Raw genomic sequence first — 72,089 nt, 5'->3', positions numbered from 1 at the left:
CGGATCTGCTGTTTCTTCAATGCCACCAATTAAAAACATGTTCAACTAAGTCCTTTTTGAAGATTAGTATGTGTAACTTCATTTCGATCTTATTTCTTGCTTCAATCATCCTGATAGACAAAATGAAAACCATCATCTTCTGAAAAGAGCTGCGGTATTGTTTCTTTCCTCGACCTTTCCATTCCAAACTCCACTTTCACGCTCATTCTCAACAATCATATTATGCATTATAATGCATGCCTTCATTATATCTCCAAGAACAACAACACTATGACAACGCGCAAGCCTTAACAATATGCCATCGTGCACTTGCAAAACTCCAAAACGTCCTTTCAACATCCTTTCTTAGCGGCTTCTTGGCGTTGAGTAAAGATCTTTTCATGCTTATTTCTTGGATAACGAATGGCTTGAACAAATGTGCCCCATTTTGGGTAAATACCATCAAAAGATAATATCCCATATCATAGTCATTACCATTCACATTAAATGCAACAGCGGGAGCCTCACCTTGCTCTAATGATTCAAAACATGAGAACGATGAAGCACGTTAATGTCATTATCACGAACCTGGTAGGCCGGAAGAAGCAATGCCGGATCCAACAATGTTTGTCTGCCAAACGGCTTCAAGTATCAAAGTTGGTTCCTTCTTGTACCCTACATGTGTTCGGCCCCATCCACTTGGGCAATTCTTCCACACCCAAGTGCATCAGGTCGATTGATCCAAGCATTCTGGAAAACCCTTACGCATTTTCAGCTAATATCCTAGCGATTAATGCTCACTTGGTCGTCTCAAGTACTCTTCCTCAAACGCCGTGATAATTGCCTTTGCACCAACGCTTCATAGATACATTTGCTTTGTGGAATCTCCAATTTGTAAATACTCATCCGTTGAATCGGAAGAACAACCGGTTGCTAATTGTGCAACTGCAGCTAGTCCTTTTGTAACCCGAAATTGCTTGCCGACCCAATCCATCCACCTTGTCTTTAAAGTAATCGTCCGAATGATGCAACGGTATGCAACATATACATAAAAGCTCTCTTTGTCATCCTGTGCCTTCGTCTAAACTTATGAGGAGGCCACCTACAAGGTGTTGTGAAGTAATCCTCATTATCTTTTGTTTCTTCAAATCACCACCATCTCTAAACGTGTACTCTACGCCTGCCTTTTGATCCACAGCGTTTATGCGTATCCACATCTTCAATTTCAATGGTCGCTTGAGTCATTAATGCCCCAAAGAGCCGGATAATAACTGCAACCTCCTCCTCCTCCTTAGCCTCATCATATCATTATGCTCATCTCTTACTCTTTCCCATGTAGTCATCTTAATGAAGAAATAAATCTAACGGTGAAACCGTAGATCCGAACTATTACTACTAGATCCTCCCCATAACCTTTGGTTATATGTAATTCTTCTCTAGACATTTTTCCTATTTTTAGCTTGGTTGTGGGGAAGAAGATGGCTATGTTGTTTGTTTGATATAAAAGATAGAAGAGTAAAACCGAAATATGAAAGGTAAAGGTCACATATGATAAGGTCACATGTGATACTTTGATTTTGGTCCACTTACCAATTGACAACACATTTTATTAGATTTTTGTTCACTCTCCAAAGTGACAACACATTGTATCCAAATGTCTATCCATGTACCTCAATAATTCCAAATGGGCCACCATCCATAATTGCATTGTTTGGAATAGTAAAATGCAGGGGGAGGGCTTAAAACCAGACGGGATGTTACATCTCGCCCTCGGTCTAAAACCGTGCCGGGATGTTACATTCCGTCTCGGTATCCCCATACACTATTCCCCGAGGAACACAATGGGAACCAAAACCACCGCAAAAATGAGTGATATTCCAAAACTAAAATTTGTTTAACCAACAATGACAGAAATGAGTGAAACAAATGTGAGCATACACTTCCCTCTTCTGAATGGCAAATTCCTTAAAGTACTGGTTATACCACCTAATCAATAGCTTGGCATATAAGCAGAGAACCTAAAAAAGAATCATATAGTAATTAGTAACAATTAACTTTCTATAGTAGTTTACTTTGCATATTAATACCAAGTTGCTGATAGTTGTAGAGCAAATTACTAATGGTAGATTCATTACCTCACCATCCACCCACTGTCGTCCATGTAATGAATAAAAATTATGTACTGAAATGACTTGATCGTATCCAAAAACTCTCATATTTGGAGAGCTCTGTTGATTCTTCTTCCTACTTAACTTTTTCCAGTAATAATGAACAATATTTACCTCACCTGTGGTAGTTGTTTTCTTATAAAAGGTTGATGACAGAGCAACCTTGATCAATGAGTCACATTCCTTTCCCATTTTCTCTTCCCATAAACTAGTACTTTTTTTCCAAGTTTTTTCCCTCCTCCTCCTTCTATGACCACTCTCTTCAGGTTTTTCTTATCCATTTCCATCTCCATTTCAGTGTGAATGAGTACCACATCGGGGGCTTCCGGATCGGCCCGTCATCTTCGACCCACATTATTCGATCATCATCTACATATGTCACAACATTTTGAGCTTGCTCCTTCCTCGATGGTGATAGGGCTAAAATTCGACCAATGCCCTTCTACGACCACTTTCTTGGGTTTTCTTATCCATTTCCATCTCCATTTCAGTGTGAATGAGTACCACATCGTAGTTTTCTCCCCGTTAAACATCATGTTGACCCACATTATTCTGGATCATCATCTACATATGTCACAACATTTTCAGTTTGCTTCCTTTTTCTCGATGGTGATAGGGATAGCAATTCCACCAATAGTGAAGCAAAATTGATTTTTTCCATTTTCTATTCAGATTTGCCCCATCAAGATCACCGGAGGAAGGACTAAAGCATAAGCCAAAGGAGAGTAAAAGTGGTACATGGTCAAGCATTGTAGATTTAACATAAGGTATTATATCGGTCAGACTCCCCACGTGTCCTCCTCCATCTCCACAATATGTCCTTGGTATGTCCCCTTTGGTATGTCTCACTAATCTGTGCAAAGCACTTGCAACAACTAACTCCGAATCATTTTGCCCTCTTTGTTATTGTCAACATCTTCATCTTCATCTAACTTCGACCTTGATCAACTTTCTTCTTTGTTTGGGTGTCTCTCGCTTCTTTTAAGCTTCATCTCTCGTTCCTTTGTTCTCTCATTTGATTTGATTTTTTTCTTCAAGGTTTACCTCTCACTAGCCTTTATAGCCTCATCTTTGCTTGCCCTTGATGGTTGAACTTCCCTGCACCACAACCTTTGACCACTTTCCTTTAATTTCTTTATTTCATAATTTGAGTAGGTATTGGAAATTATCTCTCGAACTTCAAGGCTTTGATCCTTGTCCAATGCTTTTTTTTTCTTTGATATGAGGAATTAGGAGAAACATCAAAGGTAACTTTCTTAGAAGCGGATGAACTCCCTTCTTAGGTTATGAATGAACCTTGGCGAGAAGATTTTGTTGGTGTTTTCGTTATACCATCACTACTTACATTGCTTGCCTTATTTGGCCTTCCTCGGGTTCTAGCTCCTTTCATAACCTCAACCTCTAAACTTCTACTCCTTGTTCTAGGCCCTTTCACAACCTCAATATCTAAACTTTCCATACCACCTTTCAACCCACTACATGAACAATCTCTTGAATTATTGTTTCCATGTCGGAGTCCTTATTTCACTCTGCGAGTATATCCCCAACAACCCTAACCTCCTTAGTAACCTTGCTTTTAGATTAATCGAGCATTATAACAAAGAATATAATTAAGATCCCACTTCACTATTTGTACACCACAGAAAAACAACAATATATGCATAGTTGCTAACATATATTGTTCAACAATATATCAATCATGGTACCAGAACATATTAGTGCTTCATATATGAAGAAATGCGAGACATGGGTTCTACAACAACACATTATCGGTCTTCATATAACAACTAATTTATAAGATTTGCAATTCCAATTCAAGACTATATAATAGGGTACCCATATCATATTACAACTTCTATAACATTATAAAATTATATTTAGTACTTCAAATGTCAAAACTGGTTACCCATATATTATCGGTACTTCTATAAGTATTATTCGACATATTAGGGGAAACAACATGCAACATTGTTGAAAGCAAGAAAGAAAACAAGTTACTTACAAGGCCTTTAATTACTTTTTGTCCTGTCTTTGAAACAGGTTCCTCATTATTGTATTTTTCAAACTGCTATTAACCACTTTGCATGGGAACGCTCGGCCAAAGCATCCTTTTTTATCACTTCTTCATTCGGGTTCTCCTTGGCATGGATCTAGACTTTCCAACACCACTGCCTTCCCAAGAGGTTGAATCTTTTTCTTATAAGTATGTAGATGTATGTTTCTAGAAGGCAAGTCTATCTAATCTAGTATTATTGGGAACCTACCATCAACTTGTCTCCGAGCCCCAAGAGATGGGATGTGAAGATATACCCAAATAACAAAACAAATTAAGCAACCATAAACTGCAAAAGAATCCTTTTCGACCCTCACATGATTAGATATGTCTTCCAAAGACTCTTCCAACAGTTCAAACAAAGGTGTGCCCCAAGGAAAGTTGTCAAATGCATTTAAATTATTGGCAAGATCAATATACCTCCCATCAACCATCCTAGCAGATCCGGAAGCACACCTGCCCTTGATACATACAACCTATTCAAAGCCTAAACACATCATTCGACTTTCTTCACCAACACTTGATTTTGCCAAGTTTCTAGCTTCTAATATTTTTGTTAAAGAAATCGTGGTTTCTTTAAAAAACCTTGCACCTAAATTGGGATAGGATCTTCATAATGCGCGTGTAGATTAGAATGAATTAGAAAAACTTCACACTAAGACCCATTATAAGAGCAACATCACTTTTTTTAAATACCAAATCCTTCTTACCGATTCGGTAGCAAAGTTTACCCACTTGGTGTCCTAATACATAGACTAAGCGTTAGTAGTGGTGTGCATTCTCTGTTAATGCTTAAGAACTTCCCCGGCAAGACTTCTCAAAATCTTCCTTCTCTGTAGTAGTGAATGTCTTGAACAATTTATGCATTTTATTGAGTGACATACGAACAATCAAATTAAGATTTCTCATTTTTGAAATATTGGAAATGGTCAGAAAATTAGGGCTTCAAGGGTTTCAATTTGGGCGGTTTTTTTGGTCTAAAAATGAACATTGAACAGTTCTTATAGCACACATATATTACTACCGACACGTGCCAGTTAAAGATTAAAAAACCATCATTTATTCAACTGTTTGGCAAATAATTAATGCTATCGTATCATTCCTATCACGTGGCAAAAAATCCCCCCCCCCCCCCCCAAACTAGATTCTTTATCTCTTTATCTACGTACAGACATATTCCGAGGTATTAACCATTAGCAACTTCTAATTCTGGTCAATTTTACAAAGGGTGAGACTTCGAAACATTTTGGCTATTTAAATTTGTATAAGATTTTTTTTTTAAATATTGAACAATGGACAAGCTGTAACTGAGTTGGATGGGAACAATGGTGAAATATGACACTGAGATGCTAGTTACTACTTCTTAACTTCAGTATGTGTTATTAAATGCTACACTTTTGCTTTATTTGATATTGGATAAATTTATCAAAGTTAACTTTTGTCTAACTTGTTATTGGATAATACTATTTTGTACATAAGTTATAGGTATATATTAAAGTCAACCTGATAGTCTTAATTGTGTTATTGTTTATGGCTTCAGTTGCTGATGTATCATACATTATAGGTTGCCAGTTATCTTAGTTTAGAATGGCACGTCCAGCCCAGTTTTGTGAATGATAAACACATCTTTTCTTATTGAGTTTCTATACAAATTTCTCTCTCATTTATCTCCTTATAAACAACAACACTGATATAAGGGTACCCCTAATATAATCACAAAAAAAATATGTGAACATTAACAGTTACTGTGCTGACACTCAAGTACACTGAACCAGCCGTTCACAAACCAGAAAATACCATTACAACGATTCATTCCCAAACTTATATAGTGAAACGTACTTCCAAAACTCCATAAGGTGATCTGTGAAGTGGAAATGGGATTTCCAAAAAAACCAAGTTGCTGATTGATAAATATTAAATTGGACGTTACTCTAACTCACACTTATATCAATTACCTTACTCTTGATTCATGTTGAAATATAGTTCGAGTAAAGGAATCGTCCCATGCCTAACATTGAAGCACTTTTGGTTCACAACTTAGCTAGCTAGACTACTCAAGAGAAACCTTAAATGAGAGAAGGCTTTAGGTGGAAGTTTTTACAGTACTATACTTTACTTCTTTTAATTATAAGTTACAAAAGTTACTAATAACAAATTTATTCTAAAATGACTAAAGAAGATAGAAGAGAGAGAAGTGTGGAGGATTGATTTACCATGTGATTCAAACTATTATTATTGAAAGACATATTTCAATTGTTAGTTTTCATATTCACTTTGATTCATAGACAAATCAAAGTGAATAATTAAACTTTGATCCCTAGTAGAATTTCAAAATCTCTAAAGAGATTCTACTAGCATGAGAGATTAAATTACACTCTATCTTTAGAGCACTTCTTCAACCTCTAGTTTGTTTTCCACTTCTAACTATTTTGTAATTGAAGTAAAAATTAAACTTGTTAAATTTTAAGCAATTGAGTTACGTCTTCATTAGTAGAGTTATCCTCACATGGGTTTATCTAACCCTCCACAAGGGATGAGTTAGCTCATGGTGAGATAACTACAACTAATGAAAATAAAGAAGAAGAAGAAGAAGAGAGTGAAGGGCTACAAGGCCACAAATCACAAGTAAATTGGCAAGTTTATTTAGAGCACCACCTCTCCTATTTATAGTTTCAAAGGAGTGAAATGGGGGGCCGAAATTACATCTTACATTTTCAATCCAAAGGCTACAAATTAATCTACTTTTATAATGGAATTTATTTAATCTAAGTGGAGAAAGTGGGTGAATAGTAATTCCCATTACAAGATAAATAATTAGGAGTGGTTTGTGCAAGTGTTAAGTGGAGAAAGAGGGTGATTACATAAGCTTCCACTTAATGACATCATGATGAATAGTAATTAGATTTTTACTTTGTCTTGGTTCGGACCTATTTTAATTCCCAACCCAGTAAATTGATATAACCTATATACCATTGTGTAGAGCTTTTCGCGCTGATCGTTTTGACAGGTCACACGTCCAAAATTCGGAGTCAAAAGATATGATTTTCTGAAGTTTCGTTGATTTTCTGCAAGACTTGACCAGAGTTGACCCGGAATTGACTATTTTGACCGGGCTTCATGGGCTTGCTTTAAGCTTCCAATGGGCTTCTTTTGGACTTAATAAAAAAGCTTTGTTTCCAATTAGCATATTCACCTTATTTCCATGCTAAATGCCAATTTTGTTGAAATTTCATCGTTTACATGTCAAAACCTACAAAAGTATGAAAATACAGTATGAGCGATTTGATAAGTTAATACTACTTGCAGCTTACAGCTTATAGGTGTGAGAATGGATAGTGTATACAGAGTATGTCAAAATTTTAAGCTAGAGAGAGAGGGGATACATTCGTAATGAAAAAGTCGTATGTTTCTTTTCCACCAGAACTCAAGGATACACCAGACTTTCAAATGATGTGGTCCTCGGCCCTAAATTAGGAATATCCGGGTTGAATAATTCATACGTTAAAAGTTATGGCTTACTTGCTTGGAGACAAAAATTACCTGTTGTTGAAAAAGTACCTGTTCGGGGGTTTCAATCTTGTCCCTTCCACTATATATCATATCAAATCTACCCTGTCATAAAACACAAATTAAAACATGCATATGCTGATATGATAGTACAAAGTTGAATGCTTGAATAGGTAACTGCTAATTTACAAACTCTACCACATGTACTACCATTCCGTGTTGCAATAGCCAGAGATACATACTACCATTCCATGTTGTAATAGTCAGTCAGTCTGGATTAGATTTATATAGCGTTGGATCAATCAGTATCTTTGAGTAGTAGTTTCCTAATTGGAATCAACTTATATTAGATTTATATAGATATCAAATATAATTTAATATATATATCTATGAGGATTAATATCAATGGAATCAAGGCGTGCTAAAAAGATAAAAGATAAAATTGTTTTTATCCTTTATAATAGCTTATTCCTCTTTAGTTTAGTTTATAGTAAGTAGGACTCTTAAAATAAATTGATTTATGACCGTAGGATCATCCTAAAACTGCTTTCTCCCGACCGCTCAATATAACAAATAAAAACCAAGCCGCTTTTATTAGATAGATTTGGTGATCATGAAACTCTTAAAGAGACTCTATTTCACTCAAGGGATATGATATGAGTAGTACAATATGACTGTTGGCATTTGATTTCACAAAAAGGAAGACTCGGGTATCAGGACTAGAGGCAAGGTGCTATGCCCATGAGTGTACTAGTATTATAAGAAATGTGAGAGCATGATACAAATATGGTATGTTGTATGTACTTTATATATGCAGATTATAAGTAATCCCACATCCTAAACATGTTAGAGAGAAACTGTGAATTTCAAGATCAAATTACATTTATCTAACTTTCATTCTCATTGCTTTAAAACTGATTTTGGAAATTATGAAGCTCTTCCTTAATGGGGAATGTCACAAGACTCAATGGAAGTATCGTTATCAATGACCATTTTGCAACCCAAAAGCAGACCATATAACAAACCTTGGACATTCCACTTTCTCGTGCCGCATTCTCCACTTTCAACCACTCGTCGACCGACCACGGTTCAGATTACAAGCAAGTCGTGCATACGACTAAGGTCGTCGTCCAAAACGACCTAGGAAACGTAAATCACGCAAGCTAGTCAACAACATCATTAATGATGATCATTGCCGTGGCGAAGGAGTAAAACAATCATCAAGACAGCACAAAAGGGGGATCTACACCTATAAAAGGAGGCGTCTTCTCCATTCTCAGGGGAGGCTCACATTCTCTCCATCTCCAACTCAATCACTCAAAATGAACTACGTCTTACTTTATTCCAGTTCATCAGAGAACTGGATACGTAGGCAACTCAGAACACCGACTTGAGTTCAGTTAAACATCTTATACAAACCCTATTCTCCAATATTGTAAGGTCCTGCCTAAACTGTACCTCTACATTTGCGTCGTCTGCCAATTCGTCTTCTTGAGAAAAAGTATTCACACCATTTTCTCAAGCCCACGAAACTTGGTAAAACCACCATGGAAGAATAGTCAACATTCTTCCATTCAACTATCAATGGTAGCAAACTTAAAAGTCGGCGTCGAAGAGATAAGTCTACATTCAACTATCTTTCATTTATACTAATCTTTAATCTTTTGGATCAATTCGGATAATGCAATTGCACACTTCTATGTTGCAAGATATACTTCATATTTATAGATCACTTGCAGTCGATCCAGTACCAACCCGAGGGCTGCAACTACCACCATTTCACATGCTTCCTTTACGGCGAATCGGTTACAATACAGATCCAGGAATCCAACTTACAGGTTGCTCCTTACTAGGTCCACTAAATGTTCATTCAACCAATCTCAAACAGAAATTTCATAGCATGCCAATCTATGGACCTATATCAATCAGGAAAAGCGCACACCAGCATAGAGAGCTATATCAAAACCTCAGCCAGATCTCATGCAAAGACTTCCTCCAAGTCGTCCTCTGCTTGGTCGTCCTCCTCCAGGCCATTTTCAGCCAGGTCGTTCAAAGCTAGGTTGTCCATCAAGTACCACCTAAGAGCATGTGCGCCGCCGAGATCTTTCCGAATTAGGGTCGCACACGTGATTCTGACAACTGTAGCCAAAGTTATGGCCAAAATACCAAAACGCATCCAGCCAGGTCATCCATCAAATCCAATGACAACGTGCGTGCCACCGAGATCTTTCCAAATTGGGATCACACGTGTGATTCTGACAACTGTAGCCAAAGTTATGGCCAAAATACCAAAGCGCATCCAACCAAGTCGTCCATCTCCAGGTCATCCATCAGATCCAGTGACAACGTGCATGCCACCGAGATCTTTTCGAATTGGGGTCGCACGCGTGATTCTAACAACTATAGCCAAAGTTATGGTCAAAATACCAAAACTTATCCAAACTTATTCCAATTCCTCCGCCAGGTCGTCCTCAGATCAACACAACCAACATGGAAGCACAACTACAAGCTCTGGTAGATCAAGTCAAGTTCCTCCAAGAATCATTCACCATGCTCCAGCAAGAGAACCAATCTATGCGCGAGCAAACCACTTCCAACACCAACAACGTGACTCCAAACGCCATCGACAACAATGCGGTCACAACCCTCACTACAACCACTAATCAACGCCTTCACAATCTCACCCAACGACTGGACAAAACAGGCGAAAAAGCCAGTACAGCCCAGATCATTCAGAAGATGCTCCAGTCATACAAGGCGTCACAAGAACAAGCAGCCTCCCACTGAGAACCATAGTATCATCAATGTGCAATCGGACAACTCAGCATCATCTAACTTAGATCCTCCTGCATCACTCAGCTCAGGTCGTTTTCAAGTCAGCTCATCCTCAGATTAGGTCGTCCTCAAGTTAGCTTATCCTCAGAACAGCTTATCATCAAGTCAGCTCATCCTCAGATCAGTTTATCCTCAGCTCAGATCGTCCTCAAGTCAGCTCATCCTCAGATCAGCTCATCCTCAAGACAGGTCATCAGTCATCCTCAAGTCAATTCATCCTCAAGTCACCTCATCCTCAGATCAAGTCAGCCTCAAGTTAGGTTAGAGTAGGTCTACAACCTGGAAGAAGCAACCAATATTCCAACTATCATTTCAACTCGAACACAATCAGTGTCAGTTCAGCTTGTACACAACAAGTTGTCATCAGTTCACTAGAGCTTGAACGAACATCACTGGGGCTAAACAATATTAACATCCACAAAGGGCTGCTTCTACTACGAACTGGGGTCTAGTGATAAGCACGCCAGCTAAAGGATAACAATCAATCATAGTAATGCCCCTAAAAAGCTTACTATCAGCCAACCAAATTGGCATCTACGATCATAGTAACGCCTCTAAATAGCTTTACTATCACCAACTCAAATGGCATCTACGGAGAACAATAATACCCCAAAAGGTCGGGCTATCAACCAATCGCCTTGACGCTCGCTAAGGATCAAGTTCAAACCACGACTATGGGAATCAACCATAGTGGACCTCAAAAAGCTAACTATCAACAAAAACACCCCCAAAAGGCGCATAAATCAACTTAACACCAACACTAGGGTTAAGCTTTGATTCAACCATAGTGACGCTTCCCAAAAGGCTAGCTATCAACCATAGTGATGCCCCAAAAGGCTAACTATCAACAAAACGCCCCAAAAGGCATACAATCAACTTAACACCAACGCCGTGGTTAAGCTTGATTCAACCATAGTGATTTAAAAAAGGTTAGCTATCAATCATAGTGGCCCCCAAAAGACTATCTATCAACCATAGTGACACCCTCAAAAGGCTAACTATCAACAAAACGCCTCAAAAGCGCATAATCAACTTAACACCAACGCTAGGGTTAAGTTTGATTCAATTGTAATTACCACTCAAAGGCTAATTATCGATAAAATCAATCTACTTAACTACAATCTACGATTTACGATCTACGACTACAAGCTACAATCACAAGACTACCACATCAACTCCAAACAAAGTTCTAAGCAACAAACAACATCCAAATTTACAAACACACGTAAAATTCAATTCGCAAAGAATCTCCATTTTCAACCAAGTAAGACACGCGGTCTCCTTTTTATTAACTTTCTTTACAATATTATTCTACAAACGGTGATATAAAGAAAAGGAGCTATGTCGGCATTCTCCACTCTCAACCACTGTGGCGCACCACGCGGTCCGGATTACAAGCAAGTCGCATACGATCTAAGGTCAGGTCATCCAAACGACCTAGGAAACGTAACCACTGCAAGTTGGTCAACAACATCATTAATAACAGATCATTACTTCGTAATGAAAGGAGTAAAAACAATCATCAAGACATCACAAAAGGGGGATCTACGCCTATAAAAGGAGGCGTCTTCTCTATTCTCAGGAGAGGCTCACATTCTCTCTATCTCTAACTTAATCACTCAAAATGAACTACGTCTGACTTGATTCCAGTTCATCAGAGAACTGGATACATAGACAACTCAGAGCACCGACCTGAGTTCAGTCAAACATCTTATACAAACTCTATTCTCTGAGATTGTAAGGTCCTGCCTAAACTGTACCTCAACACTCAGCAAAAACTCTATTACAATTTATTGGAGCTAGCAGACAATAACGATATTCAATCGTACGAATTTGTTGAGGGGATATCAATCAGTCTAGAATCTGATGCCGGTGGAAAATATAACATTGCAGCTAAGACGTCTACAAGAATTCAATGTAGAGGTTGAACTTACTACTATATGAGAAAGTTTAAACAGCAAATAGGAATGAGTAAATGTTGAATTTCCTGCTGATGAACGGATGAATCTATTTTACTTCAGTCTACAATTCGAGTTAGTAATTATATGAATCTCTAAATCATCAAACTTCAAGAGGATATTACTAAAAAGAAGAGTAAGTGGTATACAGAATAGCTCAATCATTAGCCGTACGTTTCATGAATTTGTATTACATTTTCAATGTGAAATTCAACTGCTTAACAGAAGCTGCTACTATACCACATTGAAAATAACTAGTAACAGCATGCCACTAACGCTTTGGTATACCTAATAGAAAGAATTGGTACGTTAAACTTTGTTTAAGCATCATGAAGGTGGGTGTTTGGTTCTTATTTTTTCAAAAAATTATTTTTTCTTAAAAAATATTTTTATAAAAAAGTATTTATTTTAAAAACAGTTTTTCAATAAACATGTTTGGTTGTGATTTTTCTTAAAAACTATTTTATCAAATCAGATTTCGCACTATATTTCTCGATATATTTTGGCATATCGTGGCATAAATTACTAAAGTCTAAAACATCCGGAGAGTTCATTTTCCTTTAGCACCCAAAGTGTTTCCTTCAAAGAAAAATAGTTTTTTAACTTGAAAACAAGTTTTACCTAATTATCATAAAACAAGTTTTTGGGACCAAAAAATGTTTTTTGGATGAAAAACTATATATTTTTTTTAAATAGAAACCAAACACATTTAATTTTTCAAAAAATATTTTTTCACTAATAAACACTTTTTGACAATAAATAACTAGGATCCAAACACCCTCTAAACTTTGTCCAAATAGTAAAGTTAAGTTCAACTATCTAGAAGAATGTATATATATGAAGAGTTCAGCAGGGTAGACTCTTTTATTCTCACAACAAAAACATATTGCCACACACACACACGGAAAGAGGGGGGGGAGAGGGACTAGATAGTAAGTTTTGCATTTGAGAAACGATCAAAATTCTGAATCACAAGTCTCGTTATTTCATTCAAGTTATCCTCCACCATAGAGCCAATCTCAACTAAATCAAATGAATCTTACAAGTAAATCTAGCTAGGTATAGTAGTCAAATATCTGGCTACTGGATTTGATTCTCACTGGGCTTTCAATGTATGTTGTAAATGCTTGAGAACGTCCTGGAATGCCTTCAATCTTGAGAGATACTAACTTTCCATCTTTCGGGTCATACAAAACTAAAGTACGAACTTTAATTAGTATAAGCGCACCACTGGTTGTGAAACATAGTGGAATCAATAAATTTCTGGTATGAAATTCACCAATAGGTTTTTTGATGCTGAACATCTTGGTCCAAGACTCCTTCACACTGTAATCCTTCATCAACCATAGAGTAACCGAGCTTTTAAAATCACAAAATAAACAAAGTTCCCCTCCTAACTCTGTGATGTCCATAGAGAATGTGCGCATATCCCCAAAGTAAGGCAATGGTACCTCTTGAAATTTTCTGCCCTTGATGACGAATGCAATAACTAAATCGTAACTAGTGCCAGTGCAAGAAGCCCCCAGCCAATGAAGAGCACCATTAACTAGTGCTCCTTGCTTTGGTGGAATTTTATAACAAATTTCTAGGGCATGCCACCATGACCTATAGGCTAAATAGAAAATATAAACGTGTGAACAAGGAGCATGACATGTTAAACTGTGAGTCTCAATTCTTATAGCAAAGTAACTGTTCACATTTGGATTGAAACCAACACTGAATACCGTCTTATGACCACAACACAAAGAACTATATGGACAGTGATCTCTTGTGGGAAACTCCATGTAATCTCCTGTAGTAGGATTCCAGAGGCAAAGAACCTTGCGTTGAAACTCTTTGCAATAAGTTAGACATAGTAGTCCATCACAAGAATTCCAAGCTTCGAAATCACCAGTATAACTATGTATATCAGGCATCGTAGAATTAACTTCCACGGCTTTGTGAGATTCACCATAGTCTACAGAGGAAACCATGAAGCCCTCTGTAATATGCTTTGATCTAGCCTGGTAACTAACATCTGGGATGTATCTACTTAGAAGTTTAGGGCGCTTCTTTCTGCAATTCATAACGAAAGAATCTGTGAGTTTGTCTAGCCATGGTTTAGAAACGCACCTTAAAATCACAATAGACTTTATTGGAATTCTTGATAGGATATCAAAGAGGATATCGCTTGGAAAGTTGAGGAGATCATCCATTATTTGAAGAGTGCCGCTGTCGCAGTAGAAAAGGGTCTCTAATAATAAAAAGCCTTGAGCACGTATGGAAGTTCACCGGTTTCCTGAAAAATTACAAGTGTATGGCTTTATTTGTTTGGGTTTGGCATCTTGTTCAGTAGTTCAAAGTATGTTAACTTCTTTCTGTACTATGAGACTAGGTTTGGATCCTAGACACAAATATCTAAAATTTCTATTTCTATTTTTTTTTATTTTTTAAATTTTTTTAGAGATTAAAATTTCCAAATTCCCAACATAGTAAAAACCCAAAATTCTCACCTAGATATTTTCGAGAAATCCTCTGTTTATTTCGTGCCGATAGTTGGTTACTTGGTTTAATAAAAGTCAAAAAACAAAGAACCCAAATAAAAGGTCAGGACTCAGGATGGAGGTGCAAAGGATTAAACTGACTTCTATTTTTATTTTTCCGTTGTAATTATTTTGAGTTGGAAAACAAAGGTGAGAAAAAGGTTTGCCTATACTAAATGAAATTCATATTGAACGGGTTGATTGAATATTGCGGTACCCTAACATTGTGAGTTTACATTTGTAATAGACTTAAATTTTAAAACTTAAAACTGATGCTGGCGGTACACTGCTAAGAAAAAACAGAGAATAGAAAATCTGAAAATATAGTTGCACAAAGAGTCCAGGAGGGCACATCCGCACATTATGGTATATCATAACTTTATTTGCCCAAATTTTCAAGCAGAGATCGAAGGTTTAAATTGGATCTAAGGAGTAAACCTACCTAGCTAAAGGAGTCAAATACCCTGCTCTTGTTATTATCCTAAGGGATTTCCTTTCCAGTTGGTTTGCATTCAAATTTTACCAGGCTCTCGACGTACGTTGTGATTGCTTGAAGGGATTCCAGAATGCCTTCAAACTTGAGAGGAATTAATCCTTGAACTTTTGGTTCATACAACACAAGTTTTCTTCCATCGTTTTTATTAGAGTATGTAGCATGTTTAGCCAATACCATCTAAGGGTGGTCTAGGTATTTCATCTGTAAGGCTATATAAGCCACATCTAAACTGTTCCTGTTTTTTATTCTGGATTCTGAGAGAAGCCTTAGCTTTCTCCTTCGTAGGTTCACTTGTTCATATTGTACTGTTATCATGGTATCGGAGCATACAGATTGATGTGGGAGTTTTTTTTTTTTTTTTTTTTTGATAAGTTAAATTTTATTGATGAAGCCACAGGAGGCGAAATTACAAATTGGGTGAGAGAGTTGCTCACACCAATACATAACATGACAACAACATACAAGTCATCAGGACACTCAAAAAAGTGAATCCCAGTGTACCATTAAGTCTTCAAACCGATACTCCTGATTTCTGATCGCTCCGCCAACCCAGTACCATGCCAAAGCCTTTACATTCGTGCACATAAGATCCCTCCTAACATGTTTCTGCCTGAAGACCACCTCATTTCGATCTAGTAGTCCATATGATCCAAGTAGTTGCGTACGGCAAAATTCTCCAAAGCTTCTTCCCAAAGTTCCCCCCTTTCACTTGAGGCCACTGTTGAAGTAAGTTTTCTAAAGAATATGTGTTTGACAGCACCTCAATGATATCAAAGATGTTGCCCACTAGATTGGTCCAAACAAATTTCGTCGTGTCGCAAACGAGAAATAGGTGAGAAGTTGTTTCCTCAAAGTTACCACATAGAGGACATTCAGTTGACACATCCATACCTCGTGAGGTGAGCTGCTATCTAGTTTGAATCTTATTGAGTAAGGCACACCAAAAGAAGAATTTAACTTTAGAAGGTATTGGGATTGACCAAACTAAAGTGTGAGGGAATGGCTGAATTGTATCCTGTCTTTCTTGCCTTCTGCCCGCTTCTAAATAATCATATAAACTGCTAACACTAAAAGAACCATTTGGCGACCATCTCCATGCCCACTCGTCTTCCTCGTTTGAAAATGTTACCCCATGGATCATACTAAGTAGTTCGGCAATGACAGGCAACTCTCAGTCATGAGGAGCCCTTCGTAGGTGGAGGTTCCAAACTACTTGTAAGTTTGCTGGATTGTAGTGGTCTGAAATCACACCTGTTTTCTTAGAAGCAAATCTGAAAATAGTAGGAAATCTTATGCAAATAGGGGAGTCACTGCACCAGGCATCATGCTAGAACCGATTTTTGTTTCCGGTACTAGTCTTGTACCTCATACTGCCTCTGAATTGCGGCAAAGAGGCCAAAATACCTTTCCATAGGCTACATCCATGTGGTTGAGAAATTGGTTTAGGCCACCATCCCGACTCATCTGCCCCATATTTTGCTTCAATAATTGTTCTCCAAAGACCACCAGTTTCCATGCCATATCTCCATATTCATTTACCCAGGAGAGCTTTATTAAAGATCGTCAAAGAGCGAATGCCAAGACCCCCATACGGTTTAGGAAAACATAGTTGTTCCCAAGAGACCAGATGAATTTTGCGCCTATTTTCCGTCGTCCCCCAAAGAAAATTTCGGACTAGTCTTTCTAACAATTTGGCAACACTCACCGGGATAGTGAGAAGTGAAAGTTGGTACACCGGAAGGTTGGATAAAGTACTCTTTACAAGTGTAAGTCTTCCGCCCTTAGACAAGTAATTACATTGCCACCCATCTAGCCTTTTATGAAAGTGCTCTATCAATGAGTCCCATGATTCCTTCTTCTTATAAGAAGAGCCAAGAGGAAGGCCCAGGTATTTGCAAGGTAGCGAACCAGTTTTATAGTCCAAAATAGAAGCCAAGTATTCCATATTATCCACCTGTCCCACTTCCAGCAAGAACAATTTTGCCAAATTAGTTCTTAGACCAGAAACTGCTTCAAACATTAACAAAATAGCTTTGAGCACGAAGAGTTGAGAACTAGATGGTTCAAGAAGGAATAGAGTATCATCGGCATATTGTAGAATACCAACTTCAGGAGAGTTCTGTGCCACTTGAAAGCCTTTGATATACCCCAAGGACATGGCTCTATGGAACAACCTAGTGAGAGCTTCCATGACAATAGTGAATAAAAGAGGTGAAAGAGGGTCACCTTGTTGAAGTCCCCTCTTGCTTCTAAAGAAACCAGCTGGTGTACCATTCAATATGATTGAAAAAGAGGCTGTTGATATGCAGGTATGAATCCACATTCTCCACACAATACCGAAACCCATTCTTTCCAACAAGTAGTCCAAAAAAGTCCAATTGACGTGGTCGAAAGCTTTGGTGATATCCAGCTTGCATATGACACCCGATGCCTTAGATGTCAATCTTGAATCAATAAGTTTATTTGCAATGAGTGAGCCATCTAGTATTTGTCTTCCATCCACCGAGGCGCCTTGAGAAATGGAGATGATCTCTGGGAGCGCCAATTTCAATCTTCTAGAAAGTACTTTTGTGATGATCTTATAGATTCCACCAATAAGGCTAATAGGCCTGTAATCTGATAATGTTAGACACCCATCTTTTTTTGGTATCAGGGTTAAGAAGGTGGAATTATTTCTACTGTCCAAAAATCCTGTATCCTGAAAATCTTTGATGACCGCCATAATGTCGTCCTTTAAAATGTGCCAACATTTCTTGAACACCGCCATATGAAACCCATCTGGACCCGGGGACTTTTCACCTCCCAGGTTGTCGAGAGCAAGCTTGACCTCCTCCTCAGTGAAACTTCTTTCAAGATGTGTCCTTGTGTCCTCCGAAATGCAGCCCAATTCTAGTGCATCTAACTTTGGTCTACCCTCCATCGTTTCTGTGAACAAGTATTCATAGAATTGAATCACATGATCTTTGATAGCTTGCGGATCACTAACCTCCACCCCTTCTATGACCATCCTCTTGAGGCTTTTGACTTTATTTCTTGCATTTGCTACGCCATGAAAGAACTTAGTGCATTCATCCCCTTCAAAGCGCCACTTGCTTTTGGACTTGACTCTCCAATTAATTTCTTCCTTCTTGAGTAAACTTTTAAGTGATTGCTTCAAAATAATTTTGTTACAGAATTCCTCTTGTGAGAGTGGCATGGTTTCTTCCTTAGTTTCAAGGACCTCGATGCGACATCGCAACTCATCAATTTGCACATCCACCCAGCCAAAGACCTCTTTATTCCATGTCTTAAGCCTTTATTTAAGTGCCTTCATTTTACGCCACCAAATAGTACTAGGCCTTCCTTCAAAGTGAAAAGAATTCCACCATTCCTCAATCTTAGTCACAAGAGTTTGGTCTTCAAACCACATTAATTCGAACCAAAAGGGAATAGGACCACTTAATCGATCTTTGCACAGTAACATAATTGCCCGATGATCCGAGGAAGCATGGCGGTAGTGTTCATCCCAAGTAGTTGAAGTTAAGAATTGGTCAACCCTGACATTCGGGGTTCTTCTCGTCCATTTGACCATGTGAAAAGGGTGCCATTCAAAGGATAGTCTATAAGAGCATGGCTATTAATAAACTCACCGAATTCACGCATGCCTGCATCGAACCTTCCACCCATTTTTCTTTCGTGAGGGAACCGAATAACGTTAAAATCGCCACCAAAGACACCAAGGAAGTTGGGACCATGCTCTAACATTCTCCAGCTCCTCCCAAAAATGATCCCTCTACCTAGCTTTTGGAGGACCATAAACCCCAGTAAACAACCATTTAAAACTATCATTTGAGTTTGTACACACTACCGAAACTGAATATGCTCCGCATAGCGTGTCCTCTACTGTAATTTTGCTTGAGTTCCACGCAAGAGCAATCCCACCAAAAAAACCCAAAGAAGGAACCTAAACAAGCCGCCAAGGGTGTCTCCAAAGGGCATGAAACTCAATGATGTTTCCATCTTGTAACCTAGTTACTTTAATAACAATAATATCCGGCTTGTGTTTTGATCTCAACCTCCGAATGATGTTACAAGCTGCCATGTTTCCCATTCCCCTTGCATTCCGCGAAGCAATTTTAATCGTCATTAAGAACGTCGTCAACCCCAACATCACTATTGCTAAGCCTCTTCGAATCTGAGATTTTCTGAATAAAAGAGAGTGTAGGATCTGTAACATGATTTGCTCTATTTGTTTTATCAAGGGCCATGAAAGAATTAAAAAGAGCCTGTCTCCCTTATTCCTCAGTTAAACCAAGCTGCTCAGCTAAAGGAATTGCCAACCACTGAATCCAATTACTAATGTCCTCTTCATTCTCATTTCTATGAATACTACTGGCAATATGTGATATAGACACCTCATGTGAGCATAATGGAGAAGACACGTATCTACCTCGACTAGAAGAATCAGGAGCAGAAGAGACCTCATGATTGTTGTCATCACTTGAATTGAAAGCTAGAGCAGGGGTTGAAGTACTGGAGAACTCTAACATGTTTGCCTGTTGAGAAAGAAGAACATTCCCATATACCTGAGTCGGTCTGGACTTGGGTTTGAGCATTCCCATATACCTGAGATGAATATGTTCCTCTCCAGAATTTGGATTTGACATGGGCTTACGATGGTGCCTTCTTTTCGGTTTAGGCCTATGTGCTTGTCTTGCCATGTGAGCCCACTTTAAAGCAATATTCGACCAAGGAAATAGGCACATAGGTCCTGCCTCATTCCTCTTTTTACTATTGGGCCTCCCATTTGTCATGTGCGTCTATCGTGGGCTATTGGGCTCTGTATACCGCTCATTCTCCGTATGTAAATGGGGTGCTGGGTTTGAGGATCCTGGGATCGGACTTGATGACATACCCGCTTCAGTGCACTCTTCTATTGGTTCCAGCACTTGAAAAGAATTATAAAGAAATACAGCTGGATTTTCCACAGAAATGTTATTGTCATTTTGACCATCTGACTGTTGTGCCTCCTGTGACATATATGTCCTCCAATCTGTACGAGGTAGATTTGAATTTTGAACCTGCAACGTAGTCATTTCTTGTCTGTTATCAAAACCAAGTGGCTGTGAAGTAGATGAGGGTGATGTCACATTATCCGCCATTTGAGCAACAGAGGCAGGAGAAACGTGATCTGGTGACCCACCTGTATCCGGACATGCCGAGTCACACTGAGATGTGGCCGAATTCCAGCCGGAGTTGTCCCTCTCGACGACTTCAATTCTGATCGGAAAATTGTACCCCTTCTCTTCCAATATGATCAACCTAGGGATATGAGAGAGTTTCACATTGTTTAAACTTGATTGAAGACCCAAAGACAAGAGTATGCTCGTCAATTTGAAAATCTTGTCCAAATTGCTTAACAACTCTCTCTGCAGTGTGCTTCGCCATCAGATAAAGGGGAATTCCAATTAAAGAAACCATCCAATTCTTCTTCTCTAGTAATGACGCATCCAAAGATAGCCAATCTAGCCTCCATGCTTTAAACTTCACTAAGGTCTGGCTATACCACAAAGTGCCCAACTTAATAAGTTTATGAACTTTCTCTTCCGACTGGACAAAAAAACAATTGCTCTTTTCTTGTCCACGATTCTAAGCTCAGAAGAACTAAGGTGGTCTTTGATCTTGTTGCCAACCCACCCCCAATCCACGTCTCCGGAAGACGCATGACATGTAGCTGCATTGATCCACCAACTGGCATTGGTAACCATACCCTGTTGATCTAATTGACACCTTCACCTTATGTGAGACAACATCTTCTAGTAGGTTGGGGAACTCCAAGGGATTGTTTATAGCAAGGTTAGGATTATGGGATCGAGAGAACTTTTCAATATCTTGAACTCTTCCGCCAAACTTCACCCCTGGGAAGAAAAAATCAAGCAGTGAGAGACCACATTCAGCCCAGCCTTGACTATCTTCGCCGGCCGAAAAGATTAGAACTTTATGATTTGAAACTCTTCTCTTAGGGGAGACCATCAGTTGGATGTAATCACCCCAAATGTTCTTCTTCCTTGTAGCTTTAAGCATAAAATACGAATCATTATACCATCTCGAATCTCCATGGGAAATGGGGTTTACACTCCATTGGCATAACAACTTCCCAAACCATAGTCCACCTGCTTCAGAGATTGAGGATTTGAATACCCTATTTCTACTTCTTTTAGTGATCCAAAAAGTAGCTTCTCTATCATTTGCACCCACCTTCTTAAACTCGAACGACTTCTTATCCACTCTAGCGAACTGTCTTAGTCATCGCGCCATCTAAACTCAGTTCGATAAACGATCAAGGAAATTGATCAAGGAAACGATCAAGGAAATTGATCTTAAACATTAATCCTTTTGTTTGTGGGAGTAGTTAATCACATCTTCAACATACACTCAACATACATTTGTAGTGAGTTAGTGATATCCTTGTAAAGCTGAGTCCAATAATGGATCCCTATCCCCATAAAAAAATAGACAAAAATGAGTTTGTGGGAGTTTCTTATTTCTCGTTCATTGATAGTGAAACCCGTCGAATATCTCGTAATTGGTTGAGTTTGATATCAAAGTTTGTCTCTTTGAGTTTGCTTTGGGCAACATCTTCAGTAAAGCTTATACCTTTGTACTTTGTTGAGTTAGGTTGTTTTTCATATTTTTTTTCTTTGGAAGCATACATACAATAGCTTTGCATCCTTGGTTCCATATTGCAATATTGGCATTTCAATTGTTGATTGTTGAGTTCGACAGAATAGTATAGTTCTTTGCTTACATTTGGTATATGTTAAGAATGGCAAGAGAAGATTCACTTCAATCTATCAGTGTGAAGTTGGATAGCAACAACTACTCATATTGGAGCTATGTTATGAGAAATTTTTTGAAGGGCAAGAGGATGTGGAGCTACATTAGTGGCAATTCTGTTAAGCCCTCCGACCTGACCGATGCAAAGTATATAGAAAACTTGGAGACTTGGGAAGTTGATAATTCTAAAATTATAACTTGGATCAACAATTCCGTTGAGCACTCTATTGGTATTCAATTAGCTAAGTATGAAAACGCCAAAGAGGTTTGGGACGACTTAACAAAATTATTCACACAAGCTAATTTTGCTATGGAATATCAATTGGAATCACAAGTCCGAGAGGTTGTGTAGGGTACTATGAGTATTTAGGAGTTTTACTCCGTTATGAGTGGCATTTGGGACCAGCTAGCTCTCACAGAGTCAGCTGAGCTTCATTTCCCCCATACATTGCTCGTTGAGAGTCGCAATGCCTAGTTCAGTTCTTGCTGGCACTTCATCCTAACTTTGAGGGGCTTCGTGGATCTATACTTTATTTTAACCCACACCCTAGTGTTGATTGTATAGTTAGTGAACTTTTGGCCGAGGAGGTGCGTCTTAAGTCACAAGCTGGAAATTGTAGTCTACCAGTACCTACACCATCAGTTATGGCAGTTCCCTTTCGGCCACCTCATTCACAAAATAGGCAAAATTGGAGGGTTGGTACTGATGAGTGCAGTTTTTGCAAACAGCCAGGTCATTGGAAGGTTGACTGTCCAATACTATTGAATAGAGTAAAGTCACAGTCATATGTGCCTTCCCATTCCGTTGTGCTGCAATAATCATTTGTGTCGCGACAATCATTTGTGCCACAACCGTTATCTATGTCGAGAGTTGGACAGCCACAATAGCGACCTCGAAGGCCTCCACAGTCTCGTACTACAGCAGTTGTGCCACCACATAGCTCTCTTGGATATGGAGAGTCCTATTTTTCCAGTTCATCCATAGATATCCTGCTTGAGCAGCTTGAGAGGTATTTCACCATGCAACCACATGCACATGCCATGCCCACATCTACTTCCCTAGGTTTGTCATCTTTTGGCTCCACAAGTATAATATCTCCGTCCACTTGAATTTTTGACTCTGGTGCCTCACATCACATGTCATATGATACTCCTTCATTTGCATCTTTATGCCCATCAACATCCTCTATTCCTGTTGTAACTGCTGATGGTACCCCTATGCCATTAGCAGGTGTTGGTTCCATTGTGTCACCTCACTTGTCTATTTCTGATGTTTATTGTATTTTGCAACTTAAATTTAATTTAATTTCTGTTGGTCAATTGTGTGACTCTGGGTACTCTGTTCATTTCTATCCCAATTCTTGTCTTGTACGTGCAGGATCCTCACTCGCAGAAGCCGATTGGGACAGGCCGTAGAGAGGGGGGATTATATGTTTTGGATGAGCTGCGAGTCCCAGATGTGGCAGCTCCTAGTGTTTATAGGTCCCAAATCCTCTAACTTTTATATCTGGCATTCTCGACTTGGGCATGTTTCTTTTCCTCGTTTGAGATTTTTGGCTTCCACTAGAGCATTAGGTAATTTGCATGCTCATGACATTTCCGATTGCAGTGGTTGTAAACTTGCAAAATTTTCTGCATTACCTTTTAATAGTAGTATTTCTGTTTCTAATGCGCCTTTTGATTTGGTACATTTCAATGTTTGGGGACCCGCTCCTATTGCCACCAGGGGGGGTCTAGATTTTATGTTTTCTTTATTGATGATTATACTCGTTATTGTTCGGTTTATCTTATGAAGCGTCGTTCTGATTTTCTTTCTATTTTCATAGCATTTCGTGCATTAGTTAAAACACGATATTCGACTACAATTAAATGTTTTAGAGGTGATTTGGGTGGTGAATATACATCTAGTGACTTTTCTACTTTACTTGCTTCCGATGGAACTATTCATCAGTCCTCTTGTACTGACGCCCCTCAACAAAATGGTGTTGTTGAAAGGAAACATTGACATATCATTGAGACTGCTCGTTCTCTTCTCTTATCTGCTTATTTCCCTAGTGTTTTTTGGGGAGAAGCAGTTCTCACTGTTGTTCACTTTATTAATAGGATCCCTACAGCTCAAAATTCTGGAATTTCTCCCTTTCAGAAGTTGTACGAACATGCGCCAAAGTACTTTACCTTAAGAGTTTTTGGTTGCACTTGTTTTGTGCTTCGACCTCATGCTGAGCGTAGTAAATTATCTGCATGCTCTGCTATTTGTGTGTTTCTTGGGTATGGTGAGGGCCAAAAAGGCTATCGTTGCTTTGATCCCGTTGCACAAAAATTGTATGTTTCGCGTCATGTTTTCTTCAATGAGCACATTCCCTATTTCTCCATTCCTGCTAGCTCTCACAGTATGGCTAAGTCAGACCTCATTCATATCAACCCTTTTTCGGAGGATAATGGTAATAGTTTGCCATCTATTATGTCATCTTCCCCCCATGTGAGTCATTCTCCTTTGCATATTCCTAATTATTTGCCTCTAGTTGATGTTGTTGAGGTACCACCCCCAGTGGATATTGATGCCATACCCCCTCCTGCGGCCTACCAAGCACCTCCTGAAGATGTGGATCCTCCTGCTCTTCGCAATTCAAATCGTCCTCGTAAGTCTACACAACTACCTGATTTTATTTATTCTTGTTACTCTGATTCATTTGCTTCTTTCGTAGCATCTATCCATAGTTGTTTCGAGCCCACTTTATATAAGGAAGCAAGTCTTGACCCTCTTTGGTAGCAAGCCATGGCTGAAGAACTCTCGGCATTGCAGCACACCGGTACTTGGGAATCGGTACTACTTCCTCCTGGTAAAAGCACATTTGGCTATCATTGGGTTTACAAAATCAAGACTAAGTTTGATGGTTCCATCGAGAGATACAAGGCTCGATTGGTTGCAAAAGGGTTTGCTCAGCAATATGGTATGGATTACGATGAGACTTTTGTTCCCGTTGCTAAGATGACTACAGTTCGCACTCTAATTGCAGTTGCTTCAGTTCATCAGTGGTATCTCTCTCAGATGGATGCCAAGAATGTATTTTTGAATGGGGAACTCAAAGAAGTTGTCGCACCCCAAATTTCTAGAAAATTTAAAATAGGGAATTATCCAAAATATAATTATCTCAATCGTCATCCTATTCAATCATCTGAAAACCCAGGATGAAACGAAACCTTAATAACATATTACCAACCACGATATTAAAATATGAGATCAAATTTAAAACCAAAAGGAACAATCCTTCAATCACATTACTAAACTACAAAGAAACTAACCAACTTTATTACATCTGTCTCAAAACAAAACTGTACACTTCAGAAAAACTTAAACCAGAAGACTCCAAAAGCAAATCCAAATCACGTGTCCTCATCCACTGCACTCCACCATCTATGTTTCTAAGACTAAATTGAATTTGCTGATTGAATTTGCTGGTTTGAGTAAGACTAAAAATATAAAAACAATATGTTCAATATTTCAAATAAAAGAGTATACTATTACAATCATTTCAACTTGGAAGACAAGTTAGTTCCGTTTTCTCAAAACGGCATGTAGTGTCTTCCCAAGTAAGATTTTACCCCCAATATAAAATTCTAAGAATCTCATATAACAGTACTTATCATTCCCACTTTTCAAAATAACTCATAACATAAATACCATTTACATTCTAATTATTAAATGCACATATAATAACCTAATTAAATATGAGTTTGATACACCTTACTAGCCAACATGTTATCTTAGGATAGGATATTTACGTCCCTGAATAAAAGATTAATAGATCCTACCCTCCTGCAAAACAGAGTTAGACATCACAATAAAATGATTTATCTCAGTCAGTCAAATTTCCATTCATAACCAAACCTCATTTAAGACATTTAAGTCTAATTGATACAACCTGGTTCATCACGCATATTCGGGGAATACCACTTATCATAATACCTATATCAAGGGTAGTCATTCACATGATAACATTACGTCATAAAGTTTCTGCGTGCATAACCATAGATCTCAGACTATCACAAGTCATTAATATTTTTGTAATAACGTATCAAGTTATAGTCATTTTGCAATCACATAAAAGATCACCAGCATTCACTAATATTATTCACAGTCACACTTCACATTCATAACATCACCAAATTCACATACTTTTAGTTCATTCAATTCCACAATGTATGTATCTTATTTATTAAGCACTTATTTACTGACCTCACCTTTAGTTCCTACTCCATGATTTGCACTTCATACATTTGCCAAATCATACATACCCGTGTGCCTCTCTCACACCGAGTACCACTACAAGACATATGTCCCAAGTGGGGATATCACATCTAGTAACATATTTACATCTTGCAAACTCGTAACTTGTGAGTCACAGCCATTTTTGGGCTTTCCATTCACATAATCACAACCTCTTATGGGCATTCAATATCTCAGGTCATTCATGACACATTCAATGAATACCTTGGGTCATTCTTGCCACATTCAAGGAATACCCATCATACACTAACAGGTCATTCATTGTACATTCAATGAATACCTTAGGTCATTCCCGCCACATTCAAGGAATATCCATCATAATACTAACAGGTCATTCATGGCACATTTAATGAATACCTTGGGTTATTCCTGCCACATTCAAAGAATACCCATCATAACACTAACAGGTCATTCATGGCACATTCAATGAATACCTTCCTATCACATGACATCTCAAGTTATAATATATCATTACCAAATCCTGAGGCGTGGAGAGTTCTAAAGGTGTGGTCGACTCGTTGAAAATATTATTCTCAGCTCATTTATCATTGTACTAGAATTAATCATACACAACAATTGATCACACACGCATAATTGTTTTCACGCATCAATGCAAATCAATCACACATTTAAATATCATGGAACGCAACACGAATGGTCATCAATCAAATACAATTCAAACAGCCACATTCACGTACACCATTAAATGATAACATTATACACATATACTTATCACAAAAACTAATATATAATATAGTGGCTATACCTGTACATAAGGTTGCCTACGTATCTAATCTTTCAATATTAGAATCAAGCCTTACGTAGCTCTTAACCAATAAATATCAACATCCGTGTATGTACCTTTAAGAAAAATAGCAATTTATACTAAATAGAATTACATACAATAATTTTCAAATACTCCCACTATCATATACGTAAAGTTTCATACCTAGAGATACACTATGAACCTTTAAATCTAAAAACTCACAAATAAATATTTCTCTACTTTTGATTCTAAAAAAAACAATTTTATGAACCATGTCGGTTCCAAAAAAAACCACAGTCTAAAAGTAGACTACAAACACTATATAAAACACCCAAGAAGAGTTTAAGAGACTCTTAGTTAATTACTAGACATATTTCCCAAAATAGGTTCATACACATAAAGGATAACACGGTAGGTTTTCTAACTAACTTGTCAATGCTATAGTTTTTTCTACATTTATCCAAATGACATGTAACTTAATTATTTAGAAACTAGGGTATGTAGACATACTTTTTCATGTAGAACTCGAAGTCCCAACCTCAGCCCATCTAAAAGAAAACTTAGGTTGAAAACAGTAAAAATCCTAATTTCAGCAAATTGGATATCTGTCGGACTATATTTCGAATGACACAACTCTTTCCATATGTATCCAAATACATCAAGGCATTTTGTGTTGAAAAGATAACACACAGAACTTACTTTTTTATGTTTTACAAAAATACTCAATCTCATTCTAAGTATACGAAAACTAGGTTAGAACACAGTGCACAGAAACTGATTTCTAACGCACTGTTTTCTACCAGTCAAACTTCCAGACGTCATAATTAATTCCACAGGCCTTCGAATGCAATGAGGCCAATTGGAATAGAAAGCAGACTTCAAGATTTTACTCTTTTATGTTTTATAAAAATTCTAACTCTCACCCTAACTATTTTAAAACTGGACTTGAACACAGTGCACAGAAACTGATTTCTGACGCACTGTTTTCTGTCAACCAAACTTTCATACATTATATCTATCTCCACATACCTCAGAATGTGATGAGGCCAATTGGGTTGGAAAGAAGACTCAGAAAACTTATTTTTTTTATGTTTTGGCGAGAGTTTGAATCTACCTCTAACTATGTGAAAACCCGATTCCAAACTAGGCACAGACCGGATTTCTACAGTCAGAAAATTCTGACGTGCCAACTTCAGAAGGATGTAACTCCTTCAACGTAAACCGAAATGTTATGGGGCTTTTTGAGTTTGAAAGAGGGCAGCCAAAACTTACTTAACATACTTTAATCAAAACCTATATCAATTTCTAAACACACTGAAAATCGTTTCCAAAATCAGACCAAATTCCTGACTTAAATAGGAACAAAGCAACACCAACAGTACATAGACAAGAGTTTCACATATTTTTTGTGCTAGATATATTTCTACATACTAAATTCATGACCATTAATATTGTCATATATATACTATCCATATCATAAGCAATGTTTCTTTCACAAACCATCGTGATCAGGTCATAGTTTCATAACCGAACAACAATTTAATGTAGGCCCTTTGTATAGACAAAACTTCATGAGCCAATCAATACGTCCTAGTACTATTTAAGCATCTAAAAATAGAAATTAATGATGTGTAGCATGTCCTCACTATTTTAAGCAAGTGTTTATGTGTTTAAGTGGTGGTGTCTGACATAAACTTGGAAAGTATAATGTGAGTAGGTCAGAAAGACATGCACGATCTATAATATAATTAAGGAAGACAAAAGTATGATAATAACAATACTAATCATGCTCCTGAACATGTATCAAGAACTCAAGAATACCACACCAAAAGACTAGTAACATTACATTACATAGGAACACAAGTCAGGCTAGTGTATAAAGCCATTAGGTACCCATACAATTTATGTTCTATCTTTTATAGTCTATATTCACATATCGTTACAAATAATATACAGAAAATTTTTACAGCAGCATAGAGAAAGACCCATTATAGATAAATAGGTGTCAAATACGAAATAAAAAATTAAATTTTGGAACTAGCTAGATCTACTCACTCGTGATACGCTCCTGTTGCCAGCAAATCCCCAGCAAGAAACCTTATTTTTCCTCTTTGAGTAAAACTCTCTTTTTCTCTTGTACATCTCTCTCTATTTTTCTCTTGTATTTCAAAAACCAGAAAAGTACTAACAAAAGAGAGAGGGTTCAGTTGTAACCAAACCCCTCTAACTCTCCCACGTTTTTATCTTATCTTATCATATTTTATCTTTATCTTTAACTTTTCTTTTCTTTTTCTTATTTTTTTTAAATATTATTATTACTTTTAAACCCTAATAAATAGGGGAAAAAATAAAGAAAATAAATGGGGTGTTATAGAAGTAATTTACATGGCACCCCGTCCCGGTGTTTCCCATAACCCTAGTGAGGTTTGCAGGCTCAAGAAGGCATTATATGGTTTCAAACAGGCTCCTCGGGCCTGGTTTGAGAAATCCTCTAACGTGGTTGGATCTTTTGGGTTTACCTCCAGTGATCATGACTCAGCATTGTTTGTCCGCTCCACATCTGCTGGTCGTATCCTTTTGCTTCTATATGTTGATGACATGATCATCACCCGTGATGATTTGCCTGGGATTGCAGAATTGAAGTCGCAACTCGCTCATCGATTTGAGATGAAGGATTTGGGCCCGTTGCGCTATTTTCTTGGCATAGAGGTAGCCTTTTCTCCTAAAGGCTATTCTCACAGTCTAAGTATATTGCTGACATCCTTGAGAGAGCTCGCCTTATGGATACTCGGACTATTGACACAATGACACTCCCCTTGAGCTTAATGCTCGGTACACTCCTTCAGATGGTGATTCCTTGCCTAACCAAACCTTGTATCGCACTACTGTCGGTAGCTTAGTCTACCTTACCATCACCCACCCCGAAATTGCATATGTTGTTCATATTGTTAGTCAGTTTGTGGCCTCCCCCACCACTGTACATTGGGCAGCAATTTTGTGCATCCTTCGATACCTTCGAGGCACTCTCCATCAAAGTCTTTTGTATCCTTCCACCTCATCTTTGGAGCTTCGTGCCTACTCTAATGCTGATTGGGCGGGTGATCTCACTGATCGGAAGTCCACCACTAGTTTCTATGTCTTTTTGGGCGACTCTCTTATCTCGTGGAAGAGTAAAAAGCAAGATGTTGTATCTAGGTCTTCGACAAAAGTTGAATATCGTGCTATGGCTTCTACGACCACTGAGATAGTCTGGATACGTTGGTTACTTGAAGATATAGGTGTACCTCCTATTGCTCCCACTTTAATGTATTGTGACAATAAAAGTGCCATTCAAATTGCTCACAACTCCTTCTTTCATGAGCGAACTAAACACATTGAGATAGACTACCATATCACGTGCCATCACCTCCAAAGTGGCACACTTACCTTGCCTTTCCTCGCGTCTTCCTTGTAGCTCGCAGACTTCTTTACGAAGTCCCACACCATTTTGCGCTTCCGTTTTCTGCTTGGCAAACTCTCAATGCTTCTTGGTGCTGCATTATGAGTTTGAGGGCGGTGGGGTGGGTGGGTGGGGGTATTAGAGTATGTAGCATGTTTAGCTAATACCATCTAAGGGTATTCTAGGTATTTCATCTGTAAGGCTATATAAGCCACACCCAAACTGTTCCCTGTTTTTTTATTTTGGATTCTGAGAGAAGCCTCAGCTTTCTCCTTCGTAGGTTCACTTGTTCATATTGTAATAAGTTATATGTTATCAGTTTTTATCCTCATTCTTTGCAAAATCCATATATAGTAGAAGCCCACCGTGCATTGTAAAACATACCAGAATCAAGTTTCTGGTATAAAGTTCACCACTAGGCACTCTGATGTTTAACACATTGGCCCAAGACTCCTTCACACCGTAAGCCTTCATTAGCCATACCGCAACAGAGGTTTCATAATTATGAACTAAACAAAGTTCCCCTCCTAACTCTGTGATATCCGTAGAGTATCTTGTATCCCTGATCAAGAAAGGCAGCGGAACCTCTTGAAACTTTTTACCCCCAATGTGGAATGCAATCACTAAGTTGTAATTGTATGATTGAATTATTGTGTGAGGTTTCCATTCATGAGTTGCCATCCAATGAAGAGCACCGTTAACGAAAACTCCTTGCTTCGGTCAAATTCTATGACTAACGAAACCTGCAAATCTCCATGTTTTATTAGCTAAAGAGAAGATATCAGCGTATGAACTAGGAACACGACAATTACCTCTATGAGACTCAATTCTTACTACAAAATAATTATTCACACTTGGGTCTGGGTAGAAACCAATACCGAAAGCTGTGTTATGAGCACAACACCAAGAACTAGATGGACTATAATGTCTCAAGGGCAACTCCATGTGTTGTCCATTAGTAGGGTTCCATAAGCAAACCACCTTACATTGAACCCGTTTGTCATAAGTTAGACATAGTAGTCCATCACAAGAACCCCAAATTTCGATACCACCACGTATCATCAGAATAGCAGTATCAACTTCTACGGCTTTCGACGATTTATAGTCTAATGAGTAAAACTTTTGGTCTTCACTAAGCATGAGTATAGGGTGTTTCTTTAAGTGATTCAATAAAAAAGAATCTGTAAGCAAGTTTGGCCATGGTTTGGAAACGCACCGTAATAGCACAAGAGACTTTATTGGTATTCTTAACAAGATGTCAAAGTAAATATCGCTTGGATAGTAGTAGTTGAGGAGAAAATACAATAGATCATCCATGGTTGGAAAGAATGATGGAATTGAACAGAATAATTCAGACTTCTTTAAACAAAGGGTGGCCACGAGCAGCAGCGCAGCTTGTTTGGTATTTTTAATGTTGTGAAGTTCTAATACGAAACAGAGTATGACAGTTTATGGACTGGGATATAATATCATAGAGACATTTTTTTTCCAATAGAAACATGTCTTATATTTCATCAAAGCATTAAAGGTACAGTACTACAATCCAAAAGAAATGTGGGCAGAGAGCTCACATCCTGGTTATGGAAAGCCCACTTAGCAAGTTTGTGAGCTTCACCATTAAATTGTCTATTAATCCAGCTAAAACGACAAAAAACTAAAGGCTGACATAAACTCTGAATCATACATCTAATAGGTTCTAACTTCCAGTTCATAGAGTTCTTATCGCTCAAGTTCTGTAAACCCAAAATGACTTGACAGCAGTCTCCCTCAAACAAACAAGACAAACCTCCTATGGTCCTAGCTAGTTTGGCAGCCACTTCTAACGCCACCATCTCTGCCTCCTCTGCACTTCCAACTTCAAACCGTCGAGTAGCTGCTCCCAACAGCATTCCTTCCCCATCCCATGCCAAGGCTCCTGCTGCAGCAGCCCTTATAGTCCTACAATAAGCAGCACCAAAACGAATTAAAATAGTGTTTGCTTCCACTAAGGGGAAAATATAATTGTTATTTGTATCAAGCCATGATTTAGAGATGGTTAAGTTAGAAGAAACCACTCCCTGATTCTCACTGAAAGCTTTGAGACTCATATTCCACTTAGCATACGCTCTCCTCAAGAGACTATCTCTGTTAGGAGCTTTGCCCTCAAACTTAGCTTTATTTCTCATCTCCCATATCTCTTGCAAGATGAGAGCTGCTAGCAGACCTTTTTCAGCAAGTCCAGGGTCTGATGTCTGAGTCCAGTCAAGGAAGACATCCAGCCAATCCCTTATGGACTTGTCAGCATTCTCTTCAACTCTAGCCCCCAACTCTGAGGCAAACCAGACCATCTTTATCCATTCACATTGGAAGAAGAGGTGCATGGGATCTTCAGGAGCAGACCAACAAAAAGGGCAAGTATATTCCCCCTTAATGTTTTTACCATCCAACAAATCTCCTGTAGAGAGAATGTTCATATACAATTTCCATAAGAACATCTGATTGCTAGTAGTAAGCTGTGTTCTCCAAAGAGTTTTGATACTTTTGGGATTCAAAGAGGAGGTTCCTCCTTGTCATTCCTCTCTTATTAAAACTGGTAGGCAGACTTAACAGTTAACAAGCCATTTTTTGTTCCCACCCATCTGACAGTGTCACTTGCCATACTAGTGGGTCTTATCACCACTTGTTTTATCAGGGCTACTATCTCAGGTGGGAAAAGAAAATCCACCTTGTGATAGTCCCAGTCAGAGCCATCCCCTAGCATCAAGTCCTTCACTCTAAGGTTCTCAAGGTCTGGTCTGTCAGGTATCAACTCTTCCAGAGTAATAGGGGTGCTTTAGGAAGATCCAAGATTGTTTCATGACTTTCACTTTTTTCCCATTTCCAATGCTCCATATTAACCCTGAAAGTATATCTCTGGCAATTATATGCACACCTTTCCAGAACCAAGATGCCCTAGGAGGAGGTTCCTCTTTACTATCAAACCAGTGCTTCCCATAGACAGCTAAGAAAGTCTTAGCCCATATAGAGGCAATATCTTTTATAGCTTTCCAAGCCAGTTTAGCAAGCATTGCCTTGTTTATGTCCCCATATTTTCTCAGCCCTAGGCCTCCCAAGGCCTTAGGTTTACAAATACCATCCCACCCAATGGTGTGGATGCTTTTGCTGTCAGCAGTACCATGCCACCAGAATTGTCTGCAGGCTTTATCCATCTTTTTACATGTGGATTTAGGTAGCTTGTAAGTTGTCATAGCATATAAAGGAGTAGCCAGGGCTACAACTTGAATGAGAGTGTTTCTACCAGCTTGGGCAAGGACTTTAGCTCTCCAGCCTTTAATCTTATTGTGTACTTTATCTACTAAATAATCAAAGTCCTCTTTCTTTTTATGAGATAGGATAATACGGACCCCCAAATACTTGTCCTTTTTATCAAAAAATCTCATTTTCCAGAATCTTTTCAAATTTTTTTTATGCATTCTATGAACATTTTTGTTGCACTAGATACTAGACTTATCATAGTTTATCTTTTGTCCAGAAGCTTCACAGTATTCCTCAAGGATGCTCTTAAGCTTCCCACTTTCAACCAGATTGGCTTTAGTGAACAAGATGAGATCATCAACATATAAAAGATGAGTGATAAGTGGGGCATTCCTTATGATCTTAATGCCATGAATATCCTCATTACTTTTAGCCTTATCAATCATCCTAGATAAAGCTTCAGATACAAGAATAAACATGTAAGGGGAGAGAGGGTCTCCCTATCTAAGACCTCTATCAGGATTGAAACTCTCAAGAGGAGAGCCATTCAACAGCACTCTGTAAGAAATAGTAGAGAGGCATTGGGAGATGAGGAGTCTCCACTTAGCATTGAACCCTAGCTTTTGGAAAAGATTATCTATGAAGGATCATTCAACTCTATTATAGGCTTTGGCCATATCCATTTTTAAGGCTACAAACCCTTGTTTAGTTTTCATATGTCTCATATTATGGAAGATTTCACTTGCAAGCCCAATATTATCTCCTATACTTCTACCTTTTATGAAGGCTCCTTGAAAAAAAGAGACTATCTTATTTATATGTGTCTTAAGTCTATTAGCAAGGATCTTGGCAATAATCTTATAGCAGAAGTTACATAAACTAATAGGTCTAAACTTAGACATGTGGTCAGGATTAGAGACTTTAGGAATTAAAGCAATAAAAGTTTCATTAAAACTAGGATTCATACAACCTTTATCAAAGAAATTCCTAACATAGTCAATAATAGAAGGGCTTACAACATCCCAGCACTATTGATAGAAAGTACCCTGAAAACCATCAGGTCCAGGGGCTTTCAGATCCCCCATCTTTTTCACCACATGCCAGATATCCTCCTCAGATGGACAAGCTATAAGAATCTCATTTTCTCTATCATTTATGCAAGGAGAGAACAAATTAAAGATATTGTCATTACTAGCAGGATTATCATAAGCATTGATATCATCAAAATACTCTTTAACAACTAAACCCACCTCCTGTCTACCTTCCTTCCAAAAACCCTCATTATCTCTTATCTTATCTATGTTGTTTTTCCTTCTCCTATACACAGTGGACAAATGAAAGAACTTAGTATTCCTACCCCCCTCTTTTATCCAATGTTGGCTTGACTTCTTTTTCCAGAAAACTTCCTCTTTGTCATACCATTCAAACAGCCTGGCTTTAAGCAGCTTAGCTTTTTCATGGTTCTGAGAAGAGAAAGGTTTCTGAAGAACTCTATCAAGATCTTTTTGGGTCTTTTTGATATTATGGAAAATATTATCAAACATCTCTTTATTCCAAATTTTAAGACTATGCTCAGTAGATTTTAACCTATGAACCACTCTCCAATCAGGGAGATCATGTGTAGCAACCTTCCAAGCCTGATTAATAACAGGCTTACAGGATGGATCTTTCATCCATATATCATAGAATCTGAAAGGCCTATCAGCAATATCCATCTTAGGTTTTAGACTAACCAGCAAGGACAGGTAGTCCGAGGTAGCATTGACCACATTTTTAACAATCATAGTGGGAAAAAGATCCAACCAGTCAGCAGTGGCTAGAGCACGGTCTAGCCTCTCAAGAATGTTATCTTTAACCTTCCTATCATTATTCCAGGTAAACTTAGGGACCTTATACCCCAGAACAATCAGGCCCGGGTCATTTATAAGATTATTGAAATCAAGCATGCAATTAGTGAAAACTGACCTACCCCTTATTTTTTCATCCAGAGATCTTATTGCATTAAAATCCCCAAAAAGAATCCAGGGACCAGGTATAAAAGGGGCACTATCTATAATCTCACACCAAAACCTATGCCTAAGATTAGCATTAGGTTCACCATACACAAAACTAAAAAACCATGGATTAATACTATGATAGTCAGAGAGCTTACCAGTTGTTTGGTTTGTCGTAGCTCCCAACACTTCAAGATTGACTCCCGTTCTCCAGAAAAAAGCAAGACCACCTCGAAGCCCAGAAGCAGGAACACAGAAGTAGTTATCAAACTTTAACACTTTACTTAACATATTAATCTTATTCTCCCCCACTTTTGTTTTAGGCAAGCAAAAAATATCTGGTTGGTATTGCCTAACAAGATCCTTTAGATTTTGAACTACTGTGGAGGAATATTTTCCCCGACAATTCTAAGCGTGTATCATTTCTGAAGAGGCAGCTGTTTGGGGAGCTACCGCGAATCCTGGAGGAGGACCACATAGACCTCCACTACTTGTAAACTCACCACTTACACCACTGGAGCTTTCATCACCACAGTAACCACTAGTAGAGCCTCTTGTCTTATTAGAGCATTGATCATTACACTGCTACTTTCCCTTATTACCTTGCCGTTTCACCACTGTCGAGTCATCAATTGCAAGAGGCTGAGGCTGAGCAAGCTGAAACTGAGATATGCTATCTTCAGAATCATACCCACACCCTTCTTGACTTCCTTGAATCAAATCCAAAGGAGCATTGCCTACCGAGACCTCCTCATGTAGGTCAACATTATACACCACCATGTTTAAGTCTAACTCTTCTAAAGGATCTTCTTCTTCCTCGTCAGTGAAGGCATTAGATGGGATCTCCTCCTCCGGTATATCTTGTCTCGATACTTCTGACAGGACACTTAAATTCAAAGAGTGATCTGAAGGAGATGGTTCAACAGATTCCACAGTATCACTGGAAATAGAGATAATAGGGGCTTCTTCCGGAATCAGCAAGTGCCCCAAACCTTTATCCCTCAAATCATCAACATCTCTTCTAGCCTTCTTTGATTGCTTTTCATCCAGCCTTAAGCTGTGTCTCTCCCATCCACCATCATCCATGGTAACAAAATTTTCTTCCACACTTATGAGCAATTTTTGTTTGGTTCCCACGCTAGACCCTTAAGCTGTTCAAATGCTTCGCTTAAAACCCACCTTTTTTTATCCTCGAGAAGCCAGAGTTTTAAACCCCCGTCCACGTGTAGGTAGCCCAATGAAACGAAAATTGGGTTTCCCAGCATCAGAAGGTAGAGCGGCATGGTTAAGCCCATCTAACTCGTTATTCTCAAGAAAGGGAATGATTACCTGGGAAAGGGGAGAGAAAATATTCGGCGAGGTGTGATCCACCACAAGATTTTTTCGTATTCCCAAGAAACCACCCTCCACAGCTAGATCCCCTAGCTCTACTGCTGCACAGCCCAAAAGTTCCAAATCTTTTTTTTCGACCAGTTCCAGAAGCATCACTTTGGATCGGGTCGGGCTCATCCACACTAGAGGCCTTGACCTGGTCCAGGTCCATGCCCAAAAAACTATTCTCTGGGTCCCAAACAACTAGGGCCACCCCTTGTGCCTCAGGTCCATTTACTAAACCTGATGAAAGGGCTTGGTCCCCTTGGGATTGGTTCAAACATACTAGCCTTTGTTTTGAAGCATGAAGACTTGGGCCTCCCAAAGCAGAATTTCTGATAATAGCAAATTTATGTAGACTAACTATCTATGCGTAAACACAAATAATCAATCACATAAACAAGTGTTTATATCAATATTCCTACTCTCAAATAATAATGAAGTAGTATAAAGAGTTAGGATTCGTTCCACTCTTAACTCTCTAGACTTAAATGAATTCAACTAATCAAACAAAAGGAACAATTATGAGAGTAATATGTGATGTGAAAACAGTAAATAAGATGTAAAAACAGTAGATATAATGATGATAAAAGGATATAGAGAAGATTCAATCCACCACGCAATTCAATTGACCATTATGTTGATTATCGAACTACCTATTGATCCCTAGTGAAACCAAGTCCTCTCGGATCAAAGCTTCACTAGCATGAGAGTTTAGCTCCACCACAAATCTCTTTGGTGGTGGCTCTAAACTCTAGTTCAACTCTTATGATCTTTATCTCTAAACAATCATAAGAATCAAACTTAAAACGTTAATACAAATCCACAACCATACTAATTACCAATCATCCTCACATGGCTTCATAAACCTCCTTTAATAGAGGTTTAGCCTTATATTATAGGAATCATATTAACTAAAGATTGAATAGAAGACATAATTTAAAGATATTTGAATTAAAAGTAAACTAAATAAAGCTTGTATTAATAATTCTAATGGAGGCAACAAACTAAATTTATAAACTAAAACTAAAAAGGAGAGAGAGAGAGAGAGAGAACCCTAATTTATTCTAAACTAAATAGGGGAGTAGCCAATCTTTGTTTTAGCCTTAACCCTCTTTATATAGGAGAGGGTTAGGTTATAATTTCGTGCATGGGCTTTTAGGCTAGGTTATGGACCCATAAATCAAGTCCATAATCTAATTGGGTAAATTCAAGACTTTTAATTCTGGTTGTATTACTGTAGCACACGTTTTCACCAATTTATACTACTCTGATCGAGTCAAGGCCTAAACTATTAGAAAGAGCTTTCTGAGCCCGTCATTTTGATATAAAATGGGCCTAATTCCGAGGCTTGAATCCAAAGATATGGCCTTTTGAAGTTCTATTGACTTTTCTTCAGCTCTCTAATCCGGTTTGACTTTCACTTAATAGTGTTGACTTGGACTTTTTAAGGGTTTTTTCTCCATTAAACTTGGGCTTTCTTCATTGAACTTCTCTAGCAATCATTTTAGCTCCTTTTAGCGCCTAATTAGTAACGAATTGACATTTATTCATTAGTAGAGTTATCCTCACATGGGTTTATTTAACCCTCCACAAGGGATGAGTTAGCTCATGGTGAGATAACTACAACTAATGAAAATAAAAAAGAAGAAGAAGAAGAGAGTGAAGGGCTACAAGGCCACAAATCACAAGTAAATTGACAAGTTTATTTAGAGCACCACCCCTCCTATTTATAGTTTTAAAGGAGTGAAATGGGGGGGCCAAGATTACATCTTACATTTTCAATCCAAAGGTTACAAATTAATCTATTTTTATAATGGAATTTATTTAATCTAAGTGGAGAAAATGAGTGAATAGTAATTCACATTACAAGATAGATAATTAAGAATGATTTGTGCAAGTATTAAGTGGAAAAAGTGGGTGATTACATAAGCTTCAACTTAATGACATCATGATGAATAGTAATTGGATTTTTACTTTATCTTAGTTCGGATTTGTTTTAATTTCCAACCTAGTAAATTGATAGAAGCTATATACCATTGTGTAAAGCTTGTCGCGCTGATCATTTTGACACGTCACACGTCCAAAACGGAGTTCGGAGTCAAAAGATATGATTTTCTAAAGTTTCGTTGATTTTTCTGCAAAACTTGACCAGGGTTGACCTGGAATTGACTATTTTGACCAGGCTTCATGGGCTTGATTTAAGCTTCCAATGGACTTCTTTTGGACTTGATAAAAAAAAGCTTTGTTTCCAATTAACATATTCACCTTGTTTCCATACTAAATGCCGATTTTGTTGAAATTTCATCGTTTACATGTCAAAACCTGCAAAAGTATGAAAATACAATTAATTTGCATTTATTACACACATAATTAACCAATATGTAATGTCTCTACAAGGTTTATATTACAGTTTTGGGTGCTTATCACTGACGGTACATGTAAGTGTAGCTGATGGTGGCATCCACACAGTCTAGCTTTATTGTTAAAACCTGGTGGAACCGCAGCTAAAAAGGCAATCCAAGCTCACCACAATGACTGCACAGTTGTCTTATTCTACTTTTGAATCATATTCAAGTAGTCAATTTTTTCATCAATCTACAAAGGGACTTATTCATCAAGTACATCACACAAAAACTCAATTTCATGCGCTTGGACAAACCTTCCACAAGACACATAAATCCCTCTAAGGAAATATACACATCAATCACTCTCAATTTCATCTCACCTATTACATACTTCTTCACTCCATGCAACAAGAACAAAATCAACATGGAAATAGTAAACACAACTATGGAAACCTTAAAAAACTTTATACACTACTACGTAGAAACAAACCCAAGACGACCTAGAAACAAACCAATACTAAAGACAACAAATCAAAGTTCAAAACATATCAATAAACAATGAGAACCGTAGAAGGAGAGGATAATCAAGAAGATGAACATTAGAAAAATCCATTATCAAGATTTGTGTTCTTGTCCTCCATGAAAAATCTTACCAAAATCACGAAGGAGAGGATAATCAAGAAGATTAAGTAAAAAACCTGGAAGCTTTGAAGGTTTGTAAAAAAAATTATAGTTTGGCACAAAAATCGAGGTCAATGTTGTTTCATGTCTGTACAACAAAACTACGAAATAGTTGTTGATAATATAGCAAGAAATTGCTACTCCCTCATTCCCACAATAAGTAATTCTATTGGTTTAAATGACTACTAGGTTTTCATTTTTGTTGGGTTGAATCTAACGGTAAAAAATTGTCAGTACGTATCGCGAAGAGAATCTAACGGGCAACTATCAATGTGTTTGTCAACATCAGAAGTACAAGAGGAGAGAGAATGTGTTGCAGAGGAGAGAGAGTGTGGCCGGAGGAAAGAGAGTGTTGTAAGGAAGGGCAAAAGGGTCAAAAACCCATTGAAAATGTCAAAATTAAAAGGCATCGCTGGTTGGAGCTAGGGCTGTCAATGGGTTTCGATAACCCGATAACCAATCCGAACCAAACCGATAAAAAATGGTTTGGGTTTTGATAATTTAGTTTGCCCTCTACTGACTCGAAACCGAACCAAACCGATAAGATATTGGTTTGGTTTTGGGTTTGCCTTCCACCGAACCGATATGAACCCGAACCGATAAGATAGCATTTTAGTAATATTTATGATTAATTTTGTATGTGTTTATCAATTGTGTGGTTAAAATTAATAAATTTAATTTAAGATTTAATTGATTTTATAGTTTTCAATTTGGGTCGGTTTGGGTTCGGTTTGCAATATATCTTATTGGTTCGGTTCGGTTTCAGGTTCCCAATTTTCTTATCGGTTCGGATTCGGATTTTCCAAAACCCGACCCAAACCGATCCATTAACAGCCCTAGTTGGAGCACAATGTGCTTTTATCATGGCCAAATTAGGCAATTACCCTTTTACTTTGGAATGACCATCTTGGGAATAATATTAATTCGAAATTTCATAATATAATACCGAAGAGACTCTGTTTTTTCTTTCGGTAATGAATACAGGAGACTCTCTCAGTATAGTTAAAAATTGGTTACTTTGGAATGACCATCTTGAGAATAATATTAATTCGAAATTTCATAATATAATACAGGAGAGACTCTGTTTTTTTTTTCGATAATGAATACAGGAGACTCTCTCAGTATAGTTAAAAATTGGTATCAAATAAAATTTACCCAACCTTGAAATTATTATGATCTAAGCAATATATCATTTCCTGATCCAATTCCAGCATTCCCTTTTTAAGGGAGAAGAGCATTGTACAAAATTTGGTTCCAAGTATCAGGAACCCCAGCTAGACACCAGTGGCTACAATCCATTCCCCTTTGTCCACCAAGACCATATATCGATGGATGTCCATCTTTCCTCAACTGCGACAATGTCGTTACGTCCAGTAGGTAGACTGGTTTAGATACTGTTCTCAATACATTCTTAAGCACTGCTAATGCTGGTGGTGAACCTCCAGGATACGTCGAGCCCTTCACTGGCTGCTTCTCTATCAAACAATTCTTGATATTCGGCTCGTCCCATTCACTTCCACTGGAATAGTAATCGAAATTAAGCATGAACACACGAACGAGAATAAAACCGTAATTACATGGCCCCAAAGGAATTTTTGCCATTTTTTTTCCTAGGGACATCTCCAATCTGTTAAAACATGTTTATTCAAATTTTTTTTATCTACACATATACAAGAAACAACACGTCAAGTCCTTACGGCCTATGTACATGGTACCTACATTTCCACTTTTAACATTAATAATATAAGCTATGTGCTATTCAATTTCATATTGCTATGGTAGATTTTCACATTTTATTGGATAACTGAATAGGAAATTAGGACTAAAGTTAGTCTTAAAAACAAACAGTGTGTGGCGAAGCTTACTTGTAATGAGATGGAGAAATCCCTTGAAAGAATACTTTGGTTTTTGTGGGATCAACATTTGTATCTACCCATTTGGCCCAAGTTATCAAAGCTTTCTCGAAGGCAACCACACGATTCATGTCTTTGTAAATCTTTGTTCCTTCTTCAATGTAGTCCCATCTGCAGCAAAATATATAAATTGTTCGGTTGTAAGTTGAGCAACATATACTTGTAACTTCTACGATGTCCATAAAAAGGAAATTAATATCGTTCAAAATCATCGATCACGTGTTAGGAATTCGTACGGTTGTGTAGTGCCTCTGCGGTTCCACCAATGCCATGTGTTGAAGACCAGTGTGTCAATGCCTCTCCATGCATTGCCGCCCTCTATTGAGTTAAGTTTAAGAACGCGGCCAATTTTTTCACTCACCACATCCACTAAATACACGTTGCGCAGGAGGATCACTGATATGGCGTAATCCTAGAAACCATTTTCAAGCTTTGTTATGATTAGTCCCGAGTAACAAATAATTTTACACAACTGAAATAGTGCTAACTTTACTAATATCAGGAGCACATCTTATATGCATATAACTCAATTGTTAGGCAGCATTTCTCCAAAAGTTTCAATGAATTGAAGATGCAACTCAATTTCGCAGACTGGACATGGTGCAGAGGACTATTCGTGCACTTTGCTATGCACAAAAGTGGCTAGTGAATTTTGTTCACAACAGTTTCTTTTAAGGCGGTTAGGGCTGGCACCTAATTTGTTCATAACAGTTGCCACCTCTATGTGTTTAAAGCATGCATCAAAACTCACACAACTTCCGTTAATTCAGACAATTCTAATTCTTAATTCCAAAATAAGCTTATATGAAGGTATGTTAGAGAAACCAACCTGAATATTAGTTCATCTAGTTAAATTTAACAATGTATATGCATCCTTTAATTTAGTTGAAGACGATATTGGCGGTAGAAATACAGTGTTTCAAACACATACTAATTAGAAAGTAGAAACTGAAGAAAGAGGATTCATGATGCCTGGAAGTTCTCGCGCCTTTTTGTTCCCAATTTTTTTAGTAGATTGGGCTTTTGTAATGAATTTCTATTGGATTTTTAACATTATAGTAGGCTTTTGTAAATAGAACGGGACCTTGTTTTTTTGCTTATTTTTGGGGGCCCTATGGGCTTAGATAGCATAGGCCCAGGGTCGGCACTGCTAAGTGTCGTAATACGTCCGATTCTTAGTGTTGTAAGAATTTGGTTTTGGTTTTTTACGGTTCTTAAAATTGTGGGAGTGTGGGACTATACCCATAACCATCGGTTCCTAGTGGATATTCTCAGTTCCGGTTCTTAAGAGATTCACTATTTATACATTTTTTATTAATTTTATTAAAAAATGTGTACTATAAACACAAAAATACTGCATTTTTTTTTTTTTTTCGATAATAACAAAATACTGCATGAACGAGTCACTTTTTAAATATTGATCATATAAGTAATTATGCCATTCGATAATAAGTTAAATAAAATCATATATTTAAGGTTATAAACTATATTTTTGTATTATTTATAACATTAAATATAAATGCTATGAAAACTACATATTATACTAATAAATAAATTTTAATAATATATAAATGAATGTTTTCAGTTTTTATATTTTTTATTTCGATATTTTTTATGTTAAAAGTATGAACTTCCGGTTCCAATTTTGATATGATTTTTTTGTTTAAAAACCCATTTGATTCCAATTCTATATGGTTCGGTTTTTTAAGTACCTGTTTTTAAACAGTTCCTAAAAATAAGAATCGGAACTATGATTTTTTTTTATTGGTTTCGAATTCGGGTCAAACAGTACCATCAACAATAATACTAATGGAGACATTTTTTTGTCTTATTCGAGTCATGACAAAAAATTGTTGTCATGAGACAATATTTAACACCTACCGTGATTGTGAATGTGGAAAGAGGGTCTCCTCTCTTCATGGTGTAGTTCGCTTGGGGCACGGCATTGTGAAGCAAACATATCAAGGATAGCCATTGGTTTAAGCTAAGTGAGTCCCCCACGAACATGATGCTTTTCCCCTTGAATCTCCTCAAAAAATCTACACCATCGAACCTACATTGATGGATGCAATTAGCCAAAAGAAAAATAAAAAGAGACAAGAAAACACATCAAAATATGCTAAAAGCTACACAGGGTTTCCTTTAACGAAAGAGTGTAAAAAGATGGCCGGACCCGAATCCAATAGCAGCTAGTGTTGACTGTGTTCACAAATCAGAACTTCACATTTTTAAATTCTTCAGTGCAACTTTTGCTTAGATTTCTTAACAAGAACATAAAGAATCTTTGTCACGTGAGAACCAAAAGTAGCATACAAACTTTTGGTTGATTTGTAATCATACATTATTTGATTATTGGTTACTTTCCTGCACCAAATAGGCTCCACACTTTGTCAGCTGGCATGTCTGTTTGGTTGATCACCATAACTAGTCATCACTGATCATGTGTTTACTGTACTGCGTTTTCATATTAAAATTCTCGTGTGAAATAATGCGACAGAGGTTGGGATTGTCCACATAACGATCAAGATTCAGAGGGTGGGTGTTGGGGATGAGTCCAGCTCTAAATAGATCCGATGAACCGGGTGCACGCCCTACATACCTAACAAGGATGATTTGTTAAGTTAGCCAAGTATAGTTGCCAGTGCTTTTTTATCACTTCTACATCCCACAACCATTTCCAGCAGGTCTTGTGATAAGGTCTGCGCCCACATCATTGCAAGTTGCAACGATAATTAATTGCATAACAAATGTCGGCAGTTTCTCAAGATGTTTGGTCTGGAAACACATACATCACTACTGGTTCATACAGTTTATTACAAGACCTTATCAATTACACAGAGACATGCACATGGTTCACACTGGCTCATAAGCAAAATACTTACTATACATCACTACGACACTACTATAGCAGGTACTGCATCATGTATAAGATGAGCAGAACCTTCAAAGAAGATGAGAAGTACCTGGCCAAGTCACAACCATTAGGCTTCCATTTGTACTTGAGGTACAAATTATCTGGTCGACCGTTCTTCTGGCAATTGAATTCCCGCTCAACGAATGGACACTTTGTTGAATCGTAAAGAGGGTATGCTCTATCAAAGATCCAACTACCATCGAAAACATTACAACTACTTGTTTGTAACCTTCCTGGTTTGTTGAGGTGCATCAGATTGGCATTTGCTTGTTGGATAAATATTATAAGGACAGCAATAGCTGAGAAACAATGGTAAGATGATGAGAATTCCATCTTTTGATCTGTTTAGATAGAAGAAGGAAAACGATGGGGTACGGTGGAAGTTAAAAGAAAATTTTGCATTCAGGACTTGATTTCATGAATAAATGCATATCCTATATCTAAGTATATATAGGATGTGAAATCTGAAAGGAACAACACTAACTGTGACAGATTTCATTAATAGAAGTTCCAGTTATAATAAGTCATAACTCATAAGTCATAGGTGTCATTCTAGTCCCAGCTAGACCGAGTCGACTCGCACCTCTGGGAAATTAGGATGAAGTTTTCTCTTGTGGTGACCTATTAATGAGCTTGACAAGGAGTTCGAACTGCAGATACTGGTAAGTATCGTTTAAAAGAGCGGTGATCATAATTAAGGAGTCCGAAACTTGGAATATTTTGGATGTGAAAGATGATTCATGTAGTTTATTCCAGTTACCATTATACGACCCATGACACTGAATATATGTTCATGCACCTGTGACCAATCTGCATAGTGCATATTACAATAACCGACACATATAATCACTAGTAATCAGGAGTTTCAAATTAATTCGATATCTCAACCAGTCTCCCATGGACCTTATTTTCTTCCTCCTTTGGTACAGTAACTGTGAGTACACCATTCTCCAACCCGGCTGTCACTTGATCAACACTAGCATTCTCTGGCAGCCTATATTTTCGTATGAACTTCCCACTGCTTCTCTCAACACGGTGCCACTTGTCATTCTTTTCTCCGACCTCCTCCTCCTTGTTTCGTTGTCCACTTATTTGAAGGACTTTCTGATGGTCGATTTCAACTTTCACCTCATTCTTGTTGAAACCTGGAAGATCGACCTTGAAAATATGCGCATTCGGTGTTTCCTTCCAATCAGTGTGACTGTCAGTGAACTTCGATCTCTCTTTAGGAATAATTCCTTCCAAGGGGAAGTTATGAAAAGGATCCCAGGAGTCCAAAACCGAATGGGTCATGGATATTGATCCTAGGACCAGAGAATGAGGGAATGATGGACATTTTGCCAAAGAAACAGTCTGCTAGTAACTACGAACTTCTTTCTCCTGTGGATGAGTTGAAGAGAGTTGCATACTTGCATGACTATTTATAGGAGGAACTAGAAGTGGGCAAAGTGAATGTGTGTTACGTTTATGCGCTCCAAGAAACATCTAAAGGTTCCTACTGGAGAAAAGAAGAATGGGATGTGTGTGGTGGTTTTATGTTAGTGGGAAATGAGAAAAGCTAGAGGAACTGGGGAACCTTATCAAGTTATCAAAATGGAATAACTAAAATTCCTAATTGATAGAACACTGAAACTAAAATATAGAATATTCATAGTGGAAAGGTAGAGAAAAGGCAGGCATATGAGGATTTGGATTATAGCAACCAAATGGTGGTATCGGTCCCAACTCCCACCCGCCCTTACGGTGACTAAATATTTATTTGGATCGGGAGCCTGATCAATGCAGACCTACAAATGCTCCTCCATTATATAGAAACTAGTGTATGAAAAACAATCATTTCTTTAAGGATTTAGAGCTCTATATTGTTTTTCCAACACCTTAACTGGACAACCAGACATACATCTCGACATACTGAACATAAAATTTAGACGATATACTCAGCAAAAATGCATTTTGCTGGCATAGAGCTAAATGCTGCTGCAAAAAATAAAACTAAAAAAAAAAAATAAATAAATAAACGAACCCTGACCAATCACCAACTGCTTAGTTGAATTTCTTTTCTTTTTTCTGGTTCTACTAAATACCACCAATATGACATCTTATAGATGGGATACATCTCAATAATCAGACTGCAATCACCGGTTTAATTATACTTCACGAATACAATGGAATATTTCTTATTAATTTCATTTTATACGATCACTGTGATGTGAAAGTTACAAAATATAAAAAATATCCTGTAAATACTAAATAGTCACTTATTTTCTAGCCATACCTAGCATAAGTTGCAGACCTCTTGTATCAAAATCTACCAGATCAGATTCATTGCATCTAAAATCAATTGTATCATTGAAGTAATGACAAGTGAGCCCCCAAAATACCTCTTGGTGACCATACAAGAATCCTTGGAAAGACTGATTTTACACCTCATGAGAATCCTTGGGAAGACCAGGTGAGGAGTACAAGCACGTATTCACATCTTTCAGAAGTATCCCAGCTTCTCTATGACAGTGGGGTAATTGGTGAGCTTGATCTTCTCATTGACTCAGTAACTTGGTGAATAAAAGATTTAATAGCAATTAAATCTATCACAGCTTCTTTGTAATTTCTTCATTTATGCGGTGGTAGTATGTCATTCGCTGGATCGAAGAGATGGCATCTTCGTATTTCCTATCCTTAAAAGCATTGTCAAACAATTTAGACCAAGTTTTCATCTTCTCTTGTACCTTGAAAAAAGAAAATACAATATAATCATGTGTACATAGTTGGTCATATGACAACACAGCAAGGACACCTATTTTCTACTAGCTTCTGCCAATAGCAGACTCATCCAAACTCAAATCGATGCACATCAGGTTTATGAGGTCAGTGTGTATATGCATTTGTTATACAGAGACAACCAAAGGTTCAAATCTGCAAGCGTCCAGGTTGTCTTACCTGATACTCAATTTCCTTAAGTGCTTGAGGACTAGTAGCCTCTTCAACAGCTTCCCTGAATTCCATCATCTGTATCAGAAATTACAAGAAGTAAAATGTCACATTAGTAAAAAAATCTTTTTACCCAAAGAAAATAAAAAATTCAGATACTTTGTAATACACAACCAGGTTTGCTGCACAGTGGTAACATAACAACAATAGACCTATTCGATCATGGATTGCTAGGGCTTACCAGAACCCCAGGCCTACAAGAAAAAAAGGTTAGTCATACGGAACAGTGTGGAAATTCATCTCTTGACCTCGTCAATGAGAACTCATTGAGATTTTCCACAAGAGTTGATCCTAACAGTTGTACACGTTGTTGCAGGGATTCTTCCAAACTGATGCTAGGGTCATGTTGAGAACATGGCAGACCAGCATACTATAGTGGATTTCACCACCTCTCTTTCCTTCGTGTAGTTTTAACCTTATTTGAACATCAGGGTATAGTACAAGGTAAATGAGTACTGTAATAGAAGAGGTAAATTTTGGTTTGGAAGACTCTGACAATCATCCAAGATAGTAACTTTGTAGAATATTGGTCTAGTCTACCCAGGCTACCACCAATATGGCTGTATGTATTCTATTATTTCTATATAGTAGATAAATGCAGATGTCACTCAAAATGTACAGCACTACGCAGTGACAATATCTACGGCTCTCTTTGATTTAATTCAGCCGTCCATACCAGTTGCGGCACATGTATGATGTATGCACACCCCACGCCCCCATCAAATGTCTTGTTTATCTCTGGGACACAAAAAAAAAATCTATAAGAGGGATGGCTTGGTGCTTCTCTCGAAGTGTTATCTCCTTAGAACTCCTCCATATACAAAAGTGCACTTTATAAAATTCTCACTTGTCTAGATGTATAATGGATCCGACTACAATTTTCTGATGGCTAAATTTGATCATATTAACTAGCAAGAGATTGCAAAAAGCATTCTCGTAAAGTCATAATTGCATTTGTCCACGGTACAGAAGTTCACACGAAATTGCGAACTTGCACAAATATTTCGGTTTTCGGTCATACAAGATAAGGGATTTCCAGCGGGACTATTGTAACATGATGAAGCACTTTGAATAAAAGTTTTGACACAACATGTATTTTGGTTGATTCCATCCTGTAACAATCCACATTTATTGCACACTTCCAAAGCTAACACTAAAAGCTTTTGATAAGAGCTGGGCTGGTTCGGCCTGCTTGGTTGCATGAGAAACGATTTGAACATCAATCAAAGAGAAAGGAATTGATGAGATGACCCAATTTATAGGAGATGCCGTAAGCTCGCTCCTTTCTTCTTCGTATTGGGACTGCGCACTCACTTAAGGTTCCATTTCTTATCTATTACTTTCACTTTATTCATTCTTTGGCTTCGGATTCAGCACAATCAGAGCTTCTAGAGGTATGTCTCCTTTCAAGAACAATAAGTAGCCCTAAAGGGTAGGTAACCAGTCTGATGGCCTTACTCGATCGATAGGTTTCTTTAGTATAGTAGCTTGTTTCATGTAGGACGGCTGCTTCCTCGATCCTTATGTATCAAATTCTGAATCTCAACGATGTATGAGCGAGCCCTCATTGAAGAGGTCAGCCAGGATATATTTCACCAATAGAAAAGGAAGAGTGAGACCTTCGGATCGAAGCCGCTGACTGATTGTCAAGCCCGCTCTTCTTCACAGGAGGGAAATAAGCGAATACGGGCTGCTGCATTGCCTTCTTGCGAGATCGTAGGATCAAAGAAGCAAGAAGTTTATTCAACCCGGGACATCAACTTTCTTTGCTGAATGGACCGCTGTTTCGAAAGCACCTATGTTTATCAAACCCCCATCTTTTTGTGGGTAGAAAGCAATTTGACTTATTAGCGCAGCTGGCATGAAACAAATCTCAGTGATCTGATGTCTCAATGCCCAATTCCGCCCGTACACCAGAGCATCGATTTGTCAAAACAGATCTTAGAGAAAAAGCAGTCAATGGGATCCATACTTGAAGTGGAATCAAGATAGAGCTGTCCAGCAGAAAGGGAAGTCGGAAAGTCAAAAGCAAGGTGTTCTCCTTTGTTCGTCCTTACCTGGTCTTATCCCTTCTAGCCGGAACAGGCAAAGCAAGTATGAAGTTATAAGGAAAAGAAGGCTACCTTAACTGGCTATGCTAATGATACCCTTCCACTCGCCTTACATGAAAGTCAAACACTTGAAGAAAGCCTTATCTTTCTCTTTTCTTTAGCAAGGTCAGATTGGAAACAGACCCCCGTCCGCCCTACCCCCTCGTTCCCTTTCTTTTGCTTTCTCTCTTTAGCGTTCGAAGGGCTTCAAAAACGAACTCTTTCCCTCTGCTCTTGTAAAATGCTGAATTAGAGAAAACCAATGACAGAGAGGACTAAGCTGACAGCAGTGCCAGAAGGAGCCCAGCTCTGCATCTACTGCACTTCTACTTGATTTATTCACTTTCGGAGATTGCTACGCTCTCATAAGTCGACGTAGATGATGACAGCCCGTTGGAGAAGGCAGTTGGAGTTGGTGCAGCATGAGCTTCGGCAGTAGAGTACGACTGTATGAGTCCCAGGTGCAGGAGAGGGAAAGGTAGCAAGATCTCAGCAAACAAAATTGACATAGGAGTGATTGAAGCGATTGGACAGCTTTCCTTGGCCTTAATCATATCCCTTCCTCTAAGGAGTGAAGTGTGAAGGAGAGAGAAAGTTATTTTATCAAATAGGCTAGCTTCACTAAAGAATTGACCATCAGAACAGAAACCATACTACCCAAAAGCATACCACCCAAACAAAGGATACCATCTCAGGCATAGCAGAAAGCAAGGTCAACCAAACCAATCTACCCCAGCCACCCAAGCTAATATCGCTGGAAGGAAAGGCTACTGCCTTGGCTACTAAAGAAAGGAGTGTTTAGTGCTTCGCCCTTTTAATCTTTTTTATTGTCTTTCCGGCTATTTCTCAAGAAAAAGATTCGTTCGGGTCCTTTCCTTGAACAAACCTATTTACTATAAGAAAGCATACCATTCCCGGCAGAGGAGAAAGCCTACCATACACAGCATCCCAAGAAGCCATCCAAAGCATACCATCGACAGAGTCCGGAAAGGGCAGGAAGAAAGAAAGCTAAGCAAATCCTATCTTGAAGCAATAGGTTCACCCGAGAGCCACTCGAAAGGAGCAACCACGACTCTTCCAACTAGAAAGAATCCGAAGAAGGTGGTGAAGCCAGAGCTGGAATAAAAAAGTGCGGGAGACAGATCATGCACCTGTGTTACATCTTGGAGTTCTATCTTAGGGCTAGAGAGGGCTTTCATCTCATAATTGTTTTTAACCTTCTGATAACAACTTAAAGTCACTAGTACCCATAAGGAGAGGAAGGCACTCCTCGAGTCCACTACCTCGGAGGGAGCTCAGTAGTGCCATCCCCTAGGAAGAAAGCTATCTTTGAAAGAAGCAGCTGGCTTGGCTGTACCGAGTCGAGTCCTGAACAGCTCACATCTTGAAGAAGAGTAACAGGATGGGCGGCCCTCCCTCTGCTCGGGAGTGCCTTTCTCTCCGTAGGTAATAAGTTACACAAACTTTAACGGAGTTGGGGAAGGAAGATTTAATAGCCTACTGGTCCTAAGGTTCCTTAACTGCGTGCCGGTTGATTAGTAGTGGCCCCTAATTAGTATTAGTAAGGCAGACTATTAGTTAGTAGTTAGCACCACTATTATGAGTCGTGCGTGTAGTTGATTCATGTGGTCGCCAGACCCGGCTTATAGTCTGGAGGCTTGAATCTTGTGCCAGACTACTTACTATAGTTGCAGATGAATAGCGCTCGAATGAATATGCCGGCCAGTAAGTTTCTTTAATAAGCAAAATATAAGAAGAAGAATAACCTACTATCAGTCACCGGATTAGTAAGCTCCACAGTGGGGCCTAATAAGACTGGACTCACCCACTTCATAGTAAAGCCCAGCTCTATATATAGATTCTTGCCGGCTTAATAAGTCCTCCAGCGGGCAATAATCGTCGATAGATAGCACCAGGTTTCCTCAGTCTGGAACCATGCCAACTATCACAAGATTAGTTTGCAATAGAATCTGAATATGGATCACGCCAACTATTCAGTAAGAGGAGCCTCTGGCTCTAGTCGCTCATCTATCTATTGAATCCGGCAATAGCCGCTAGATTCAAGTAAGTGTGGCATTCCTCTTATAGCCCCACTATCCATTACCACTACCAATGAAATTAGCGCGCTCAAGCAATAGTGACCGTTTTGAATCTTCTTTATGGGATTTCTTAAGATTGATCAATGGAGGGGCCAACTCACACGAGATTGGAAGCGCTATTAAGAAGCACTTATTAGGGTCCGGTCTGGCCCACTCAACTACGTCTCTGGTTTCAGCCAAACTAGTAGTTTGGACGCCGCATGGATTCATCTATTCATCTCCTGCTTTTGATAGCGAAGGCTCTTTATAAGCCAGACTGATTTAGGCGGTCTAAGTCACGAGCATGCGCTCCGTTCAGTTCAGTCTTGAATCTTTGACAATAGTGTTAGCAAGAGCTTTCCAGTTACAGGCTTTTGCATTCTTGACTTCGATCTGTCACTAGGCTCCCCAGAGAATCATTAGATTCATGATTTCGTACGAATGGGTAGTTATTAAGTGCATCTTCTGTAGTGGGAATAACTAAGACTGCTTGAGTCCTTGAAATGAGCTCTGCCAGCTGCCATTAATTATAACCGGGTAGGTATGCACTATCTTCTACTCGTATGCTCTTACCTAAGAAGGTGTTCTGTAAGATTTTCTTCTATCTTGCCTTCATTCCCTAACTTGTAGTTGAACAAGGAATTCTTAACCGGAAGGAAAAGCTGTATCTCCTTGCTCTGGTAGCTCAAAGCCCACCGGTCGACCCGCTGCTTACTTACCTAAGAAAAAAGGGCAGGATTTGATTCATAAACTAAGCTCGCAGGCTAGCATAGTTGAGTATAGCCCCCAGAAGGAAATGAAATCCACAAATCAGAGCTTCCACTTCCTTGAAAAGAGGCTTTCTTGCCAGCCTTTTAGAGCTGTCCAAATGCCTGTCTCAGGTCCCATTCTTCCGAACCTTGCATTACCAGAGACAAATGAATAGAATTTCGCTAACACCCTTGGCTTATGTGATTGAGGATGGCACCTTCTTACTTTGCTTTCTCTCTTTAGCGTTCTGTCCCCTGTGCTTTGCTCACTTAATAAGCTACACACATTATTGAACTCAATGCCTATTAGTTTATGGTAGTTTATGGCCTAGAACACGGTTTTATACCTTCAAGGTCCCTTAACCCTAGGAGTGTCCTTGAAATTCGTTTTCTAGGACTTTTCCAATGTGTTAGTCCCACTAGTCAAACTAAAGAGAAAGCCAAAGGAGAAGCTTTACGAGCTAATGCATAGTTCCGGAATAGGAAAACGAATGTCAGTGCATACTATCTGTAAAGGAGCGTTTTAGTTTTCTCCTGATTACAGTAGAGGAGGACGAGATGGGTTTGGACTTTGAATGGGACCGAGGTCGCTGTGAGCGAACTGCCTACGTATCTTCTCTCGTTTTTCCTTTTCTTGGGGAGAGAAGAATCAGGTCCGACGTAGTTCCAGTAGGTGGTATTTATAGGATTCTGGGAGTGGAGATCCTTCAGACACGTGTACCCTTTTTGTACAAATGTAGAGTAGAGATCGTGAATGAGTGCTGGAGTGGTTTTGGTGTAAGTCATGCTCTGATTGGGAGTTGGCGCGGTAGTCCCTATTTCCCGGTGGTGGGAAATACAAATAAGATTTTGGCAATGATTACATCTGGTGGGGCGCGTTCTGTCTCTGGCAAAGTGTTCGTACTGAGGTATCTTTGTTCGTACCACCTACTTGTAAGGAGTCGCTCGCAGATCGGTCTTGGAGGTCGATGCGTTGAGGTCGCTTGTGCTTCGTCTGCAATGTTCCTTAGTGGGGATATTGCTCCCCTACACACCTACTTCTAAGGAGTCGCTCGCAGATCGGTCTTGGAGGTCGATGCGTTGAGGTCGCTTGTGCTTCGTCTGCAATGTTCCTTAGTGGGGATATTGCTCCTCTACACTATCTATGAAGATAGGAAAAGGCATTAGGAAACTTAAAACAGACTGGTAAGCTCATCTTAAACCCAGAATACTTCAGGAAGGAAACACAAATTCTTATTGCGTAGAGTGATCAATGAAACCAAGTGTTCATTTCAGGCTAAGCAATGTATTCACTGAGAAAAGCATGTCTGTCTCAAAGATAGCTGCATGATGAGCTCCTGACCTAAAACAGTAGCTTGCCTAGGAGGACTGGTATTCCCAAGAGCATGAATCGAACTACTGGACTCTAGGACAAGAAGGCATTGATTGGAGCGTGGCCCGTAGACATGCAGTAACCTGGCTCCGTGAACTCTTGGCTATAGCCTGCGGAAACGGCAGCACTCCTCGACAAGCATCGAAGCCAAGATATCACTGCTGTGTACTGTGACGCTAAACCCATACCCCTAGACTGGCAAGTTAAGATAGAATTTCCCTTAGGGGTTGACTTATCCTTTTCTTGCCCTAACCTAGGCTTGTGTGGAACTCTTACTCAAAACATATGCCTATTTGTCCGACAGGACAGACAGTCCGAAGAGAACAAGAACAATCCGGAGCTACATACATTATTTCACTCGCTCACTTACTCTCAATGTATACCTCCCATAGCCCCAAAAAGGCGAAGGGAGGTATACATTGAGAGGCAGTGACCGAAAGAAACAATGAGTGTTGACTTCAAAAAGTATGCATTAGTGCTTTTAAGATTATCTTACAGTTTGTTTTAAGTTTCCTAATTCCGAACTTTCATTGAGAGTTTCTGATTCTCTAGTTGCAAAGTCCTTTCGATGTAGCCGCTGCCTTCACTTCTGCTGCCTTAGCCTCTACCTTTGCTTCCAGTGCTTATGCCGTATGTTTCTGTCTTCGCTCTTGCAGATGGGTAAACCAAAGAAAATAGAAAGAATAAACCTATCCCACAAAAAGAGATATTAACTCTGATAAAAAGGATTTCATTTCAAGATTTTCTCTGATTTAGAAATTCTAAATAAAGAGGATTAGGGAAATATGTTGACCCTAATAGGTGCATTCCTCCCCGGAAATATGAACCTCAAAGCCGGTTCTTTCTAGAAACCAATATAATCAATCAATCATTCCTTGTTTTAGAAAGAGGGATATTTTTTTATCCAGGGTATGGCAACGGGAGGATGTTGAATCTTTAGTCTTATATTGATTCCAAAAAAAGCCTAAACATAACAGTCATAAGTAACAATAGCGCAAAAGGATACCAGATGCCTGGGGCTTCGGACTAGGAGCGTGCCGAAGTCTCTTAAGTAAGGTGAAATAATAAATAGAGAAATTGCCAATGACCCCGACGACTCCTACCGTAGCATTTAAAAATGCTAGATCTTATTCAACTAATGTTACTTGTACTGGTATTTATGGAAATTTGATTTGTACTGGTATTTCTAAGAAGTTGAATTTAGGATCGAACGTCACTAATGGAAGGAGTCTCAATTTGTGTGGGTTGAATATTCATTGTATTAGGTGTTATAGTAGTATTTCTTTTAGTAGTATTAGGTTAAATAGTCGTATTTCTTTTAGTAGTATTAGGTGTTATAGTCGTATTTATTTGAATAGTATTAGGTGCTATAGTAGTTCTTCTCATAGTGATAGTTCTTATAATGAACGTAAAGATGAGATTTCACCAATTATGAATTTAAATAATCAACAAATTCTTGATCGATTTTGGAAGAACGTAATTCACAAAATTGATGAAAAAAGAAAAGTTTCTGAAAAAAAGAAAAAAGAAACTAATGTGAGTCAATATCACAATATATTATTTCAAAGAATGTCCGAAAATGATCAAATTTTACAAAAGGATGGTTCCAAATACACTGAGCAAGAAAAAATAGACTTACAGTTGAAAACAGAAAGACTAACTATGATATTTGAAGAGGAAAGTATTTATAAGAATCATAAAAATATAATGGATTATGTAATAAATGATAATAAGATTACAGCTAAAGAGTATCTAAAGCAGCAAAAATTAACTGATGAGGATCGCCATTGTATTAATGTCTTAGATTCATATACAATGGAAGCCGTAATGATTTATGTACTTGGGACTGTGTTCCACAATATTGCTTTCTCACCCATGGTTATGGTATCTACTTTAATTGACCAGCTTGTATCTTTAGTACGATTTCAAGTTTCTTCGAAAAATAAAGATGAGAAAAAAGACAATTCCAATAAGGATATAAATAAAGATGAGAAAAAAGACAATTCCAATAAGGAAATAAATAAAGATGAGAAAACCAAAGAAAAAAACAAAAACAAAAGATTATAATATCGGTATCTACTTGGTAGAGTTCTTGTGTGACAGAAAATTGATCAATATAATTACAATTTCTGAGAAAAAGTCAAAGAAAAATGTTTCTATTTACAGGAAATGTGTCGCTACTTTGACTTAAAAGCGTTGCCGATGAAACTGAATCTTCCCATGGTTTGTAAGCCAATGGATTGGGTATCTAAAAAGACTGGAATTGCAAAAACATTAAATGATATAACAGGTGGTTACTTATGCGGACTAACAGGAGAAATGTATAATCGATTTAATCTATTTACTTCTAAGGATTATGACAATTTCTATGTCAAGTTGAATAACAAAAAGAATGTTTGTGAAGTTTTGAATAAACTTCAGTCTCAAGTCTTTTGGATTGATAAAGAAGTCTTGAATATACTTAAAAATCATTGTATTGATTTAGAAGCAGCTGGTATTCTTATAGATGGAAGACTGGTAGATGTACCTATACAAGAAGCATTGGACGTATGTCGGTTGTGTTACGTCAATGACTCAGAAGTGAAGGAGTATAAATTATCAGTTTTGTTAGACGAATTAGTAAAGTGGGTGCAGCGAGCTAGCTATGAATCATTCGTAATCAATCTTGCTACAGCATACCAAAACCATCCATTTTATCTGCCAGCGTTCATGGACTTCCGTGGTAGAATCTACCGCGCAGGTATATTACATTTTCACGAGCGTGATATAGCAAGAAGTTTAATATTATTTTACAAAGAAGATGAAGAAACCAATTATAAAATGGAAGAAGAAGAAATAGTTCTTCTAAGAACTGAAACAGCATGTGCAGCAGCCTTTAAGTTAAACCTAGATCCGAAAACCTAGGTCGATAATCTTCGTCAACCACTTCATAATCAGAATCAGGTTCAGATAAATTAATTTCATATATAGATCCTACGAGAGATCCCTAAATAGAACTTATAATGGAAGAAAGCAGCCAGCCCTATCACTGAACACAAACTATAGACTGAAGTTCCGTATCTTTTAGGCCTACTGGGATTAATAGCTCAAGTTTATTCCCCCTATCTCCTTTCTCTTTGGGAGCATAGTGAGCGGCCGAGCATCAGTTGAAGCTGTTGACTAAGTCGCATATATAGATCCCTATCGAGCTTATGCTTCTCGTGATCGTGGTCGCCTTTATAGATCGTTATCGACGAATTAGGACCTTCGTGATCGAGACCTAGAAGCATACCCCTCATCAAGGGATGCTCTTCCAACTTCTGGTACATAGGCATAGACAGATCCATCCATTAAAGTAAGGGCTTTAGCATCGTAAGTTTGAGCACCAGCTTACCTTCGCTGGCTTTCTTCTATCAATTTAAGCACCACACACACCACCGAGCCTTCTTGTACCCTTGAATCCACAAGTACCGGCAGAGGACCCTCTGCAGTTCCTTTTTAGTTTTTTAGTGGAGAAGCTTCAGTAATTTCTCGTATATATCAATCGGGAGGATCTTTACCCTTTTTCTTCTTCTTAGCCTTCCCTCTCACTTCGCTACGCTCAGTCGGACTCCTTTTAGGAAGAAGTCCTCCTTCACTACGCTACGTTCTCTTGAACTACTTTCTTTTCTTGTTGCTTCTCTTGCCTTTTGTGCCTGCTTTCTTTCCTATTGTTTGTGTTGTGCCAGTTGAAGGGGACGGTTGCTTGCTACTCCAACTCCAGTAAGATTAGATAAATAGAAAAAGTAAGTAGAGGAGAATGACAGAGGTAACAGGGCGGAGGGTTGGAGAGTCGAGAAGGTAAGGTGACGGTAAAGGTCTTACAGAACCTTTGCTTGCTTTCCTACTGGCAGGCTTTTGCTAATACGAGGAGCAGGAGGGTTTTAGAACTACTATGACGATTTCTTGCTTTCCTGCCTGCTTGACTATTGCTTGTGTGCCTGTTCAATACCATAAGGAAAACTAGTAGAGCGAGGAGAAGAGGAGATTGCTAACCAGAGGAGATAGTTACCAGTGCCTTTTCGATTGCTTGACTATTCCTGCTTGTGTGCTTTCCCGTGGCGAGTTAGTCCAATGCTATTGAATTCGCTCTGAGGGAGGGAAGGGATAATTTCTCTTTCTCTTCCTCGCTTTAATCCCAGTAGGCCTAAAAGATACGGAACTTCAGTCTATAGTTTGTGTTCAGTGATAGGGCTGGCTGCTTTCTTCCATTGTAAGCTCTATTTAGGGATCTCTCGTAGGATCTAGATATGAAATTAATTTATCTGAACCTGATTCTGATACAAAGATTATCGATCTGGGTTTTCGGATCTTGTTTTTGGGGAAAGATGATGGGAACAGAGAGGATGTTGGTTTTCTTCTTTCTTGCTTGTGAGTGTGAGATCTAGGATCTCGATCTCGATCCATGAGACGAGCAAAAACCGCTACACGGCCGGTAGAGCGCATTTTAACAGCAGTTTCGCATCCCTCCGCGATAATCTATCGGCAGAGTCTGAAAATGATAGATTGAACTAAGGAGAAATGGGCTTCTAGCTCGTTTCATGGGCAGCATTGAGTATCGTTAGAGTCTTCAAACTACAGATTAGTCTAGGGAGAAATGGGCTTCTAAAGAGAAGTAGCATCTCTAGCCAACGGATTCAGAAGACAGAGCTACTACAGAGGGGCCCAGAGAATCATTACTAATCCTAAGATCAACAAGAAGCATTCAGATACGGATGCATTACTGAACAGGAAAGAAGCTATAGAACTCACCTCAGCCAACAATTCCGGTTCTGACACTGTTTTTTCTTCATCCACGTGAACACCTTCCAGTTGCAACTGTCAATGACCAAATCATCAGAACTAGCATTCTGGACACTATTAAAGCCTTAAATGACAATAACAACTAGAAGAAAGAAAATGAAAACACGTAAACAAGGGACAACAGAGAGGAGGTGTAGCCATGAAGTCAGTAGCACCACTATCACAATCATCTATCAAAAGAAAGGAGGCAATAAAGGAAAAAAAGGAAAAATGTAGGAAAGAAGTGCGTGTACTGGCATGGATCCAATCAATCTTTGCCCTTTATATGCCAAAAAAGGTAAACCTAAAATCACTCTTCAATAAAGGCCTAACTAGTAGAATCCATTAGCCAATAAGTTCTTGTGCTCTTCTTCATTAAATGGATGAATATAATAGGAAAACAAGGGAAACACAAAAATCATTTTTGCAGTGATAATCCCAGGATATTCGCAGTATATACCAACCGGAGGCTCCCCTAAAACATCTTAGTTCAGCAAAGGGTATTGTATACATATATAGTCATACAATATGCAACCAATATTTGAACTAGTATCCTTTCTTCACCCAAATGTAGACAGTATAGACAATAACAGAGAAAAGAAACTACAAAAGCCTAGCATTCATGTTCAACAAGAAGACCTAAAAAGCTAAGGTACAACAACTAACACCTGGAGATAACAATTCCTAGAAAAGAGAAACCGTAAATTAAAAAGTATATGTATATTCTTACAAGGTATATTGCCCTTAACAACGGCTTCCGCAGTGTTTGGTAGGCGTCAATGACAAGAGACGATTGTTTAGCAGCATATTCTCTTTCTTTCTAAGGGAAATACAATAACAATAATAAAAAAAAAAAAAGTCAGTTGAACTAAGAAAAACAAAAAAAATGAGAGAAACACACCAAAATAAAACAAACCTCAGATTTTGTATGAACCAAATCAGGATGCAGTTTCTTTTGCCAGTTTTTGTACTTGCTTTCAAGATGACTATCGTCTATGCCATAAATTTTCTCCCTGTTTCAATCAAAGTAAGCTTATCCAGTTATCAAAACATTAAAGAAAACACAATTGGAAAAAAAAAAAAAAAAAAAAACTGAACACTCACAGGTGAAATATCTGGAAGTAATCAACAGAAGGATCAACCGGCTGAATGCTTCTACAAGACTGACAAGCAAGAAAAGGCTTCAACGTCGCAACAGCATTACAGTTCCAACATCTACTGCTACTTACATTGGAAGAGAAATTCTTTCTGGAATAGCTACAGTTTTCCAAAAAGTTATTTCCACAGCCCTTGGATTCTCTCAAGTTATAAGAAGAGTAATACAAAACTCTGCAAAACTTTTGCTTTGGAACCAAAATAGATGAAAAACTACCCCGGGTACGTAGAATTGAGATCAACAGTTTCTTGCTCCACATTTTTATTTTCCAATTTTACTTCCCCGCTAAAAAAAAAAAAAAAAAAATTATGTGACAAAAAATTATCAAATTATGAACATGTATAAACAAAACAAAAGAGTACATGATTGAAGTAGCAATACCTGCTTGAAGAGGTTCCAATCCACTGCCACCTGTATAGAAAAAGGAACAAAACTAAACTCCTTGTGAGTTACTTCTGTTTTTCTAGTTCAAATCTAGACAATCTACACTAACAGATTACACAACAAATTACATAAGTTTCAACATAGATTCAGTCATAAAGAAACCAACCAAATTCCTTTTTCCAATAACACATTTGTTTCCGACAATATTTTCATACTCAAAACGGTAACGAACAGATACAATTATATTCGCCGTCAAACTATTTCTCCTCTCTTGATATTGGTCCACCTAAGAATTTTGCAAGTTCAAAGTAGTGCTATGTGAAACTACACATTGAACGACCAATTTTACAGACATTTGCAGCTTTGTGTACTCTTCTTAGCCAGCGCATAATCTCATTCCTCCACCAAAAGGCATGAAATTGTTTGATCCTTGTCCCTTTTGAAGGCAACAAACAAGTATTAACGAAAATTGGAAATAGAAAATATTTAAAACCAGATTTGTATTGCTTATACAACAAGCAGTCCAACAGATACACTTGAAAATGTTACACCACACCACCACGGACACAAAATATATACCAGCCCCCAAACCATTCAAAACTCGAAGAGGCAGTAAAAGAAAAAATATATACAAATCCAAAAACGAAAAAAAAAAAAAAAAAAACCTTATGGTGTGGAAAAACTATAGCTTGGTGAAGAAAAACAAGAGATGAGACTTGAGAGGAAGATGGAGAGGGGGCTTCTTCTTTTTTCTCGTTCTTCTCCTTTCCTTTCCGTAAAAAAATTTGGATATATTTTCCATCAAAACAAACAGGCCCTAAAACGCACACTAAAGAGTCCATAAAAGAAGGCCCATAAGTCCTTGTTTTTTTTCTCCTTCCTGCTCAAGCCTATTTAGTTGCCCATGCAAAGATTGTGTAAAGTGTAAACAGAGTGGGTGATCAGTCATGTGATTTTTCCATGAGTTAGTTTGATACATTGATGCTTGGTGTCTTAATATAGTGGAGAAGTTGATATGGATAGGACTACTTATTTAAGGTTAGAGACTTATAATTTACTTAGGATTTAGATATGTGATTTAGTTTGAAGGGATGTGTAATTGTGTAAGTTTGCATCAAATCATCCATGAGATCTTGCTAAAAAGAAAGAGAGTCTATGAATGGGTGGAATCGGAACATTTTAGTGGTAAAATGACTTCAAGTGTTTACTCCTTAATTTGGGTAGGGAACAAATTTTGCAGGACTTATGGGGAGGAAAGATATACGAGGCTATAGATATCACTTCCTAATTATTATTATTATCCACTTCCTAATTATTATTATTATCTACAATAAGTAATCTGACAGCAGTTAAGTAACTCTTAAGGTTTTGGGAGTATTTGAAGTTGTTGAGTCCAAATTGAAGTAAACTTAGTAGTGGGATATTTAGTCTTCTAGAAGTGAACGTTGTAACTTCTTTTGAGTATGTTAGATATTGTAATCAAGTGCCTCTATATAAGAACTCATGAATAAAGCTAACAAGTTATCATCTAATATATTTAGTATTTGTTATTGAGACCCTATATTGTGTTAGGCAGACCCAAAAAAAAACAATTATTACAATTGTGTCATTGGTTCCAAAAAGTCAAAAAAAAACAAATATTAAAAGTGTGTCATTGGTCTCAAAAAGTTGAATTCGAAAACCCCAAATTTAAACGACCCAGCTAGGTCGTTTATTGTGCAAATTCAACGATATGGCCACATCGTTTGGACTAAGTCCCCAACGATATGGCCACACCGGTCAAGAGGCCAAGAAACAGAGCTTTATATTTTTTCAAAGTTCAAATCTCAAACGGTATGGCCACACTGTTTGGACTAAGTCTCCAACGATATGGTCACACCATTTGGACTAAGTCCCTAACGATATGGCCACACCGTTTGCGATTTGAACTTTAAAAAAATATAAAGTTCTGTTTTTTGGCCTCTTGACCGGTGTGGCCACATCGTTTGGACTAAGTCCCTAACGGCCATATCGTTGGAGACTTAGTCCAAACGGTGTGGCCATACCATTTGGGATTTGAACTTTGAAAAAATATAAAGTTCTGTTTCTTGGCCTCTTGACTGGTGTGGCCACACCGTTTAGACTAAGTCCCAAACAGTGTGTCCACACCGTTTAGACTAAATCCCCAACAGTGTGGCCACACCGTTTGAGAAGTCCCTAACGATATGGTCACACCGTTTGGACTAAGTTCCCAATGATATGGCCACACCGTTTGGAATTTAAACTTTGAAAAAATATAAAATTCTGTTTTTTGGCATCTTGACCGGTGTGGCCACACCGTTTGGACTAAGTCTCAAACGATATGGCCAAGTCATTTGGGACTTAGTCCAAACGGTGTGGCCATATCGTTGGGTTTGCACAATGAATGACCTAGCCGGGTCATTTAAGCTTGGGGTTTTCGAATTCAACTTTTTGGGACCAATGACACACTTGTAATATTTATTTATTTTTTGGACTTTTTGAAACCAATAGCACACTTGTAATAATTTTTTTTTTTTTTTTTGGTCTGCCCAACACAATATGGAGTCAGTCAGTAATAGGACTCATATCTTTTAGCACACTGTGTTAATTGGAGGTCAAGACTCCTCAATAATCCTCTATCAATTTTCTATCTATTTTTTTTTTTTTTTTTTTTTTGGTAAAGTATCTAATTTTTTTTATTACACTATAGGTACTATCAAAAACAATAATAACAACCCTCACTACATACCAAAAGACTTAATGATATTTATTGATAATTTTGATTTCCATTGTTGCGTGCCTATATATTGAAGTGAAAAACTAAAATATATGTGCAATTACTTGGGAAAGAACATGAATAGTAAAAAAAAGATGTTAACTGCCACAAATCTTGAATAAAATGGTTATTGAATTTCAAGCACGACCACATTTTATTCATATGGGCGTACAATCCGTACATCCAGAGAATCCAACAGACCTGTTATTTACTGCTCAACAAAGTTGAAAATAATTTTTTTTCCACCACATGTAAAACTGAACTAGTTGATAGTTATACTTAGAAGAGGATAAAGCCCAGAATTGTACTAGCTTAAAATGCAAGAGACAGCCAATGTACAAATGAATAGATGATATATTCTTGCATACCCTGGCAGGGTTAAGTTTTATTTTAAGGATTTGTTGGTTATTAATTCAGGATTAACAGTAGAAAGCAAAAACTCCTGGTGCCATCCTAACGTTAAATTTGACACCCTATTTCGACTCCCTAATGCCCCTACAATCATGACACTCGAAATAGCAAGTATAAATTTTTTTGCATGTTCCGACTGCAAGCATCCCATGTCTGCTTTCTAACGAGCAGATAACTCAAATTTCCTCTCAAGACTAACAACAATCTTACCGTATAAAATTTTCGCCAATTTTTTTTGTAGTTTTGAAGGGATGGTAGCATTCACAGCCAGATAATCAAGGTCAAAATTGGGAAGACATAGACGCAATGCACTGGTAGCATCATCAAAGATCTCACCCATAGGCACTGAACCACAACTCCTAAGAATGTGGTTCTGAAGCTCTAAAGTCTGAAAACAGGAGGCCACAAAAGCAAAAGCATAAACATTAAATGCACAATAGATACCTAACCCGCCAAGGCGTAATGGAAGTGTCGCTAAACGTCACTGCAAATCCCCGAAGCCAGAACCATCAGAAACTATAATGCCCTGCAGAGCCATACGAAGGTGTTGATCAAAAGTCTTAGCTGCATTCCTAAAAAACCATGCGAACTGTTTCCATTTTTTTTTCCAAACTGGATGTTTCATTCCGTCTCGCGTATTTTTTTCAATATTTTTTCGTTTTTTTTCCTTACCGTCGGGATGTTTCATTCCGTCTCAGTGTAAAATATAGTCAGACCAAATAAAACATCCCGTCCGAAGTTTAAAATTACATTTGCATTAACGCCTGATAGCTTTTCACCAACAAGATAGCTATAAGGGGAAATAGTCTTATGTGGCGCCTATGTAGAGATAACAAGTTGTTGCTTGCATTGAGAATGCTTTTAGAAGGTATCGCTCTTGATTTTTGAAACAGGGGGATATCTACAAAAAAACATTTCAAACAGGTGGTTACTTTTATTATTAGTTCAGATTTAATATTACTTTGCATATTCTAAGAGTGTTCCTTTCTTCCAATAAGTTCTCGCCAAAAGTGATTCAATACTTTTTTCTTGATTAACCTTCTTGTAAACCAACATAGAAACAGTTTCTACCACTGAATAAAGGAACGTTAATAACTTTAATACAAGATTGAGATAGAGAAAGCTTGAGTCCATAGGTAGAGAAAGCTACCTTATGTAGACATATAGTGGTCGGTTATCCCCGGTAGTAGTTTATCCAGTAGTATTAGTATGACCCTTTAAGTTTTTCACTTCAACCCATTGTTTTAAAAGGCGCTTATGCACTGGAAGCGTATGTCCGCCTTTCCAGATGATTTATCAACAAGGATAATGACTCCAGAAGCCAGTTAAACGCCTTTCTGGACGATTTATCTCAACTCATGCTTTAATTACGACGTTCTTGCATCGGAATCAAATATTAACTTTGTTGGAGGTTGCATCAAGTAAGGTGCCCATACTCACTTTGCTCAATTGTCCATCTTTGATACCTACCCGAGCCTGTTCTAACACCCCTGCTTTTCCCTCCCACACTCTTTACTATTACAATAATAAAATCTATGTATAACACCCCGTCTTTTATTTTGCTTTTTCTATAATAATATTAATAGTAATAATAATAATAATGTAAACAGATAAAACAGAAATAGGATATCCAGTAGTTCGGATAAAAGCCCGTAAGTAAGTAGATAGGTTTAAAACCCTTGTTTTACGGGGAGGTTTTAAAAACTAGAAAATAGGGGTTTCTCACGTAGAATTTTTAGAAAAAAAAAAACAAAAAAAATGACAGTTTTACAGAAAGGAAGAAAAAAAGGGTTTGAACAAGAAAGATCGTCCAGTTTCACGCGACAGTAGACGTTGGGTTTTCGGGGTTTAGCTCTCGGGAAGCTGTTCGGTTTTAAACGGTGAGTAGTCATATTTTTTTTCTATTTCACCTCACATTGAGTTTTCACAGGTTTTATGGGTGCGAAGAAAAACTTAGTTTTCCACTTAGTATTTTTGTTTCAGATATTCTTCCGTTGTTGTTTTTCTGTCGAATTGATAAACATGTTAATCATATTGATTTCTTGAGACTATGAAATGGTATTGGTAAAGTTTTGTGTCTTTGTTAATGGCTGTATGCCCAACAGAGAAATCGTCTAGGATTTTGTTTGAACTCTTTTATTGTGGTATTGAATTTATATGGTGGCGGTTTTGGGTTGGATTAGGATTCGTGGGTTGCCGGGGAAGGATGGTTAGTGAATGATTGTTGTTTGAGTGTTGTGAAGCTCTGACAGAGCATTACTGGCCATCAAAAAATGCGATGGTGAGGAGTGGGGGAAAAAGCAAGTTTGATTACATACTATTGTTGGGGTTTTAGTTGGGCATTGAAACCGAGTGGTTTCGGCGTGGTTGGCTAGTGTTTGAGTGATGGTGAAGCTGTCGTAGGAGCATTAATGGCGGGGGATGCGTTTTTTTTAAGTGTTAGAGAATCGAGATTGGAGGGTATCGGCATATGGGGTTTTCTGTGAGGGTTAAAACCGAGTGGTTTTCTAGTGGTGGCGAGTGGTGGTTGTGGTGCCTCGGTGGTGGAGGCGTTGGTTGAAATTGGAGAGGAAGGAGATGAACAGTAACAAAATCGATTTGGGCTTGGGCCAAATCGTGATGGGCTTATATTTTAACTTTTGGACTTTTAGTTTTTGGGCTTAAGTTAGACTATGGGCTTTAGACTTTGGGCCTTTGGGTTAGAAGAGTTTGTGGACTCTGACTTTGACTGTTGACCAGAGTGGACTCTAACTTTGACTGTTGACCAGAGTTGACTTTGACTTTGACTTTGACCAGGGTTGACTTTGACTAGTTGACCCGAAAATTTGACTTTTTCCTAAAATTATGATTCGGTCTATTAGGATAAGTCTAGGACTATTAGCATGTTTGACTTAGGCTAGGACCTTTATAAATATACTTGTAATGCGTGTATTTCTTGCTTTGTGATTTTTCAGTCTTTTGCGATACACAACGTTATGACACTTATACATTCATGAAATTAATAACGCGTAAACCAAAATTAATTGAATCAAGATATTCCTACGTTCTCTGAAATAATTATACAATAAAGTACAATAATGAGTAAACAAAACTTACCGCACCCTTTTAGAACTCTCCACGCCTCAAGTTTTGGAATTGAGTTTTATGACTGATGATGTCATATGTAGGTGGGCATTTATTGAATGTGCCATAAATGGCCCGTTAGTGTTATATAAGGGTATTCATTGAATGTGCCATGAATGACCCGGGTATTCATTGAATGTGCCATGAATGACCAGATTGTAGTGGACTGCCCTAAAGAGGAACTAAGGTATTAAGCCATTGCTTGGTTAGTTGTATTCCTTGAATGCACGGGAATGTAGGATCGGGTATTCCTTGAATGTGGCGAGGAATGACCCGGGGCATTCATTGAATGTGCCATGAATGGCCCGTTAGTGATATGATAGGTATTCCTTGAATATGGCGGGAATGATCTAAGGTATTCATTGAATGTGCCATGAATGACCGAGTTTTGTGCCCAAAGAGGTCGTGAAATATGTGTATGAAAGCCCGAGATGGCTATGATATTGTGGTATTCGGTGGGAGAGAGGCACAGGGAATGTGTGATTTGGCAAATGTGTGGAGTACAAATCGTGGAGTAGGTACTAAAAGGGTAGGTGTATAAGATAAAGTAATTGATTAATTGATAAGAGAAATGGATTTGTTTATAATGAGTGTGCTTGGGTTTTACCTTTGAATACATATAGAATATCTACATCCGTTATATATACAAGTTCTAACTTTCTTTGCGGGGAGGGTGGGACTTAATAATATTTTGTGCAGGGGCCGGTCCTACCCTTATACCGCGGCGGATATCGGTAAGTGTAATTCAATTATTTAGATATTAAAAGGAGTTATTAGAATGAGTTAATAAAATGGAAGTTAATAAAATGGAAGTTTTGTTTGGGAAGAAACTATGCCGGTTGAGATGACGGAACTCCAATTCGCCTTCCAAGCCGAGAATGATTAGGTTATGATAGATTTAAAGTGTTAGTTGGATAAGTAAAGTTTGAAATGTTTATATGTATTTAGTCTACTCATACCAAAGAATTCAATTTGTTGACCCATGTTTGCTTTTTTTTGGCAACGTGGGTGTGTTCTTGGGAACATAGGTGGGGCTGATGGAACCGCAAGTGTGATTGGGATCCGTGCCTGGAGCAGTTCGTTAGTTTTCTTTTAGGTCTGATTCTTTATTGGAAGAATATAATAACGTAGTTTATCTTTTTCATGGCATGAGAACATGGTAGTGAGGAATTTTATTCTGAGAGTTTGTTTGATATTTTATTTGGAAGGATGTTATCTTAATAAAGAAGTTCATGGATAATTATTGGGATTATGTTATTTTAAGTTGTTTCTTTTTAGGACATGGCTATTAGGGTTTGTATGTGTAGTATCCTCCGTCATAGTCTGGGTTTTTAAACAAGTGAACCTAATGATGTTTGAGATATTTATATTTCAAATATTCACTTTGTTATTGTTTAGAAATTCGGGCTGTGACACTATGCCTTGGGACTTGTTTGGGATGAGTCCATCCCGACTATGACGATCTAGCGCCCTCTGTATTGTACTCTATTACGCCTACCCTAATATTACATTGAGCATAACTCTGAAGGCATGCACGATAACGGAATGATCTTGTAAAGCTACTATACCTTTTTTTTTTATATAATTGTACATACAACTACTATACTAGAATGAGCAAAGTAGATAAATGAATACAAATGAGCGTGCACAACAAACATATTTTACAAGATAATCTTTCACTTTAGCATGCATAAAGAACTTGATTACAACTATCATAAATTTTCCCTAAAACTTAGGGATGGAAGAAGCATTTTACAGTCATCAAATGATCAAAGGAGCATTTCATTGAATATGCTGAAAATCCACTATTCAAGAATTTTTATGTGCCATACCGATGTACTAGTGAACTAAGAAGTTGATAACCATGTCATTTAGTAGTAAACAAATATGTGGTAGCCAACTTTAATATGCAGAGGGGCAAATGTTTGTCATGTTTGTCCTATCTTTTCACCCAATTCTATTGTTGGCGATTAGATTCCCCTTGCCAAAAATAAGTGGAAACTAATCAAACCGGTTGTGGAAATCCCACACTCCTCGCCAAAAAATCATCACACATATCTACACATAATCTTGTAACACAAATAAGAAACAAAGTCACGTCATATTATAATTTTGAAGAGAGAGAGAATTTGTCTTCTAGTGAGAATGGTATAAAAGTAATTTTTTAGTTAAATTGGTCAAAATTGACATTTTTGCCTAAATTCTGAATTGAGAAGAAATAGTACATTTCTTGCCTTGTTTAGGATATTACCTAATTCATTTCAATGCAACCTAGAATGCATCTATTGTATTAATTCAAAAACAGACAGATTGCCTATTATTTACTTCCAATCGAATGCCAATGCCACTTTGCCCTTATTGCACCCCAACAATCACTAAAATCTCCTTCTCGAACTAATTATAGATAATGATCTCGAACTAATTATAGATGTATCGTGATCGAGTATAACAGATCCTACTCATCGCCCCCCATTGACAAGTCAAGACAGGTTTCATTTAGTAATCAACCAACCCCTGTGTTCTAAAACATAAGCAAAGCTGCCTTGAATAATATGTTGCTTTTATGCCGAAAGCAATACTTGTTCAAACTTCAAACAGCTTTTTTAGCAGATCTCGGTTTCTAATTTCCCTTTGAACCTTCTTGCATTCCTGTCTATATATCTAGATGGTACGTCTTTGATCATGATTAAAGGCAGGTACATAGAAAGCACATTTACTTTTATTAGTTCAAACTTTAATGTTTCTACCTTGCATATTCTAAGAATAATGCTCATTTCTTGCATTGAGTTCTCTCCAAAAGTGATTCAATACCTTTTCAGTTTTTCTTGATTAACCTATATGTAAGCAACATCAGAATAAGGAATATTAAGAACTTTAATACAAAATTAACGTAAAGAAAGCACCGCGTCCATAGGGGATATATCCGGTAGACCGAAAAATTTAGTATGTGGGGCATGTGGGTCCAATAGTAGATTGTCATGCGTCTATACATAATAACCTTAGTTAACCCATAGGTAGTGAGAGATTTAGCTATAATGGAAAAGTAAATATGGTGAGTTTTAATTCCAAAATTTTAGGGATATCCCGACAAAAAAGGAAACAAAGATAAATGGGAGGCAAAAAATTAGTGCATTGAGATTTTTTTCCCTCTTTTTTGTTCTCTCGATCTTTTCCCGTCCCTATTTTCCCTCCTTTTATCTTAACAAAATCTAGTCACTTGAACTTCTATGATAAGGTTTATTTATTGGCAAAAAAATAATGTAATGACAAACAAACTAAATAATTGATCTATTATTAAAGATTGAATGCTAAACATGATAACTATCATGCATGCCCAAAAATCGTGAGATGTAGTTCTTGTCGCTTGATCAAAATCACGTTTGTCTAAATGTGGAGTACATCACGTTGTTCTTCCCGATATCCCATTGTTCTTTCCAATTTATTGTATCACATTGGTCGCTAGAGTATGGTTTTGAAAAGTACAAGTGCCTTGCAGGACCCCTCAATGGATTTGGTTGTGCCACTATGTTTGATGGGTGCTGCTATAGAAGTTCAACAAATCCCTGCATACACAATATTATTATCACTTTGAAAGGGAAAAAAAAATGGGATGTATAATACTCAATTATTGTTCAAGACTAACCTGGGGAAAAAGATATGAGTCAGTAAAGGGAGCAATGAAGTGTTTGAAGGATCACTGTGACCATAACTATTAGAAAGTCCATAAAAGTTAGATTGATTGGTACATTACTGTAGTTTTCTTCGACTTCTCTATCTATCTTAACACTAATACGAAAGAGTGAGATTTTTTTTTCCTTGAGTCAAGAATATTGATGAAAAAAAGACGAAGGAGAAAGAGGGGAAATAAAGGCGCTAATACTAAAATCTCACGTACTCATTTTTTTGCCTCCTATTTATTTTTTGTTTTTTTTTTGTTTTGTTGAGATATTCTTAAAATTTTGGAATTAAAACTCACCATATTTACTTTCCCATTATAACTAAGTCTCTCACTAACTATGGATTAACTAAGATTAATATGTGTGGACACATAGCAATCTACTATTGGACCACATGCCCCGCGTACTAAATTTTTCGCCTAGTAGACGGTAGTAGTTATTCACTTCAACCTATGCCTCCAAATTGTGTCATCATGATGACATAACTAAAAAGTTTAGTCATGATGTCATCACAGGCAACAAATGAGAATACTTAACATAAAACCTACAAAATCCAAATCACCAAAGGCACGAATGGGCAAAAAAAATAAAATGACACATATAATTTATGTGACAAAAAATTATCAAATTATGAACATGTATAAACAAAACAAAGTAGCAATACCTGATTGAAGAGGTTCCAATCCACTGCCACCTGTATAGCAAACGGAACCAAACTAAACTTTGTGAGTTATTTCTTTTATCTAAAACCCACACTAAAAATTAATTAACACACAAGATAGTGGGCTTGTGGTCAAGAGTTCATGAAAGAAGGCCTATAAGTCCTTGTTTTTTTTCTCCTTCCTGCTCAAGCCCATTTAGTTGCTCATACAAGGATTATGTAAACAGAGTGGGTGATCAGTCATGTGATTTTTCCATGAGTTAGTTTGATACATTGATGTTTGGTGTCTTAATATAGTAGAGAAGTTGATATGGATATGGACTACTTATTTAAGGTTAGAGACTTATAATTTACTTAGGCTCTGTTTGGCATCGTGAAATCCTGTAGTACCTAACCATGTTTAGGCTATGTATAATTTGTGGTGGATATCCCAAAAGTAATCAGTTTGGTCTCTCAGATTTGTCCGGTATTGTTCTTCATTTTTTTTTTTTTTTTTTTTTTTTATCAATTCTCCAAATTGAATGAAAATAACATCAAATTTT

General features: G+C 37.9%; 5 protein-coding genes and 1 pseudogene across 6 annotated transcripts; 1 reads left to right on the top strand and 5 right to left on the bottom strand.

The window, feature by feature from the left end:
• Window positions 1–13,555: 13,555 nt before the first annotated feature.
• LOC147478307 (F-box protein At3g07870-like) lies at window positions 13,556–14,695 on the bottom strand. The gene has a single exon (XM_086586211.1). It carries the CDS (start codon window positions 14,693–14,695, stop codon window positions 13,556–13,558), a length of 1,140 nt encoding a protein of 379 aa, XP_086442337.1.
• A 7,628-nt stretch (window positions 14,696–22,323) lies between these two features.
• Window positions 22,324–22,686, top strand: LOC147478306 (uncharacterized). The gene has a single exon (XM_086586210.1). It carries the CDS (start codon window positions 22,324–22,326, stop codon window positions 22,684–22,686), a length of 363 nt encoding a protein of 120 aa, XP_086442336.1.
• Window positions 22,687–34,300: 11,614 nt separating this feature from the next.
• Window positions 34,301–36,346, bottom strand: LOC147478305 (uncharacterized). Its single transcript, XM_086586209.1, has 2 exons — window positions 35,107–36,346; window positions 34,301–34,518 (listed from the first exon to the last, which is right to left on the bottom strand). Exons 1-2 carry the CDS (start codon window positions 36,344–36,346, stop codon window positions 34,301–34,303), a joined length of 1,458 nt encoding a protein of 485 aa, XP_086442335.1.
• Window positions 36,347–41,579: 5,233 nt separating this feature from the next.
• On the bottom strand, window positions 41,580–45,858 carry LOC147478304 (protein trichome birefringence-like 41). The gene is made up of 5 exons (XM_086584932.1): window positions 45,332–45,858; window positions 44,250–44,421; window positions 42,605–42,780; window positions 42,321–42,479; window positions 41,580–41,974 (listed from the first exon to the last, which is right to left on the bottom strand). Exons 1-5 carry the CDS (start codon window positions 45,613–45,615, stop codon window positions 41,677–41,679), a joined length of 1,089 nt encoding a protein of 362 aa, XP_086441058.1. The 5' UTR covers window positions 45,616–45,858; the 3' UTR covers window positions 41,580–41,676.
• A 142-nt stretch (window positions 45,859–46,000) lies between these two features.
• Window positions 46,001–46,670, bottom strand: LOC147478303 (18.1 kDa class I heat shock protein-like; annotated as a pseudogene). Its single transcript, XR_015209547.1, has one exon. The product of XR_015209547.1 is annotated as an 18.1 kDa class I heat shock protein-like (transcript).
• Window positions 46,671–47,424: 754 nt separating this feature from the next.
• On the bottom strand, window positions 47,425–64,685 carry LOC147478302 (iron-sulfur cluster co-chaperone protein HscB homolog). The gene is made up of 10 exons (XM_086586208.1): window positions 64,668–64,685; window positions 64,352–64,474; window positions 61,066–61,185; window positions 60,897–60,926; window positions 60,464–60,522; window positions 60,276–60,372; window positions 60,090–60,179; window positions 59,330–59,395; window positions 48,220–48,288; window positions 47,425–48,008 (listed from the first exon to the last, which is right to left on the bottom strand). The coding sequence occupies exons 1-10, from the start codon at window positions 64,683–64,685 to the stop codon at window positions 47,871–47,873; spliced, it is 810 nt and encodes a 269-aa protein (XP_086442334.1). The 3' UTR covers window positions 47,425–47,870.
• Window positions 64,686–72,089: the final 7,404 nt, after the last annotated feature.

This window comes from Coptis chinensis, chromosome 9 (genome assembly GCF_015680905.1).
Source record: "Coptis chinensis isolate HL-2020 chromosome 9, ASM1568090v1, whole genome shotgun sequence".
Lineage (NCBI taxonomy): Eukaryota > Viridiplantae > Streptophyta > Magnoliopsida > Ranunculales > Ranunculaceae > Coptis > Coptis chinensis.
Note: the sequence above shows the minus strand (reverse complement) of the source record. Positions and strands in the feature narration are given on the sequence as shown.

Excerpts from the sequence above, each read along its gene's own strand:
- LOC147478307 (XM_086586211.1), bottom strand. The coding sequence starts at position 14,695 with ATGGATGATCTCCTCAACTTTCCAAGCGATATCCTCTTTGATATCCTA.
- LOC147478306 (XM_086586210.1), top strand. The coding sequence starts at position 22,324 with ATGGCAAGAGAAGATTCACTTCAATCTATCAGTGTGAAGTTGGATAGC.
- LOC147478305 (XM_086586209.1), bottom strand. The coding sequence starts at position 36,346 with ATGTTAAGTAAAGTGTTAAAGTTTGATAACTACTTCTGTGTTCCTGCT. Across the intron at positions 34,519-35,106 it reads TGGACCTGATGGTTTTCAGG|CTTTATCTAGGATGATTGAT; the intron begins GTACTTTCTATC and ends TTGTATCTGAAG.
- LOC147478304 (XM_086584932.1), bottom strand. The coding sequence starts at position 45,615 with ATGGAATTCTCATCATCTTACCATTGTTTCTCAGCTATTGCTGTCCTT. Across the intron at positions 44,422-45,331 it reads AATGGTTGTGACTTGGCCAG|GTTCGATGGTGTAGATTTTT; the intron begins GTACTTCTCATC and ends CCATCAATGTAG. Across the intron at positions 41,975-42,320 it reads ATTTCTCCATCTCATTACAA|TGGAAGTGAATGGGACGAGC; the intron begins GTAAGCTTCGCC and ends TTACTATTCCAG.
- LOC147478302 (XM_086586208.1), bottom strand. Across the intron at positions 60,373-60,463 it reads TACTTCCAGATATTTCACCT|GGAGAAAATTTATGGCATAG; the intron begins GTGAGTGTTCAG and ends TGATTGAAACAG. Across the intron at positions 59,396-60,089 it reads TGTTAAGGGCAATATACCTT|TTGCAACTGGAAGGTGTTCA; the intron begins GTAAGAATATAC and ends GGTCATTGACAG.